General features: G+C 41.3%; 1 pseudogene; it reads left to right on the top strand.

Annotated features, from left to right (window-relative positions):
* Positions 1-40,370: 40,370 nt before the first annotated feature.
* On the top strand, positions 40,371-67,124 carry LOC119515325 (annotated as a pseudogene).
* Positions 67,125-67,634: the final 510 nt, after the last annotated feature.

Genomic DNA, 67,634 nt, shown 5'->3' with positions numbered 1-67,634 from the left:
GACTCGGGCTCTCCCAAAATTTAGCCTGACGGCCATTGACATCCCTGTACCCCATGCTGAAAAAAATCTCTTGGAAATCCATAGAACCAGTATGGGTTGATCAATGGCCCCTAACTCAGGAAAAAACCTTAGCGGCTATAGAGTTAATACAGGAACAACTTAATGCCGGACATATTGAACCTACTCAGTCCCCTTGGAACACTCCTATTTTTGTTATAAAAAAGAAATCAGGCAAATGGAGACTTTTGCAAGATTTACGAGCTGTAAACAAAGCAATGTTGCCCATGGGAGCACTGCAACCTGGCCTCCCTTCACCAGTTGCTATCCCTATTAATTTTCATAAAATAGTCATAGATTTAAAAGATTGTTTTTTCTCCATACCTCTTCACCCGGAAGACAGGCAACATTTTGCCTTTAGTGTTCCTCAAATCAATTTTCAAGGCCCTATGCCCCGATTTCAATGGAAAGTCTTGCCACAGGGCATGGCCAATAGTCCGACTTTATGCCAAAAATTTGTTGCTGACACCGCCGGTAACCCTGTCAGACAACTATGGCCACAGATCTACATTCTCCATTACATGGATGATATCCTGTTAGCGAGTCAGGATATGTCCAACCTACATTCTTGTTTTCAAGACCTTCTTAAAAATTTAACAGCAAAAGGTCTTCAAATAGCCCCTAACAAAGTACAAACTTCAGACCCCTTTTCCTATCTAGGGTTCGAGCTTTGGCACCAGCAAGTTTTAACACCCCGCATTCAACTGCGAACCTCCCATCTACTAACGTTAAATGACTTCCAAAAACTTTTAGGGGACATTCAATGGCTTCACCCCTACCTAAAGCTACCCACTGAAGCTCTTCTGCCACTCAATAATATCTTAAAAGGAGACGCAAACCCCTCCTCTCCCCGAAGCGTAACTCCAGAGGCAATGCAGGCACTTACCATCGTAAACCAAGCTATCCAAAATCAAACTTGCTATCAAATAAATTACCACCAACCCTTAATTTTTATAATTCTTGCTACAACCCACACACCTACAGGTGTATTCTGGCAATCCAATTTAAAACAACCAAATGGGCAAGGCCACCCACTACTCTAGGTTCACCTTCCAGCTACTCCAACAAAGGTGCTCTCACCGTATATTTCTCTTATAGCTGCCCTCATAACTAAAGGCCGACAAACTAGTCGCCAATTGTTTGGAAAAGACCCTGATTCCCTTATCGTCCTGTACACCCAAGGTCAAATCCATTGGCTTTTTCAAACCGACGACGAATGGGCTATCGCGTGCTCTTCATTTCTAGGCAATATTGATAATCATTACCCAAGCGATCCATTAATTCAGTTCGCCAAAATCCATCAATTCACCTTCCCAAAAATCACTAAAGCAAAACCCATAGACTCTGCTACCTTAGTCTTTACTGATGGTTCAGCAAATGGGACCGCAGCATACATCATCCAGGGTCAAGCATTTTCCGTGAACTCTCCCTATACTTCAGCTCAACTTGTCGAGCTCTATGCAGTCTTACAGGTTTTTTTCCCACCTTCAAAACCAACCTTTTAATTTATACACGGATAGTGCATATATAGCTCAGTCCATACCGCTATTAGAAACAACTCCATTTATCAAACCGTCCACCAATGCAGTCCCCTTATTCTCAAGGCTACAAAAATTAATTCTCAAACGACAGCTCCCTTTCTTCATAGGACACCTCCGTGCCCACCAAAATCTACCAGGCCCTCTAGCGGAAGGCAGTGCGCTAGCAGATGCTGCCACCCAATTAATATGTCCCAATCTTTCTAATTCTCTAACCTTAGCTTCCCAAGCCCATGCCCAACACCACCTAAATGCAAACACCCTCCGCCTAAAATTCAATATTACAAGGGAACAAGCAAGGGAAATTGTTAAAGCCTGCAAAAACTGTGTAACCCAACTGCCAGTCCCTCATTTGGGAGTTAACCCAAAAGGGCTTATCCCAAATGAAATCTGGCAAATGGATGTCACCCACTTTGCCAGCTTTGGGCAACTCAAATATATTCATGTTTGCGTTGACACATATAGTGGATTTATTCAAGCTAGTTTGCAAACAGGAGAAGCTTCAAAACATGTTATTTCTCACTCGCTGCATTGTTTCACCATTTTAGGCCAGCCTAAACTCATTAAAACAGACAATGGGCCTGGATATACTGGAAAAAATTTTCAAACCTTTTGTCAGCAATTACAAATTAAGCATATTACGGGAATACCATATAACCCCCAGGGCCAGGGAATAGTAGAACGAACACATCGCACCCTAAAAAATGCTTTGTGTCGCCTAGCCGAAAGCACTCTCAACCTCACAAAACAACGTCCCCGAGACCTTTTACATCATGCTCTTTTTGTTCTTAACTTCCTAACTCTGGATGATAAAGGGCAATCTGCAGCTGACAGACATTGGCATCCCAAAACACAGATGCAATAAGCCACTGTTATGTGGCGTGACCCCTTAACGTCAGAATGGAATGGGCCTGACCCCGTGATTATTTGGGGACGAGGCTCTGCTTGCATATACGACCAAAAGAGGGAAGGTCCTCGCTGGCTTCCAGAAAGGCTAATAAAACATATTAATTCCTCATTGCCAAAACAAACCCCTGAGACACTTCCCTCCCCTCCTCTTAATGATAACCTTTCCAGGGTAGAAGCCTCTCCCTGAGAAAAATATCTTTCTTCTCTCTTCCAGTGCATCAATAACTCCTGCTATAACCCATCCGGAGACGACCAGCCCACACACAACCAGAAGTGGAAAGAAGTCCTGCTTACAGGTTTATTCCATCACTAATCACATGAATTACCACTTGAATTACTATTGGCTTTTACTAATTGGTTTTTTGGCCTTGCTGTTTGCAGCCAGATTAGCAACCGTTGCTCCAAAAGATTGGAACCCGTTAGAAAAAATCCTGCTTGCTATAACATATTTGTGCGTCGTAGGGTGTATCACTCTGCTAGCTTGCTTCCCTTAATAGAGAGAACCAATAGCCTCTATTAGTATGGCTTTGTTAAGCCTACTGCCATTTAAAGTTGCCACCTTATATTTTCTCCTGCAAAGTGTGCGTGCCACCTTCGGCAATTCCAACCCCCATCAGCCCTGGAAATGGACTCTAGCATGGTGGGAAGATTCCACAATTATATGAACCAATATCACTATACAAGCCTCCTTTTCCATTAACGCCTCCCGCTATGCCAACAAAACTCATTTAACTACTTCTTCTACTCCCATTTCAACATTACCACCTTCAAATTCTCCCGTAGCATTCGAACTGGCCAATAACCCACTCTGGCCAGTGCTCCAAGCTACTTTTCTTTCTCTAAACTCCTCCCAGCCTAACCTTACTCGCAGTTGCTGGCTATGTTTCTCTGTTAATCCCCCTTTTTATGATGCTGTAGCCCTTAATACCTCATTTAATATTTCTGACGAAGACAATCCTCCACAATGTCCTTGGAATGCAAACAGAAAAATCGGCCTTACTATGCAATCCGTTCTTCACTCTGGGCATTGTATTGGTAACATTTCCTCCTCCTTAAAAAAGGTCTGTGCACAGTCGTCCTTTCCAGAAGGTAAATTCTATATTCCCCCAATAGGGGCAAAATGGCTGTGCTCTTCCATGGGGCTTACTCCTTGCGTATCAGCAAAAGCCCTCACTGAAACTAAGGAAATGTGCCTCTTAGTGGCTGTGCTACCCCATGTCCTCTTCCATGCAGAGGAAGACCTTTATCACCACTTAACCACGCAACCTCCAACCGTGCTAAGAAACAAAAGAGAAATTATCACGGCTGTCACTATTGCATCTCTTTTAGGTATTGCTGGCCTAGGCACCGGAACCGCCTCTATTATCCTCCACAACCAAGGCTTTTCCAGCCTGAGAGCTGCAATAGATGAAGACTTAGCCCGTATTGAAACCTCTATCACCCATCTTGAAAAATCCCTTACATCTCTATCAGAAGTTGTTCTCCAAAACAGGAGAGGCTTAGATCTACTTTTCCTTAAGCAAGGAGGGCTTTGTGCTGCGCTAGGTGAGGAATATTGCTTTTACGCTGACCATTCTGGCGTAGTTAGAGATTCCATCACCAAACTTAGAGAAGGAATTGCAAACCGCAAGCATGAGCGGGAAGCCCAAGGAGGCCCCTCCTGGGGACTTAATGGAATCCTCCCTTACCTCCTCCCTATATTAGGCCCCTTGATAACCATACTCCTTATAATATCTTTTGCACCTTGGGCCATAAAAAGAATAATACAGCTAGTTAAGGACCAAGTTGATTCTGCCCTAGGCAAGCCTATTCAAGTGCATTATCACCGGCTTCACCTCGCTGACCAAGGTGTGGATCCAGAAAATCTGCCTGCTACCCACCCTGACGGGTAAGAAAGCCCCCTCCTACGGGAGCAGCATGTAACTCGAAAGTATGCTTCTAGCTTATGCTATGATTGGTACCGCTGGGTGCAAGGCAAAGCACTGCAAAGGAGGGTCAAAACAATTAAAGGCCATTTTCGAGCTCCTTGAGAAGTATGCCTCATTTGCATAGGGGTTCGCTCTGCACAAATTCCCCTCCCCAGAAAAACAGAGCCACAAACAACTTGGGGAATGAGGCCTCTACTTCCCCCAGCAGGTTAATGCCAAAAGAATGCTCGATCAGCATTCTTCCCCCATCCTTTTGAAAAACAAAGGGAGGAGATGTAGAGGGCGATTAAGGTAGCATGCATGAAGTCCACCTTCAGCTATGCCGGAGATGTGCAACATGGCCGCCAGGGCTGATACAACAATAGCTTAAGTTACCCTCAGCCTTCTTTACGGAAGTAGTTCGCGCCAAAAGTGCTAGTTCGTGCCAAAAATGCTAACCCTACATCTGCCATCCGCCCTAGCAACAGCAGCCACCAATCCTAGACCGCCACGAGCCCTTGCTAGCCACTTCCCCTTCTCCTAGAGTATATATGCTCTGCCTCCTCAATAAAGATTTGCAGCTTGATCAGGATATTTGTCTTGCTGTCGTTCTTCGTGTCTCTTGTCCCATACCATTCCTCCCTCACAGGATTTGGAGCCTCCGTTGATCGTCCCGCGGGCCGGGACATTATTGAAATTAAGTTAGTATTATTCGGAAGTAGATTGTGCAAAATTAAGATGCACATTCTAATCCCTAGCACAATCACTGAAAATAGTAATAAATAAGTAAAGAAGTAAATAAATAAAGGTGGTTCACAAAAAAATATTTAACACAAAAGAAGGCAATAAAAAAGAACAAAAGAGCCTTGAGGCCAATAGAAAGCAAATAGCAAAATGTTGGGCATCCATAAAAAGAAACGAAGTTCTGATGCATGCTGCTATGTGGATGAATCTTGAGGACATCATGTTGAGTGAAATAAATCAGACACAAAAGGACACATATTGTATGATCTCACTGATCTAAATGATTACAATATGCAAATTCACAAGTCGGAGATTAGAATAGAGGGTCCAGGTGGGATGGGGAATGGGATGTTAATGTTTCCTTGGTATACAGAGCTTTGGTTTGGAGTGATGGAAAACCCCATGGATGGTGGTAATGGTGACACAACACTGTAAATGTGATAAACACTGCTGAATTATATGGTTGAAAGTGGAGAAGATGGGAAATTTTAGGTTGTATATATGTTTCCAGAATAAAAACAAAACAAAACACAGTGAATCTTATGGTGGACAATGTCCATGATTAACTGTACATATATAAAAAAGTTCCTACATGAACTAGAACAAATGAGGAACACTATTATAAGGAGTTAATAATAGGGGGTGTGCCGGTTTGGATGTATTATGTCCCCCAAAATGCCATGCTCTTTGATGCAATCTTGTGGGGGCAGACGTATTAGTGTTGATTAGGTTGGAACCTCTTGAATAAGTGTTTCCATGGCGAAGTGACTCAATCAACTGTGGGCAAGACCTTTGATTGGGTAATTTCCATGCAGGTACTACCCCACCCATACTGGAGCCATATAAAAGAGCTGACAAACAGAAGGAACAGAGAGCAGCTGTGAGTGACATTTTGGAGATGGCCATTGAAAGGAGACTTACGCTAGCCCAGAGTTTGCTCCAGAGACGCTAAGAGAGGACAAAACACCCCAATGTTTTGAAGAAGGCACAGGAGCTGAGAGAGGAGCTGGAAACAGCCCAGGATCAGCAAATGCCAGCCACATGCCTTCGCAGCTAACAGAGGTTTTCCAGACACCATTGGCCTTCCTTCAGTGAAGGTATACTTGTGTTGATACCTTAATTTGGACATTTTCATGGCCTTCAGACTGTAGCTTTAGAACCAAATAAACCCCCTTTATAAAAGCCAATCCGTTTCTGGTATTTTGCATAACAGCAGCATTAGCAAACTGGAACAGAGGGGTAAATGGGGAAAAAATGTACCTATTGCAAACTATAGACTATAGTTAACAGTAATATTAACAGTAACAAATGTTCCACACCAGCACTAAGGGTCAGTAATATAGGGGGATAAGGGGTATGGGAGGATTGGGGTTTTCTTTATTATTTTTATTTATTTTCTGGAGTAATGAAAATGTTCTAAATTTGCTCATGGGGCTGTATGCACAAACATGTGATGATACTGTGAACCAGTGGTTGTATACTTTGGATAGTTTCGATGCAGTGTGAATATATCTCAACAAAAATTGCATTAAAAAGCAAAAATGCCAGGCATAAATTGAACCATATCCTAAATTCCATTAAATGTAACTAGACTACTTCAAAAGGCAGAGATTGTCAGACTGGATGAAAAAGGAAGACCCAGCTATATGCTGTCTACTACAGAAACACCTTTGATTCAAAGACACAAATAGGTTGAAAATAAAAGGGTGGGAGAAAGATAAAAACAGTAACTCAAGAGCACTGGAGTTTTTATATCATTATCAGACAAAACAGAGTTTAAAGACAAATCATAATGACAAATGGATCAATACATCACGTAGATATAATATTTATAAATGTTTATGCACCTATTGGCAAAGCCCCAAAACACATGAAGCAAAAACTTACCAAATTGAAAGGAAAAATAGATAAATCAACAAGAATAGTTGGGGATTTCAATACCCTGCTCTTAATAATTGCTAACTGTGCCAGTTTGTATATATTGTGTTCCCCAAATGCCATTATCTTTGATGTAATCTTGTGTGGGCAGATGTTATCAGGGTTGATTAGATTGTAATTCTTTGAGTGTTTCCATGGAGATGCATCCCACCCAACTGTGGGTGATGATTCTGGATAATTTCCATGGAGTTATTGACCCACCCTTTGGGTGGGTCTGAGTTAAATTACTGGAGCAGTATATAAGATCAGACAGAAGGAGCAAGCTGCTACAGCCAAGAGGGACACTTTGAAGAAAGCACAGGAGCTGCAGATGGGAGACAGTTTGAAGACGGCCATTGAAAGCAGACTCTTGCTCCGGAGAAGCTGAGAGAGGACAAATATCCCAAGTGCAACTAAGAGTGACGTTTTTGAGGAACTGCAGCCTAGAGAGGAACGTCCTGGGGGAAAGCCATTTTGAAAGCAGAACTTGGGAGCAGATACCAGCCACATGCCTTCCCACCTAGCAGAGGTTTTCTGGACACCATTGGCCATCCTCCAGTGAAGGTACCCAATTGCTGATGTGTTATCCTGGACACTTCATGGCCTTAAGACTGTAACTGTGTAACCAAATAAACCCCCTTTTATAAAAGCCAATCTCATTTCTGGTGTTTGCATTCCGGCAGCATTAGCAAACTAGAACACTAATCAACTAGACAAAAAAAATCAGCAGGGATATAGAAGACTTGAAAAATACTATTATCCTAACTGACATTAATAGAAAACTCGACCTGAAGACTGCAGAATACACATTCTTTTTAAGAGTACATGAAATATTCTCCAAGGCAGACAATAAGCTGGACCACAAAGCAAAACTCAGTAGATATTTTAATTCATTATTTATTGTGAAATTTAACATATGTACATAAGAGTGATAACTTTCAAAGTACAATTTAACAAGTAGTTGGAGAGCAAATTTCAAAGAATGTTATGGGTTAGAGTTCCACAATTTCAGTTATTTCCTTATTTTGAAATATAACATGTATACAGAGAGGTGATAACTTTCAAAGTACAATTTAACAAGTGGTTATACAGGAATTTAAGTTTAAGTTATTTCCTTGTTGTGAAATATAACATATACACAGAAAGGTGATAATTTTCAAAGTACAATTTAATGAGTAGCTGCAGAATAAATTGCAAAAAATGTTATGGGTTACAGTTCTACCATTTCAGTTATTTCCTTCTAGCTATTCTAATACCCTAGCATCTGAAAAAATATTGATATAAAGATTCAGTATTCATAATCCTTTGCTAAATCCTATCTTGTTTGTTGCTACCCCGTCCTCTAATTTAATCACTTTTTTAATTGTCAGGGGTGTCTAGACAGTGAGCACCCTAATTTGTTCATACTGAAAGGGGGTGTTGACAGTATGGGGAAGGGGGCTGCACCTGGTTGATGTTCTTAAAGAGGCTGTTGCCTCTAGGTTTTAGGACTTGTCTGGCATAGGAGCACTCTGGTGGATTTAACTTTCTGAGAGATAAACTTAGTAAAACTTTTATAGAATCTCAAATGGGTACCTAGGTATTTGGGACTACTATTGGTTAGGACTTGGCATACTGTGGCCATTTGGGAAGTCTAGCTGGAGCTTGTATAAGAGAAACCTCCAGGATAGCCTCTCAACTCAGTTTGAAATCTCTTAGCTACTGTAACCTTATTCAGTTACTGTTCTTTTCCCCCTTTTGGTCAAGAAAGCATTTTCAATCCCTTGATGCCAGGGCCAGGCTCATTCCTGGGAGTCATGTCCCGTGTTGCTAGTGAAAGTCACTCCTGTGGGAGTCATGTCACACATGAGGGGAGGTTAATGGATTTATTTGCTGAGTTGGGCTTAGACAGAGAAAGGCCACATCTGAGCAACAAAAGAGATTCTCTGGAGGTGCCGTTTAGGTATAATTATAGGAAAACTTAGCCTCCCATTTATAGCCCTAAGTTTCACAAGAGCAAGCCTCAAGATCCAGAACGTGACTTATTAAGTAAGGGGTTCCTAATTTCACATAGCATATATCCTATCCAAGATAAACAATCAGTGTCTCACATCATCTTCACTTAGTTGTACAGTCAGAATTCTAAATTTTAAACAATTATCATAACACAAAACATCCCAGAGCTCTTATCAACCACTAATTATTTATCCCTAGTATTAGGTAGTGCTGGTAAGGTAGTCATATTAAATAGAGTCTAATATATGTAATGGGTAGTTTTTCCATATACCATTCTGTTGTTAACTCTTTGTACCAGCGTCATACCTTAGAAGTATATCATGCAAACCCTTATTAATATCTGTAGTGCTACTCTGTGGGTTATGTGCCTTTAAACAAGCACTGTCAATCAAGTTCACCTTCAATGCAGCACTAATAACTTATAATCCCATTAATGAACCATAATCACCCCTGTCCATTCCCATGCCTTTAAATTCACCCTCATTATTTCTGTAAATATTAGATTATCATTCCCTCTTCACTAGCTTCTACTATGTCTAGGTCCCCTATGTTCTACTTTATAAGATGACACTGATTTTTACATTATTCAGGGAGATCATATTAGTGGTAACATACAGTATCTCTCCTTTTGTGTCTGGCTTATTTCACTCACCATTATGTCTTCAAGGTTATCCATGTTGTCATATGTTTGAGGACCTCGTTCCTTTTCACTGCTGCATAGTATTCCACCATATGTATATACCACATTTTGTTTATCCACTCGTCTGTTGAGGAACACTTGGATTGTTTCCATCTCTTGGCAATTGTGGACAATGCTACTATGAACATCGGTGTGCAAACGTCTGCTCATGTCACTGCTTTTAGATCTTCTGGGTATATACGGAGAAGTGAAATTGCTGGATCATAGGGTAACTCGATATCTAGTTTTCTGAGGAACTGCCAAACTATCTTCCACAGCAGCTGTATCATTATACATTCCCACCAGCAATGAATAAGAGTTCCAATTTCTCCACATCCTCTCCAGCATTTGTCGTTTCCTGTTTGCTTAATGGCAGCCATTCTTATTGGTGTGAGATGATATCTCATTGTGATTTTGATTTGCATTTTCCTAATAGCTAGTCAATATGAACATTTTTTCATGTGCTTTTTAACCATTTGTATTTCCTCTTTGGAAAGATGTCTTTCCATATCTTTTGCCTATTTTGTAATTGGGCTGTTTGTACTATTCTCATTGAGTTGTAGGATTTCTTTCTATATGCAGGATATCAGTCTCTTACTAGATATATGATTTCCAAATATTTTCTCTGATTGCATTGGCTGCCTCTTCACTTTTTTGACAAATTCCTTTAAGGTGCAGAAGTTTTTTATTTTGAGGAGTTCACATTTATCTATTTTTTTCTTTCATTGGGTGTAAGGTCTAAGAAGCTACCTCCTAATCCTAGGTCTTGAAGACATTTCCCTACATTATCTTCTAAGAGTTTTATAGTACTACCTCTTATATTGAGGTCTTTGATCCATTTTGAGTTAATTTTTGTATAGGGTGTATATTAGTTAGGGTTCTCTAGGGAAACAGAATCAATGAGAGATATCTATAAATGTAAGATTTATGAAAGTGTCTCACAAAACTGTGGGTATGCACAAGTCCAAATTCTGTAGGGCAGGCAGCAGACTGGCAACTCCAATGAAGATGTTCAATGAACTCCTCAGGAAATGAAGTGGCAACTTCAACAAACTCCTCAGGAAACACTTCGCTGCTCAGCCAAAGAAGAAGTGAAGGTCCTCTGTCTCTTTTAAAAGTCTTCAACTGATTGTAGTAAATCCTGCTGACTGCATTCTCTCTTTGTGGAAGACACACCTTTCATTGGCTTCATTAGTCACAGCTGTAGCCAACTGACTGATGATTTAATAAACCAGCCTGTTGGTTTATTAACCAGCCACAAATGTCCTCACAGCAACGGTTAGGCCAGTGCTTGCTTGACTAGACAGCTGCGAACCATCATCTGGCCAAATTGGCACTTGAACCTAACCATCACAGGGTATGAGATAGGGATCCTCTTTCATTCTTTTGGATATGGATATCCAGTTCCCCCAACCCCATTTGATGAAAAGACTGTTCTGTTCCAGTTCAGTGGATTTGGGGGCCTTATCAAAAATCAGTTGACCATAGATCTGGGGGTCTATTTCTGAATTCTCAATTTGATTCCATTGATCAATATGTCTATCTTTGTGACAATACCATGCTGTTTTGACTACTGTGGATTTATAGTAGGCTTTAAAGTCAGAAAGTGGAAGCCTCCCACTTCATTTTCTTAAAAAATATTTTTATCAATTCGAGACCCCTTTTCCTTCCAAATAAATTTGATAATTAACTTTTCCAAGTCTGCGATGTATGTTGCTGGAAATTTGATAGGAATTGCATTGAATGTATAGTTCAGTTTGGGTAGAATTGCCATCTTAATGACGTTTAGCCTTCCTATCCATGAACACGGAATATTTTTCCACCTCTTTAGATCCCCTTTGATTTCTTTTAGTAAAGTTATGTAATTTTCTGTGTAGAGGTCTTTTATGTCCTTGAATAAGTTTATTCCTAAGTACTTGATTATTTAGTTGCTATTGTGAATGGAATCTTTTTCTTGAGTGTCTCTTCAGTTAGGTCCTTTCTAGTGTATAGGAACATTACTGACTTTTGTGCATTAATCTTGTATCGCACCACCATGCTGAATTTGTTTAATAGCTCAAGAATTTGTGTCATCGATTTATCAGGATTTTCTAAATATATGATCATATCATCTGCAAATAATGACAGTTTTACTTCTTCCTCCCAATTTGGATACCTTTTATTTCTTTGTCTTGCCAGATTGCTCTGGCTAGAACTTCTAACACAATGTTGATTAATAGTGGTGACAGTGGGCATCCTTAGCTCATTCCCAATCTTAGGGGGAGGGCTTTGACTCTCTCACCATTGAGTACTATGCTGGATGTGGGTTTCTTATATATGCCCTTCATCATATTGAGGAAGTTTCCTTCAATTCCTACCTTTTGAAGTGAATTTATCAAAAAAGGATGCTGAATTTTGTTGAATGCTTTTTCTGCATCTATTGAGATGATCATTTGATTTTTTCCCTTTTGATTTGTTAATGAGTTGCATTACATTGATTGATTTTCTTGTGTTGAACCACTCTTGCATGTCTGGAATGAATCACATTTGGTCGTGATGTAGGAGTCATTTAATATGTCTTTGGATTCAATCTGAAAGTATTTTCTTGAGAATTTTTGCATCTATATTCATTAGGGAAATTGGTCTGTATTTTTCTTTCTTACAGCATCTTTATCTGGTTTTGGTATTAGAGTAATGTTAGCTCCATAAAATGACTTAGGTAGTGTTCCTTTCTCTTCAGTTTTTTGAAAGAATTTGAGCAGGAATAGTGTCAGTTCTTTTTGGAAAGTTTGATAAAACTCCCCTTTGCAGCCATCTGGCCCTGGACTTTTAGTTGTAGGAAGGTTTTTGATCTCTTGGATCTCTTTACTTGTGATTGGTTTGTTGAGGCTTTCTATTTCTTTTCAGGTCAGTCTAGGCTGTTCATGCGTTTCCAGGAAGTTATTAATTTCCTCTAAATTGTCTAGTTTGTTGTTGTACAGTTGTTCATAATCTTATGATTTTTAAAAAATCTTATGATTTTAAAAAAAATTTCTTTGCTATCCACAGTAATGGCCCCCCTCTCATTTATGATTTTATTTGGGTCTTGTATTTTTTGACTTTGTCAGTCTACCTAAGGGTTTGTCAGTCTTGTTGATCTTCTCAAAGAACCAACTTTTGGTTTTATTTATTCTCCCTATTGTTTTTTTTTTTGTTCTCTGTACCATTTATTTCTGCTTTAATTCTTTTTATTTCTTTTATTCTACTTGCTTTGGGGTTAGTTTGCTGATCATTCTCTAGCTTCCTCGGTTGTTCTGTTTGTTCTTTGATTCTAACTCTTTCTTCCTTTTTTTTAAAATTTTATTTTGAAATAAATTCAAACATACAGGAACAGTGGCAAAAACAATACAAACCCAATACACAGAACTCCAGCACACCCGTCCCTCCTCCCCCAATACCCTGATCCACCAACTTTAACATCCGGTCACATCACCATTTCTTTCTTTCCCTCCCTCCCTCCCTCCTTATCTATCATCCACCATCTATTACTCTGTCTTCTGAACACATGAGAGCAAGCTGCACACATCCTTGAACAAACAGTATAATTCACATATACATTTCCCATGAACAAGAACATTCTTTTATGCAATCCCATTAAGCGCAGCTAAGAAGTTCAAGAAATTCAACATTGATACAAAGCTTGCATTCTATATTTCCCTTTTTTTTTTTTTCTTATGTCCCATCTGTGTCCCTTTGAGCCTCCTCTCCTCCTTCCTCAGATCCCATCCAGGATCATCCTTGGCATTTAATTGTCATCTATTTAGACTGTCTTTTTTTTTTTCAATTGTGGAAACATAGATACAGCCTAAATCTTCCCATTCCACACCCTCCCTAGCATTCCATTAGTGGGATTAATTACAGTTAGAATGTTGCAATGCTATCACCTTTCCACCATCCATTACTAGAAATTTCCTTTCACCCCAAAGAGAAACCCTACACTCATTTCTTAACTCCCCATTGCCCCTTCCCCCACTTCTCGTAACCCATACTCTACTTTTCATCTCTATGGTCGTATTCTCTGATACTTTCTTGGTGTTTACTGTGGGGCTTAAATTTAACCTCTTAAATCTATAAAATCTTGTTTTTCTTTGATAACATCTTAACTTCAATAGGGCACATAAACTATGTTCCTATATTCCTCCATTCCCCCACTTTTATGTAGTCCTTGTCAAAAATTACATATTTTACATTGAGTCCAAAACCACTGATTAATCATTACAGTTTATGTATTTTAGATCCTGTAGGAAGTAAATAGTGGAGTCACAAATCAAAAATACAGTAGTATTGGTATTTATATTTACCATGTGATCTTTACTAGAAATCTTTATTTCTTCATGTAGTTTCAGTCAACTGTTTAGTGCCCCTTCCTTTCAGCCTGCTCAACTCCCTTTAGCATTTCTTATAGGACTGATCTACTGGTGATGAAGTCCCTCAGCTTTTGATTATCCACGAATGTTTTCATCTCCCCCTCATTTTTACTCTCCAGGTGTTTGTGAATTCTCCAAGTCTCTGATGGTTATTGACTTCTATTTGTATTCCATTGTGGTCAGAAAATGTGCTTTGAACAAATTCAATATTTTTTTCAATTTATTGAGGCTTGTTTTATGTCCCAGCATATGGTCCATTCTGGAGAAAGATCCATGATCACTAGAGGAGAATGTGTGTCCCAGTGACCTGGGGTGTAATGTTCTATATATGTCTGTTAAATTTCTCTATCTGTCTCTCTCCTTTCTTTGTCTCTCTGTTGGTAGGGCTCCCTTTAGTATCTGAAGTAGGGCAGGTCTTTTATTAGCAAAATCTCTCAGCATTTGTTTGTCTGTGAAAAATTTAAGCTCTCTCTCAAATTTGAAGGAGAGTTTTGCTGGATAAAATATTCTTGATTGGAAATTTTTCTCTCTCAGAATTTTAAATATGTCATGCCACTGCTTTCTTGCCTCCATGAGTAGTGACTACTCCACTGAGTAGTCACTATTTAGTCTTATGTTGTTTCCTTTGTACGTGGTGAATTGCTTTTCTCTTGCTACTTTCACAACTTGCTCCTTCTCTTCAGTATTTGACAGTCTGATCAGAATATGTCTTGGAGTGGGTTTATTTGGGTTTATTCTATTTGGAGTTCACTGGGCATTTATGCTTTGTGTATTTATATTGTGTAGAAGGCTTGGGAAGTTTTTGCCAACAATTTCTTTGAATACTCTTTCTAGACGTTTACCTTTCTCTTCCCCTTCTGGGACACCAGTGAATCTTACATTTGGACATTTTATTTTATCTATCATATCCCTGAGATCCATTTTGATTTTTTTGATGTTTTTCCCCATTCTTTCTTTTGTTCTTTTATTCTCTGTTCTGTGGTCCTCGAGGATGCTGAGTCATTGTTCAGTTTCCTCTAATCTTGTATTATGAGTATCCAGAGTCTTTTTAATTTGGCCAACAGTTTCTTTTATTTCCATAAGATCTTCTATTTTTTTATTTACTCTTGCAATTTCTTCTTTATGTTCTTCTAGGTTCTTCTTTATGTCCTTTATATCCTGTGCCATGCTCTCATTGTTTGTCTTTAGTTCTTTGATTAATTGCGCCAAGTATTGTGTCTCTTCTGATCTTTTGATTTGGGTGTTTGGGTTTGAGTTCTACATATCGTCTGGTTTTATCATATGCTTTAAGATTTTCTGTTGTTTTGGCCTCTTGGCATTTGCTTTACTTGATAGGGTTCTTTCAGGTTATAATAAATACCAATCTCTAATTTGTCAGATCTACAGCTTGGTGGCGTACACTTTCTCTAACTAACCAGCAGATGGCATGTGTGAGTCACCTATTCCTCTCAAGTCAGTTGTCCCCAACTTTGTCTTTGTGGTGTGTGGGGATCTGATTTTTGTGGGGTTCAATTGGTGCATTAAGTTTGGGTGTGTTGTTGGTGCTGTCCGCTCTGAATGTGGGGCGTGTGTCTGGGCAGTTAGGGAGGCAGGGCAGTTTTAATAATCAAACCTCCCAGGTATTCCCAGAGATTTAAGGCTGTTGCAAAAGTCTAATCCTTCTTTTCAGTCTTGCCACAGATTGTCTCTGCTGCTGACCCACAGTCCTTGGTATTGGCATATGGTCCCTGGGATTTCCAAGCGGGTCCCCCTTCTCAGCCATGCTCTTCCAGGACCTCTGCTGAGAGAAGGTTGTGCCACATCACAAGTGCATGTCGGCCCTCCAGGGAAGCCCTGGGCTGCCGGGCCATGCAGGGGCATTCCCATCCTGATGTAAAGATGGTTGAATGAGGCATGTTAACTTCCCCTTTTTCACACACCTCTGCCTTCCCAGCTCCGGAACAATTAGCTGTGGGTGCACTAAAGGCCACTGTCCACAGCTGATATTGTGGTGTGTATGTGGTGCTGTGGGAGACACTCCCCATCACACTGGGTTTCTTGGTGCAGCTCTGGGCTGTGGGTCCAGCCCCAGGCGGGACCGTCCCCAGCCCACCGGAGAGATGGCTGCAAGGGGCGCAGTTTCTTTCTCCTTTGGCTCCCCTCTGCTCCCCTGGCCCTGAGACAATTGGCAATGGGTGTGGGAAGAGCTATTCTCCACGCCAGACACTGAGGCATTTGTACAGCCCTCTCCTGCCGTGCTTCACTATGCGGTTCTCCCCGTCATATCCACAGCCACTCCTGGGTTGTTTTTTTTTAAAAAAGAACTAGTCCATCTCCAAATGCCAACCCACAGTTTCCCCACACTGCAGTGCAGCTGCTAGACTTTCAGCCAGCTCACCCACTCATTTCAGAATGTAGACTCCCGGTTTCACCAAATGCATGGTCCCTGTGGATTTAGCAGACCTTGTCCAGCTGGCGCATCGCTGGAACTGGTGTTCTGGGTCACTTTCTGGTTTTTATCTAGTATTTTTCACAGAAGTATTTTTTTTGCCCTGTCTCACCTAGCCGCCATCTTAGGTTCCTCCTCTTCTTTTTTAAGGTATGAATTTAGAGCTATGAATTTTCTCCACAGCACTGACTTCACTGCATCCCATAGGTTTTGGTATGCTGTGTTCTCATTTTCATTCATCTCTAGATATTTAGCAATTTATCTTGCAACTTCTTCTTTGACCCACTGATTTTTTTAGTAGTTTGTTATTTAACCTCCACATATTTGTGAATGTTCTGGTTCTTTGATGGTTTTGACTTCCAGTTGCATTCCATTATGGTCATAGAATGTGCTTTGAATAATTTAAATCTTTTTAAATTAATTGAGGCTTGTTTTATGCCCCAGCATACGATCTATCTTGGAGAACATTCCATGAATGCTAGAGAAGAATGTATATCCTGGCAATTTAGGATGTAATACTCTATATACATCTATTAATTCTAATTCATTTATCACATTGTTTAGGTTCTCAATTTCCTTATTGATCCTCTGGTTGTTCTATCTATAAAAGAGAGTGGTGTATTGAAGTCTCCCACTATTATTTAGAAATGTCTATTGCTTCCTTCAGCTTTGCCAGTGTTTGTCTCATGTACTTTGGAACACCTTGATTGGGTGTATAAACATTTATGATTGTTATTTCTTCTTGGTGAATTGTCCCTTTTATTAATATATAGTGTCCTTCTTTACCTCTTATGACATGTTTGCATTTAAAGTCTATTTTGTCTGACGTTAACATTGCTACCCCTGCTTTCTTTTGGCTGTAGCTTGCCTAGAATATTTTTTTACATCCTTTCACTTTCAATCTCTTTGTGTCGCTGGGTCTAAGATGAGTCTCTTGTAAACAGCATATTGATAGTTTGTACTTTTTAATCCATTCTGCCAATCTACACTTTTTAATTGGGGAGTTTAATGCATTCACATTTACTGTTATTACTGTGAAGTCAGTTCTTGAATCAACCATCTTATCCTTTGGTTTATTATTTGTCAGACCTGTTTTTTCCCTCTCTCTTTTTTCCCCCTTTAAGTTTCCCTTGCTAGTACTCTCCAGTTCTGTGCCCTTCTCCAAACCTCTCTCTCCTTTCTTTTTTTCACAGCCATGAGGACTCCCTTTAATATTTCTTGTAAGACAGGTCTCTTGTTAACAAATTCTCTCAGCACTTGTTTGCCTGTGAATATTTTAAACTTTTTTTAAGGAAAGCTTTGCTTGGATAAAGAATTCTTGGCTGGTAATTTTTCTCATTCAGAATCCTAAATGTGTCATACCACTGCCTTCTTGCCTCCATGGTGCCCCCTGAGGAGTCAATACTTAGTCTTATGTGGTTTCCCTTTTATGTGGTAAATTGCTTTTGTCTTGCCACCTTAAGGAGTTTCTCCTTCTCTTCAGCATTTGACAATATGAGTAGTATATGTCTCATAGTGGATTTATTTGGATTTATTCTATTTGGAGTTTGTTGGGGATCTTTGATTTGCATATTTATGTCATTTAGAATGACTGGAAAATTTTCCCCACTATGTCTTCAAATACTCTTCCTAGCCCTTTACTATTCTCTTCACCTTCTGGGACACCAATGATTCTTATATTTGTGTGCTTCGTGTTGTCCATCATTTCCTTGAGATCCATTTCAATTAAAAATTTTTTTCACCATTTGTTCTTTTGTGTGTTCACATTCAATTGCTTTATCCTCTAGTTCACTTATTATTCTTCTGCCTCTTCAAATCTGCTGTTATGTCTTTAGTATATTTTTAATTTGATCAACAGTATCTTTTATTTCCATAAGATCTTCTGTTTTTTATTTACTCTAACAAATTCTTCTTTATGCTCCTCCGAATTCTTCTTGAAAGTATCATCTTGTTGACCCCTTAGTTTGGACACTTTTATGGCCTCAAAGCTGTAAATTTGTAACTTAATAAATCCCCTTTGTAAAAGCCAAAAAAAAAAAAAAAAAAGTCTTCTTGATGTCCTTTGTGTCCTTAGCCAACTCCCTGAAGTTGTTTTGGTGACTTATGTGTCATTCTTTTATTAACTGCTCCATGTTCCGTGTCTCCTCTGGCTCTTTAATTTGGTTTTTTTTGGGTTGTCCATATTCTCTTGTTTCCTCACGTGCCTTATGATTTTCTGTTGTTGGCCTCAGGGCATTTGCTTATCTTGATAAGTTCATTTTGATACATGCAGTATTACTTAAGCATTTAGCTATAATTTGGCCAAGGTACAGCTTGGTGGAGTGCACTTTCCCTGTCCTACAAGCAGGTGGTGCTCTTGAGCCACCTCTTACTCTCAGGCCAGCTCTCCCCCAACTTCACCTGTGCACTAGGCAGGGCCCAACTTGGATGGAAATCCAATCAGTGTACCAGTTCTCTGTGTGCACTTGGGAATGCCAGCCCAGTGGGTGGGCTCAGGCCCTGTGCAGTTTGTCAGGGAGTCCACTCCAGGACACAGTGGTCCCAGCAGTTCCTGGGGCTGTGAGTGGACCACTCTGAGGCTGTGGAGCTGCGCTGTTGCCCTCCAGCTCAAACGCACTGCAGTCCTTGTCTACCATGTGCCCATGAGTCCCTGGGGTTAGCAAGGGGCTCCTGGCACTTCTGTGCAGTGCTCTTGCTTCTTGGCTGTGCTCACCATATGCTTCCATGGAGGAAGAGTGAATGTGGTCACCACAAGTCTACCAAATCCCAAGTTCCTTCATGTGAGCTCTCAGCCATGGAGCTGTGAAGGGTTATCTCCCCAGCCAACTCTTGAGATGGATGCCTGAGGCTTGGAAAGCTGCTCCCTCCCATAATCAGCAGTCAGCTCCAGCCACCAGTCCCCAGCACGGGAGCTCTTGGCCACAGGGCTTGAAGAAATATCTCCCCAGCCAACTGCTGAGAAGGGTGCCAGGGGCATGGAAAGCAGCTCCCTCCCACGCTCATCAGCCAGCTCCAGCCACCTGTCCCCCATGGTGGGACACACCCCATCTTTCAAATGCAATCTCTCTGCCTCCCCAGCTAAGTCTCCACTCCGTGGTGTAGAAGTTCCTGACCAGAAGGTGGCACCCTGGAACTGCTGTTCTGGGGGCTTTCTGCCCTTTATCTAGTCTTTTTTATGGGAGAGAATTTTATTCTGCCTCTCCTAATCCACCATCTTCCAGGAAGTCCTCAGTAGAATTTTAAAAAATTGAAACCATATAAAGTATGTTCTCTGGGCACAAAAGAATTAGATTAGCAATCCACAACCAAAAGAAAGCTGGGACATCACAAAATATTTCAAAATTAAGCAACTCACTTCTAAATAACTTATGAGCCAAAGAAGAAATCATAAATACATTTTGAGCAGAATGAAAGCAAAAACACATGACAAAATGTATGAGATATAGCTAAAACAGGGTTAAAGGGAAATTTATGCCATAGATGCCTATATCAGAAAAGGAGAAAGGCCTTGAACTGACGCTTGAAGCTCCCACTTCAAGAAATAGGAAAAAGAACAAACTAAACCAAATCCAGCCACAAATAAAGGGGATTATAAACCAGGACCAAGTGGCATTTAGTACAGGCATGCAAGGTTGGTTTAACATCCAAAAATGAATTAAAGTAATATAATACATTAATGAAATAGAGGACAAAAACCAAATGAACATCTGAATAGATGCCTAAAAAGCATTTGACAAAATCCAACATCTATTCCTGGGTGTTCCAGTTTGGATGTATTGTGTCCTCCAAAACGCCATGTTTTTTAATGAAATCTTGTGGGGGGTGACATATTAGTGTTTATTAGGTTGGAATCTTTGGATTAGGCTGTGTCTGTGGAGATGTGACCCACCAAATTGTGGGTAATACCTTTGATTAGATTATTTCCATTCAGCATTAGTCTTGATTAGTTTACTGGAGCCCTATAAAAGCTCACAAACAAAAGGACCAAAGAGCAGCTGCAGCTTAGAGAGACATTTTGAAGATGGCTGTTGAAAGCTGACACTGAAATTTTGGATAACACCATTTTGAAATGCAACCTTGGAGCAAGCACATGCCAGCCGTGTGCTTTCCCAGCTAATAGAGGTTTTCCAGATGCCAATGGCCTTTCTTCAGTGAAGGTACCTATATCAGTTAGGGTTCTCTAAGGAAACAGAATCAACAAGAGATATCTATAAATATAAGATTTTATAAAAGCATTTCAAGTAATGGTGGGCATGCACAAGTCCAAATCCCGTAGGGGAGGCAACAAACTGGCAACTCCAATGAAGATGTTCAAGGAACTCCTCCAGAAATGAACTGGCAACTTCAATGAACTCCTCTGGAAATGCTTCACTGGTTAGCTGAAGAAGAAGTGAAGGTCCTCTATCTGTCTTGCTTAAAAGTCTCCAACTGATTGGATTAAATCCAACAGGTTGCATTTTCTCATTGTGAAAGATATGCCCTTCATTGATGTAATCAGTCACAGCTGCAGTCAATTGACTGATGGTTTAATAAACCAGCCTTCTGGTTTATTAACCAGCCACAATGTCCTTGCAGTAACAGTTAGTTCAGTGCTTGCTTGACCAGACACCTGGATACTATCACCTGGCTAAGCTGATACATGAATCTAACCATCGCAGTACTCTATTGTTGATTCCTTACCTTGGACACTTTAAGGCCTTAAGACTGTAACTCCATAACCAAATAAACCCCCTTTATAAAAGCCAACCCATTCCTGGTATTTTGCATTCCAGCAGCATTAGCAAACTGGAACACTGGGTTCCATCAGTCCTATCACAATCTGCACCACTGAAGGCCACCAACCTGACAGAGTGTTAGAACAGCCTGCTCAAGGCATGGCCAAAAAGCCAAGCCAAAGCTAACGCTTTATGAGGATGCAGTGCCAACTTTCAGAGTGCACTATACACCGTGAATCAAAAGTCTTTATAGGACTCCCAGTAGGAAGAAAGCATGGTTCTAGAAATGAAGAAGTAGATGCAGGAGTGATTCCCAATGACCCACCTCAGGGGATATGTGCTTTCCATTTCCACAGCCATGGGCTCTGCAGTATTAGAGGACTTGATTCCCTTTTTGCCAGGACACAGCAAGAACTCCATAGAACTATAAATTATGGCTGCCATCATGGAGCAATGTAGCACCTGTCTCAGCAGCCAGTAATTCCCTTGAGTGTTTCTCATCACTTTCCTGCCCAACAGTGTCAGTAGATGAGCAAATACAGCAACCCTAACCTGAAGAAAGTATGGTGACCAGGAGCTCTGAGATTCAGTTCAGAGTCACACCACTGAGATGAGCAGAGGTGCTAGTTGAGCATGAGGGGAAATAAGAATGGGTAGTGGAGAAGGGAGACGGTAAGTATCTGTTGTAGTTCTGAGACCAGTTGCAGCAGTGAGAACTGTTGACCACCCTGCTAATATTCCTCTTCTAGGTTCCTCCAGGAAGAGGGATCTATAAGAATTCTGTCCCTTGAACATATATGAAGAAGTGGAGTTTAATGACACAGGGGTGGACTGTGGTGGACTCAGAAATGAACTTCCCTGATCCGTCTTTAAGTACATGTTATTCAGCTGCTGGGTGTGCTATCGTTGGACGGCCTCCAGCTGTCCCTCCTTCAGGGTCTGCCCAGCTGCAAGAGCACAGTCTTCCCAGGGAAGAGTCAGTGACTAATCACAATGATGGTATAAAAGCCCAGCCACTATGACCCTCCGTGGGATAACCCTGATGAGCCATACATTCCGCAGATCTCTGGAGGGTTGATGTCCTAGTTCGCTAATGCTGCAGAATGCAAAGCACCAGAGATGGACAGGCTTTTATAAAACGGGGGTTTATTTCGCTACACAGTTACAGTTTTAAGGCCACAAAGCATCCAAGGTAACACCTCAGCAGTCGGGTACCTTCACCGGAGGATGGCCAATAGCATCCGGAAAACCTCTGCTAGCTGGGAAGGCAGCTGGTGTCTGCTCCAAAGCTCCGGCCTCAAAATGGCTTTCTCCCAGGACGTTCCTCTCTAGCAAGCTTGCTCCTCTTCAAAACATCACTCCCAGCTGCACTCCGTTTTCTCTCTTTGAGTCAGCTCATTTACATAGCGCCACTGATCAAGGCCCACCCTGAATGGGCGGGGCCACACCTCCATGGGAACATCTCATCAGAGTCATCTCCCACAGCTGGGTGGGGCACATTCCAAGCAAATCTAACCATCACCAAAACATCTGCCCCACAAGACTACAAAGACAATGGCATTTGGGGGACACAATACATTCAAACCGGCACAGTTGACTTGTAGGGGAATGTCTCTGCCACCATGTCCCGGTGGCCTTGTGTGTCTCCAAATGGGCAAAATTTGACCGCAGTCTGACCTGAGCTCTGGGGGAACACCTCTTACAGCAGGGTAGATAAGCTTTGTCAGTAGCAGCTGGGAGGAAGTTTCTAGTCCCCATCTTGTGGGCAACTGCCTCAAGGCCGTTTCTTGTCCATCTCCTGAGTTCCAGTTAAATGAAGGACACATTAGGACGCAGCTGCAGGCTTCTTGGTAAGGCTATGAAATGCTTGGCAGTAGTTTAAACACAACTCCTCGGGGCAGCACAACCCAACATTTGTGTCATCTGTTCTCTGACCTCTGTGGACGTGGGGCCATGGGGCGCTGACCCCAGGTTGTCTTGCTTTTGCTATTGGTATACATTACAAATGGATACTGCCTTGTCTCCTTAGTGGCCAAATCTGTGGACATGTGGTGAGCCAGCCTAACACAAGTCCTGCCATTTGTGTCCCCTCTACCCACTGCACTGCTGCTTCGGGAATGCTTGACAGTCTAAGGCTGTTGCAGGGCATTTTGTCTTCTCTCTGTGCTCAATCCTACTTCCTTCTCCTCCCATCCACAGGTGTTGATCCCAAGGACACTCCTTAAAAACATCCACCTCAGAGTCTGCTTCCTGAAGGCCTGAACCTCTTGCTACCTGTCTATCTATCCACTTCTCCTGAGAGCGTTAATAATGCCTTCCACTGTCGAGTCCCATTCTCATGGATGTGTCTCGGAGTAGAGGGTAGATGAATGCTGGATCCCAGCTTCTGGTCCCCACCTATTGATCACCTTGCCCTGATGTGGGGGCCCAGGAGGGAAGCAGTAAAATTGAGGGCAAGGACTTTGAGACAGAAATGGCAATGACGTGGGATCCAAGGTAGCAGCTGGCCTGTTTAAATCTTCTAGAAAATCTATCCAAGATCCAGACTTGTATCAGAAGGACTCGGGAGGCAACCTACAGGACCTCCTATAGCCAAAGACAGCTCAATCCGAGCATCAAGTAAGAATATCTTCCATGGATTAAAGTGCATCAAATATAGTAAAATCCATAAGTTCATAATGATACTAAAAATAATTGGTCGCTGTCTTACCTCGGTTTCCACACCCAGGCTCCAACATGAAAGATTAAGAAAAAAAAATGCAGAGACTGATTCAACTTTTTTATGCACATGTATAAACATTAAACATTTTTAATGCAAAATTTATTTATTTAAACATGTTAGTCTTATACCCAGAGTAAATTCACCCATTGAAATACAGAAATATTGAGTTCCAAGTGTCTCCAATTTTGAGACTTCTCAGGTAAAGCTCTAAATGTAGTTCACTTTATGGGTGCTTGTTAAATCAAACAAACCAAATATTAGCCTTATCCTAGCTAAAAACTGAATTAAAGGAGACAATTTGCTCATGAAATTTACTATTACCTAAATTACATTTATAAAACACTGTCCTAAGAACTATAATTCTATTGAGCTTTCATTTGAGCAGTTGTATCATCACTTAAACACAGCACTGAAATGAAATGAGAGACAATTCAAACTTACCACAGAAGAGAGACAAAATATACGCTGTGTTTTGGATCAATAGAAGAGATTTGTTAAGTAACAACAACAAATATACACTATCTAGAGATTGAATAAGATGAATACAATTTACTAGTAAGATTCAAATTTACATAATGTCCATTTATAAAACACTACTCTAAGAATTATAATCCTTTCAGACTTCCATTTGATCTGTTTTATAATCACTTAAAAATGCAATAAATCCAAAAGAGAGAAAAAAATCAAAATGATTGAAGACGAGAAAAAAAAAAGAAAACAAAAATGTTCTTGTGCTGGTTCTGGATTATTTTAGCAGATTTGGCAACAATAACAAAAATACCCTACCTACAAATAGAATAAAATGGAGCAATTAACTTATAAGATTCACATTTAATTCATCTACAGCTATAAAACATTATCCCAGCAACTACAATCCTATCAAACTTCCACTGAGCCCTTGCATGACAATGGAGATAAAAGAGCAAAAACTCAACATGTCTTTAGTAGAAAGAGCAAAGGTGATTTGCTATGGTTGTGTTTCTGAAGTAGACCCATTGGAAGGTGGAATTGACGCAAAAGTTGTGCAGACCCAGATGGAATCCAGCGCGTGATGTAGAGACAGTTCTGGAGGCCAGCGGAGAATATACTGGACCAGGAAAGTTCACTGTGGGAGGGCAGCGGGGACTGGGTTCCTAGGGGGAGTCATCCTTGCTTTCCAAAACAGGGGGAAGGACAGGGTGTCCCCTGCTCTGGAGCTCCCCTGGAGCCCCTCCAGAACATCCCAACACTATTGGGGGGATGAGATGGAGAAGCCGAGCCTGGGCCACGGGTTCCCCATTCAGGTGAAAGGGCTGAACCAAAAGAAAGTCACAAACCTGAGAAGCCCCAGGATCCTCTTTCTCTTGCCCTTGTGGAGACATTGTTGCATCACAACAATGGCTTGATGGACACTTCCTTCTCCTGTGATCCTGACCTGATAGGTTGACCCCATCGGGGTCAGGTGCCATCATAGCCTAATGCTCCTCCTTCCTCAGGGAGGGATCTGGTCACCCAGAGGATTCCCTGGTGTTCCTCCCGGGCCTCTGCCAAATACCCAGTTTTTGAAACATTTACATTCTTCCTCAATAATTTTTTTTTCATCTCACGTATGCATTTCCTTTTCTTAAGTTATCGAGCATCTTTCAGCCAGCCCAGCTCCCAACCCGTTATCATGAGAGCCTCTCTCATGGACGTCAGCTGGCTTCAAATATAGCCATGATTCTCATTTTTCTGGAAGAATTTTGGCTTATATTTATCGGTGTCCAGCTCTTCACATACGTGGCTTATCTTGTCATTCGCTAACAACAACAACAACAACAAAAGTCTCCACTATCTTTACAGGGTAAATTCGCTCTAAATTAGATATTTGGTTAAAATTCACTTCATTTTCCTGAGACAGTTCAGAAGGACTTCAAGTTGCCTCTGGAGCTCTTGCCTCTTCCTTTTGAACTGTGTTTTATCTGACTGTAGTGCCGGTTCCTCAATTTAGAGACTTTTAATATGTCCTTTTAATGGATAAATTCTTGTATCTTCTATAGTTAATTTAGTGTACATTTTGGTTTCTTTCTACTTGGAGAGTTTAAAAATAAATATTTAACTTAGGCACTTCGACCAGCTTTTTCAAAATTCCTTATGATTCATCTTCTAGGAGGCCTCCATGTTCTGAACACTTCAATATATCCGACTCCAAGTCCCTACCATCTATGTTGTCTTCTCCAAGAAAGCAAGCAGCTCAATCTCTCATCTTTAGCAAGTGTCAACCATGTGATTCTCTTTAGAGTTTCCCAACTTTTTTTTCTATGTAATAAGTTCATTCACTTTTCTTTTGCATTCTTCGGCTTCTTGTGAGAGCAGCTTTATGCTTCCAAAACATCTTTTAGTCCCTTCTGAAGTTGTTGCTCTTTTCTTCTGATGGATATTGAAGGCTTTGGTTGCAGCTATTTGACATTGGATGTCTAAAGACTGGATCTTTCTTGGACATCAGCCATCGGCTCAACTTCTAAACATTGGGATTTCTCTTTCAGTCCCTTTTTAAAAGCATCTATTCCCCACCCCCACCCCAGTTTAATTTTTTATTTTGAAATTATTTCAAACTTATAGGACACTTGCAAAAACAATACAAAACTAACAGAGAATTCCAACATACTCTCCACTCAGATACCCAGGTCTGCCAACTTTTAACATTTTGCCACATTTTGCTGTATTATTCTCTTTCTGTCCATCCCTCCAGCCATCATCCATCCATCTATCTATCTCTCTACCTATTTTGTAAACATTTGTGAATAGGTTTTATAATCCTATTCCTTAAACACCTAATACTTCTATGTACAGTTCCTTAGAACAAAGATATTCACTTATCTAACCACCTTAAGTACATGTTCTAGTTTGCTAATGCTGCTGGAATGCAAAACACCAGAAATGGACTGGCTTTTATAAAAGGGGGTTTATTTGGTTACACAGCTACAGTCTTAAGGCCATAAAGCATCCAAGGTAATGCATCAACAATTGGGTTTCTTCACTGAAGGGTGGCCAGTGGTGTCCAGAAAACCTCTGTTAGCTGGAAAGGCACGTGGCCAGTGTCTGCTCCAGAGTTCTGCTTTCAAAATGGCTTTCTCCCAGGATGTTCCTCTCTAGGCTTCAGCTCCTCAAAAATGTCACTCTTAGTTGCTCTTGGGGCATTTGTCCTCTCAGCTTCTCTGGAGCAAAAGTTTGCTTTCAAAGTCCATCTCCAAAATGTCTCTGTAAGCTGAAGCTCCTCTCTCAGTTCCAGTGCATTCTTCAAAGCGTCCCTCTTGGCTGTAGCAAGCTTGCTCCTTCTGTCTGAGCTTATATAGTGCTCCAGTAACTTAATTCAGACCCACCAAGAATGGGTGGGGCAACATCTCTATGGAAATTATCCAACCAAAGGTCTTGTCCACAGTTGATTGAATCACATCTCCATGGAAACACCCAAAGGATTCCAAAATCTACTCAACCCTAGTATGTCTGCCCACACAAGATTGCATCAAAGATAATGGCATTTTGGGGGAACATAATACATAGGAATGGCACAGTACAGTTATCATGTTTGAGCAATTTCACCCTGATATAGGGCTTACAGCCTTTTGTCCTTATAATGTCCTTTGAGGCCTTTTTTCCTCCATTGTTAGTTCCAGTCTAGTATCACGTATTGCATTTAATTGTTATTGTCTTTTACTTTTTTAAGAATTTTCATTTTAGTAGCACATACATATACAACCTAAGCTATCCCCTTTTTGCCTCATTCAGTTATATAATTCAGTGGTATTAATTACATTCACAACGTTGTGCTACTATCACCATCATCTGTTACCAAAACTTTTCCCTTACCCCAAACAGGAATTCTCTACCAATTGAGCATCCACTCCCCATTCCCAAGGAGAAAGCTAGGAGTAGGGGGCTTTCCATGAGCTTTGTGGTTGAAAATGAAGCTACCAGGTCCACGGATGAGAAGGAGCCTGGGCCAGGGTTGGGGATGCCGGGCCACCACCGCAGAGCTTCCCAATTGGTGACCCCTGAGTGGGTCACAGGTCATGTGTTATCATCATCGTGGAGGTGTGTCACTACGAGGAAAGGTTTGGGTTTCTCTTCCAGCACCCTTGTGTCTCCTGCCCCGCCTCCCTGCACCTGCCCTGGCTGCCAGGCACTGGTCTGGTTCTGGGTGGAGGCTCTCGGTGCTCTCCGAATGCCCTGCGAGCGAGGACTCAGCTGTGGCCCGTGGGGCTTGGAGGATCTGCTGGTGCCGTGGGGCTCTGTCTCGTGCTGGGCCTGGAGACGCGGCGCCCCACGGACTGCTGTGGGAGGTGGCGGCGTTGAAGGGCATAGTCATGTTTTTAATCATTACAAAGCTACTTTATTAAAGAAGAGACAAACTGACCCCTGGGCTCTCTGCCTCTCTGGAGGAAAGGCATCGCATATTTGAGGAGCTTAGCCTATTCGAAGGTCAATTTGCTGCCCAGCTCGGCGAGCACTGGCAGGAAGCCGTTCCTGACCGGGAACTTCCTACCGGTGTGGCACGCAAAGCGAACACCGGGCCGCTGGCGGGGGCACCATGGCTGGGCAGAACTGCAGGTGGTTTCATTCTGCACTGGTCTCCGGGAGCAGGGGGAGAGGAGAGGGGTGGAATACGAAGGACAGAAGCCACCCAAGGGTCCAGTGCTGAGTTGGTCACAGCACCATCTAGAACGTGCCTCCCCACTGCTCACTGAAGGAAGAGGGGACGCTTTCCTCTAGCCCCTGCTTTCATGCCCTGCTGGCAGGGTCGCCCGTGGGGCATTAGCTTCCTTGCACTCTCAGGTTGCCCAGGTATGTCTCGCAGGTTTTGGCAATTCCCCCAGGCCACAGTGTCACAGGAGCCCTGGATGGGACGTGGGAAGGGAGGAAAGCCAGGTGGGAGCAGCCCCATGTCCCAGGGCAGAGCTGGTTGCTGCAGAAGTGGCAGGAGTAGAAGGTGGGCTGCAGGAGGGAGACAGGGTTCCCCGTGGTGCCCAGTTCCTCCCTGGCAGAGGGTACTATGTCTCCAACCCATTATCTGAAACTGAGAAATAAAAGGAAAGAATGCTGCCTCTCCGGCCCCAGTGACAACCAAACAGTGGGAGCGGGAAAGTTCTTTTTTTTAAAACGGGTTGGTAAACTATGATCCACGGACCAAATGTGGCTTGCTTTCCTACTGCCCACTCTATAAGAATGTTTTTACATTGTTAAAGACCTGTAAAGAATAAACAAAGAAAAATATTCACAGACTGAATGTGGCCCATCAAGCCTAAAATACCAACCACAGAAATAGTACTTTACAGGAAACGTTGGCCAGCCCCTATTTTAGAAAGAATCCTGGATAATGAGTGAAGGACTGATAGATGGATATCACTCCTTTGCAATGCCTAAAGAATTGATGCATCTCAGCAATGATCATCAAGAGCTGCTAAAGCCATTAAGCACAAACCTGATGGGGAAACCGTGTAACCATGGGCCAGGTGATGACACCTGTCCCCACTTACCACTTGTGACATCACAAAAGAGGGATGACCAAACTTTATGTGTCTCCCGGTTTGATGCTGTAGGAAGCACACACACTGTCCAACCCAAATCTGATTAAGGCTCTGGCTCTACTAGTTTACAAGGACAGACAGAAGAACATGTTGCAAGACACTGCAGAAACACAACAGCGAAATCTAGAATGTGGGAAACTCTGGAGGAGAGATGGCCCAGGTTCTTTAACAAATCAACTACAAGGGGAGAAGAGAAGTGAAGGAGCATTTATGGGTTAAAAGAACTTTTAGAGACACGTCAACCAAATGCAACGAGGGAACCTTGTGTGGGTCTTGATTTGAACCCAATTTTTTTAAATTTTGAGACAACTGGAGAAATGTGAACACTGATGGAAGATTTGATGGTTAATGGCTGCTTATTTTTAGCATGACAATGGTATTGTGATTATGTTTTTAAAAATCCTTATGATGCAACCAGAAGTATTTTAGATAAAGTGATGTGATATCTAGGATTTACTTTAAAACAATCCAGTGGAGGGAAGGGGTACAGATGAAACAAGACTGACCATGTGCTCATGGTTGTTGAAGATGGGGGATGGAGACACGGATTAAAAAATAAATACCACTTTCTCTCTCTACTTTTGTTTATGTTTCAAATTTTTATTATATAAAAAAGGATTCATGGAAGATTTTTCAAACTCAAATTGGAGAAAGGATGCCTTCTTGTTGGGCAGGTAAGATATAAACCTGGAGAACTCTGCTGCCGTGCTCCCCGACACAACCACAGAGGATGTCTACAGTAGGAGAGAAGGAGACCAGCCCCTGAGAGAAGCAAAGGTGAGGGATGGAGAGACAGAGGGCCACACAGTGTCCTGACAGTGGCATTCACGGCCCTGGGTCCTGTCATCCCCGACGCCACCATGATCCTGATTGGGTGAGCCAGCTAATTTCCTCCCATCCCACGTTTTTTGTTTCAGGTCAAGCTGGATTTCCGTGAATAACTACTGAAAAAGCCCTTCAGGGGCCACCTTTGCTACAGTCGGGTGTGGCTGGGGAGTCAGGAGCACACAACAGAAGATAAGGCAGCTGCTCCAGGCAAAAGTCGACAAAGTAGGCTCCTAGAATTCTGCTTTGGGGACTTAGCAGAGAGGGACCTTCTCGGGGGGCCTGCCAGCTCTCACCCTCACTGAGAACTTCCTGTGTCCCCAGTCGCCCTGGAGGGATGGCACTAGCTCCAGTGTTAACATTCCAACTCTCACCTGGCCTTGGCAGAATGGACTGGGGTTGGCACCTGTCCCAAGCCAGGGTGATTAATTTTTCTTTCCTGGGTTTTGGAATTGGCACCAGAAACTCTAGTTCAAAGGTGTTGGGTGCTGCAGCCGAAAGGCAGTGTGGGGCTGGCAGGGACATCAGCCGAGCTGCTGGGGACAGGGATCACATGGCTCCCACAGGCCAGCAAGCGCCATCCCTGACTTCCAGGTGCCTGATTCTTCAGGAAGACTGGCTTACTTTTGACCGTTGGTGCCATGAGGTGCTCCCCTGGTGTCCTAAATAATCCTACCCCACCCCCCTTTTTTTTGCTATGCAGACTTGAATGAGTGTCTCCTTCTTGCTATCAAATGTGTCCTAGGATTCTAAGAAACTTCTATACATACAGGTTAACTTATGCCATTTTCACAGTAATTTCCCTCTTTGTACTATTATCAGTTCAATGTAGATTACCTTTACATTCAGGTTTATTGATGGGAATTAATAATTCCGCACTATTTTTTATTTACCTCATCCTACTGATAAATATTACTAAGTGGCTTGAGGACTCCTTTAGATGAAATTTTCAGCTTGTCACTTCCCTACTGAATTGGTAAGGGCACTTGGTGCAAGGACTAGCAGGTAGCTTAAGAAGAAAACCAGAATTTATCATAAAGCTATGAGACAGCTCCAGGAAGCAAGCACTGGAAGGCGGGAAGCAGGAGCCAGACAGGACTCGCTCTCTGCACCTGCTGTGATCCCCCGATCTCAACAGATTAACTTGCGATGAATTTCTAGTCTGCACAGTGGAAAGCATGGCCATCAGCAGCTCCTAAATGTATATTCCCACCCTTCAAACAATCGTCAGGGTAAAATTGCAATATCCTAGTTTCAAGTCCAATTTTGTGTGTTGGGGTCTCTGATGCAAGCTCTTTATCAGGTCTGCATTTTGAATATACATGCTCCAAGATTACAGTTTCTCTTTTCATTGTCTTGATATCTTTCAAATGGCAGCAATTTTAAATTTTGATGGAGTCCAAGTTATCAACTTTTTCTTCTATGGTTTTTGTTTTTGGTGTTGTATCTATCTAAGAAATCTCTGCCTAACTCAAGGTCACAAAGATTTTCTTGTATGTTTTTTTCAAGGTGTTTTATAGTTTGGGGTTTTACAATTTAGGTCTAGATCCATTCTGAGTTAATTTTTGAACATGGTATAAGGTATATGTTTCTTGATGTAGATGCCCAATTGTTCCAGCAAGTTCCATATTTCTTCACATGGATGCCCAATTGTTCCAGCAGGTTCTATATTTCTTTTTTTTTTAATCTTCATTTTATTGAGATATATTCACATACCACGCAGTCATACAAAACAAATCATACTTTCGATTGTTTACAGTACCATTACATAGTTGTACATTCATCACCTAAATCAATCCCTGACACCTTCATTAGCACACACACAAAAATAACAAGAATAATAATTAAAGTGAAAAAGAACAATTGAAGTAAAAAAGAACACTGGGTACCTTTGCCTGTTTCTTTCCCCTATTTTTCTACTCTTCCTTCCATAAACTAGACAAAGTGGAGTGTGGTCCTTATGGCTTTCCCAATCCCATTGTCACCCTTCATAAGCTACATTTTTATACAACTGCCTTCGAGATTCATGGGTTCTGGGTTGTAGTTTGATAGTTTCAGGTATCCACCACCAGCTACCCCAATTCTTTGGAACTTAAAAAGTGTTGTCTAAAGTGTGCGTAAGAGTGCCCACCAGAGTGACCTCTCGGCTCCTTTTGGAATCTCTCTGCCACTGAAGCTTATTTCATTTCCTTTCACATCCCCCTTTTGGTCAAGAAGATGTTCTCCATCCCACGATGCTGGGTCTACATTCCTCCCCGGGAGTCATATTCCACGTTGCCAGGGAGATTCACTTCCCTGGGTGTCTGATCCCACGTAGGGGGGAGGGCAGTGATTTCACCTTTCAAGTTGGCTTAGCCAGAGAGAGAGGGCCACATCTGAGCAACAAAGAGGCATTCGGGAGGAGGCTCTTAGGCACAACCATAGGGAGGCCTAGCCTCTCCTTTGCAGCAACTGTCTTCCCAAGGGTAAAACTTATGGTAGAGAGCTCAACCCATCAAACCACCAGTCCCCTATGTCTGTGGTCATGTTAGCAACCATCGAGGTGGGGTAGGCGAATACCCCTGCATTCTCCACAGGCTCCTCAAGGGGGCACTACATCTTTTTTTTTTCCCTTATTTTTCTTTTTTTTTTTTTAACTTTCCCTTCTTTTTTAAATCAACTGTATGAAAAAAAAAGTTAAAAAGAAAACAAACATACAATAAAAGAACATTTCAAAGAGACCATAACAAGGGAGTAAGAAAAAGACAACTAACCTAAGATAACTGCTTAACTTCCAACATGTTCCTACTTTACCCCAAGAAAGTTACATAATATAGCAACATTTTTGTGAACTTGTTCCTACTATATCCATCAGAAATTAACAGACCATAGTCATTCCTGGGCATCCCCAGAACGTTAAATAGCTTATCTCTTCTTCTTGGATTATTGTTCCCCCTTCCTTAATTGCTCTCTATTGCTAGTTCCCCTACATTCTACATTATAAACCATTTGTTTTACATTTTTCAAAGTTCACATTAGTGGTAGCATATAATATTTCTCTTTTTGTGCCTGGCTTATTTCGCTCAGCATTATGTCTTCAAGGTTCATCCATGGTGTCATATGTTTCACGAGATCGTTCCTTCTTACTGCCGCGTAGTATTCCATCGTGTGTATATACCACATTTTATTTATCCACTAATCTGTTGAAGGACATTTGGGTTGTTTCCATCTCTTGGCAATTGTGAATAATGCTGCTATGAACATTGGCATGCAGATATCTGTTCGTGTCACTGCTTTGCGTCCTTCCGGGTATATACCGAGAAGTGCAATCGCTGGATCGAATGGTAACTCTTCATCTAGTTTTCTAAGGAACTGCCAGACTGAATTCCAGAGTGGCTGAACCATTATACAGTCCCACCAACAATGAATAAGAGTTCCAATTTCTCCACATCCCCTCCAGCATTTGTAGTTTCCTGTTTGTTTAATGGCAGCCATTCTAACCAGTGTTAGATGGTATCTCATTGTGGTCTTAATTTGCATCTCTCTAATAGCTAGTGAAGCTGAACATTTTTTCATGTGTTTCTTGGCCATTTGTATTTCCTCTTCAGAGAACTGTCTTTTCTTATCTTTTGCCCATTTTATAATTGGGCTGTCTGTACTATTGTCATTGAGTTGTAGGATTTCTTTATATATGCAAGATATCAGTCTTTTGTCAGATACATGGTTTCCAAAAATTTTTTCCCATTGAGTTGGCTGCCTCTTTACCTTTTTGAGAAATTCCTTTGAGGTGCAGAAACTTCTAAGCTTGAGGAGTTCCCATTTATCTATTTTCTCTTTTGTTGCTTGTGCTTTGGGTGTAAAGTCTAGGAAGTGGCCGCCTAATACAAGGTCTTGAAGATGTTTTCCTACATTATCTTCTAGGAGTTTTATGGTACTTTCTTTTATATTGAGATCTTTGGTCCATTTTGAGTTAATTTTTGTGTAGGGGGTGAGGTAGGGGTCCTCTTTCATTCTTTTGGATATGGATATCCAACTCTCCCAGCCCCATTTGTTGAAAAGACTATTATGACTCAGTTCAGTGACTTTGGGGGCCTTATCAAAGATCAGTCGGCCATAGATCTGAGGGTCTATCTCTGAATTCTCAATTCGATTCCATTGATCTATATGTCTATCTTTGTGCCAGTACCATGCTGTTTTGGCAACTGTGGCTTTATAATAAGCTTCAAAGTCAGGGAGTGTAAGTCCTCCTACTTCGTTTTTCTTTTTTAGAGTGTCTTTAGCAATTCGAGGCATCTTCCCTTTGCAAATAAATTTGATAACTAGCTTTTCCAAGTCTGCAAAGTAGGTTGTTGGAATTTTGATTGGGATTGCATTGAATCTGTAGATGAGTTTGGGTAGAATTGACATCTTAATGACATTTAGCCTTCCTATCCATGAACATGGAATATTTTTCCATCTTTTAAGGTCCCCTTCTATTTCTTTTAGTAGAGTTATGTAGTTTTCTTTGTATAGGTCTTTTACATCTTTGGTTAAGTTTATTCCTAGGTACTTGATTTTTTTAGTTGCTATTGAAAATGGTATCTTTTTCTTGAGTGTCTCTTCAGTTTGTTCATTTCTAGCATATAGAAACATTACTGACTTATGCGCATTAATCTTGTATCCCGCTACTTTGCTAAATTTGTTTATTAGCTCTAGTAGCTGTAGCGTCGATTTCTCAGGGTTTTCTAGATATAAGATCATATCATCTGCAAACAATGACAGTTTTACTTCTTCTTTTCCAATTTGGATGCCTTTTATTTCTTTGTCTTGCCGGATTGCCCTGGCTAGCACTTCCAGCACAATGTTGAATAACAGTGGTGACAGTGGGCATCCTTGTCTTGTTCCTGATCTTAGAGGGAAGGCTTTCAGTCTCTCACCATTGAGTACTATGCTGGCTGTGGGTTTTTCTTATATGCTCTTTATCATATTGAGGAAGTTTCCTTCAATTCCTACCTTTTGAAGTGTTTTTATCAAAAAGGGATGTTGGATTTTGTCAAATGCTTTTTCAGCATCTATTGAGATGATGATTTGATTTTTCCCTTTTGAATTTTTAATGTGTTGTAATACATTGATTTTCTTACGTTGAACCATCCTTGCATGCCTGGAATGAACCCCACTTGATCATGGTGTATGATTTTTTTAATGTGTCTTTGGATTCGATTTGCAAGTATTTTGTTGAGGATTTTTGCATCTATATTCATTAGGGAGATTGGCCGGTAATTTTCCTTTTTTGTAGCATCTTTGCCTGGTTTTGGTATTAGATTGATGTTAGCTTCATAGAATGAGTTAGGTAGTGTTCCATTTTCTTCAATGTTTTGAAAGAATTTGAGTAAGATTGGTGTCAGTTCTTTCTGGAAAGTTTGGTAGAATTCCCCTGTGAAGCCATTGGGCCCTGGGCATTTATTTGTGGGAAGATTTTTGATGACTGATTGGATCTCTTTGCTTGTGATGGGTTGGTTGAGGTCTTCTGTTTCTTCTCTGGTCAGTCTAGGTTGTTCATATGTTTCCAGGAAATTTTCCATTTCTTCTACATTATCCAGTTTGTTGCCATACAGTTGTTCATAATATCCTCTTATAATTTTTTTAATTTCTTCAGGATCTGCAGTTATGTCACCTTTTTCATTCATTATTTTGTTTATATGGGTCTTCTCTCTTTTTGATTTTGTCAGTCTAGCTAGGGGCTTGTCAGTCTTGTTGATCTTCTCAAAGAACCAACTTTTGGTGATACTTATCCTCTCTATTGTTTTTTTGTTCTCTATGTCATTTATTTCTGCTTTAATCCTTGTTATTTCTTTTCTTCTACTTGGTTTAGGATTGGTTTGCTGTTCATTTTCTAGCTTCTTCAGTTGATCCATTAGTTCTTTGATTTTGGCTCTTTCTTCCTTTTTAATATATGCGTTTAGTGCTATAGATTTCCCCCTTAGCACTGCTTTTGCTGCATCCCATAGGTTTTGGTATGTTGTGTTCTCATTTTCATTCGTCTCTATATATTTAGCAATTTCTCTTGCTATTTCTTCTTTAACCCACTGATTGTTTAGGAGTGTGTTGTTTAACCTCCAGGTATTTGTGAATTTTCTAAGTCTCTGATGGTTATTGACTTCTAATTGTATTCCATTGTGGTCAGAGAATGTGCTTTGAATAATTTCAATCTTTTTAAATTTATTGAGGCTTGTTTTATGTCCCAGCATATGATCTATTCTGGAGAAAGTTCCGTGAGCACTAGAAAAGTATGTGTATCCTGGTGATTTGGGATGTAATGTCCTGTATATGTCTGTTAAATCTAATTCATTTATCAGATTGTTTAGGTTTTCAATTTCCTTATTGGTCTTCTGTCTGGTTGATCTATCTATAGGAGAGAGTGATGTGTTGAAGTCTCCCACAATTATTGTGGAAACATCAATTGCTTCCTTTAGATTTGCCAGTGTTTCTCTCATGTATTTTGTGGCACCTTGATTGGGTGCATAGACATTTACGATTGTTATTTCTTCTTGTTGAATTGCCCCTTTTATTGGCCTTCTTTGTCTCTCAAAACATTCCTGCATTTGAAGTCTATTTTATCTGAGATTAATATTGCTACATCTGCTTTCTTTTGGCTGTAGCTTGCATGAAATATTTTTTTCCATCCTTTCACTTTCAGTTTCTTTGTGTCCCTGTGTCTAAGATGAGTCTCTTGTATGCAACATATTGATGGTTCATTTTTTTTTATCCATTCTGCGAATCTATATCTTTTAGTTGGGGAGTTTAATCCATTTACATTCAACGGTATAACCGTGAAGGCATTTCTTGAATCAGCCATCTTATCCTTTGGTTTATGTTTGTCATATTTTTCCCCTCTCTCTATTAATATCCTTTATTGTACCCATACCGAATCTCTTTAGTACTGAACCTTTCTCCAATTCTCTGTCCTTTCTCTGTTTCTCTGCCTGTAGGGCTCCCTTTAGTATCTCCAGTAGGGCAGGTCTCTTGTTAGCAGATTCTCTCAGCATTTGTTTGTCTGTGAAAAATTTAAGCTCTCCCTCAAATTTGAAGGAGAGCTTTGCTGGATAAAGTATTCTTGGATTGAAATTTTCCTCACTCAGAATTTTAAATATATCGTGCTACTGCCTTCTCGCCTCCATGGTGGCTGCTGAGTAGTCACTACTTAGTCTTATGCTGTTTCCTTTGTATGTGGTGAATTGCTTTTCTCTTGCTGCTTTCAGAACTTGCTCCTTCTCTTCTGTGTTTGACAGTGTGATCAGTATATGTCTCGGAGTGGGTTTATTTGGATTTATTCTATTTGGAGTTCGCTGAGCATTTATGATTTGTGTATTTATGTTGTTTAGAAGATTTGGGAAGTTTTCCCCAACAATTTCTTTGAATATTCTTCCTAGACCTTTACCCTTTTCTTCCCCTTCTGGGACACCAATGAGTCTTATATTCGGACGTTTCATATTATCTATCATATCCCTGAGGTCCATTTCGATTTTTTCAATTTTTTTCCCCATTCTTTCTTTTATGGTTTCATTTTCCCTTCTGTCATCTTCCAGGTCACTGATTCGTTGTTCAGCTTCCTCTAGTCTTGTACTATGAGTGTCCAGAATCTTTTTAATTTGGTCAACAGTTTCTTTAATTTCCATAAGATCATCCATTTTTTTATTTAGTCTTGGAATGTCTTCTTTATGCTCTTCTAGGGTCTTCTTGATTTCCTTTGTCTCCCGTACTATGGTCTCATTGTTCATCTTTAGTTCTTTGAGTAGCTGCTCTAGGTGCTGTGTCTCTTCTGGTCTTTTGATTTGGGTGCTTGGGCTTGGGTTATCCATATCGTCTGGTTTTTTCATATGCTTTATAATTTTCTGTTGTTTTTGGCCTCTTGGTATTTGCTGAACTTGATAGGGTTCTTTTAGGATTTGTAGACCAATTGAAGTCCTTATCTCTAATTTATCAGATCTACAGCTTCGTGGAGTACACTTTCTCTAACTAACCAGCAGGTGGCGTCCACGAGCCACCTGTTCTCCACAAGCCAGTTCTCCCCTGCTTAGCCTTTTTGGTGAGTGAGGGAGTGAGTCTTGTGGGGTCCAATTGGTGTACCACGCTTGCGTGTGTAGTTGGTGTTGCCTGCCCTGTATATGGGGCGTGTTTCTGGGCAGTCAGGGAGGGGGGGTGGCCCTAACAATCAAATCTCCCTGGTGATCCTAGAGTTTTAAAGCTGCTGCAATAGTCTAATCCTTCAGTTCAGTCCTGCCACAGTTTGTCTCTGCCACTGACCCACAAGTCCTTGGTATTGGCATATGGCTCCTGAGACTTGCAAGTGGGCCCCTCTTCCAGGCTGTGCACCCCTGGTCCTCTGTTGAGGGATGACTGTGCTATGTCACAGGTGAGTGCCGTCCCCCCAGGGCAGTTCTGGGCTGCTGGGCTGTGTAGGGAGGCTCCCAGTCTGCTGAAATGATGGCTGAATGGGGCTTTGTTAATTCACACTGCTCCACCTTCCCAACTCTGGGACAATCAGCTGAGGTTGCAGGGAAGGCTAATGTCCACGCCCAGTTTTGTGGTGTGTGCCTGTTATTTGAAGCACTTCGGTCACACTGGGTTGTCTGGGGCAGCTCTGGGCTATGGGGCTGGTGATGGGCAGGAGTGTTTCCTGTCCACCAGGATGATGGCTGTGAGCGGACACCCCCCTTTTCTTGGGAAGTTGTGGTGTTTAGTGAATTTTATCAGCCACTGGATTATTGCCTTTTGTCTCAGAGCTCTCTTAGTTCTGCTCTTGACTTGACCTGCCCAAATTGCAAGTCTTTGAAGCTTTCTGTATTGGGCTTCTTAGAATACTTGTTTTAGAAAAAGAAAAAAGGATTAAAAAAAAAAAAAAAAAAAAAAAGGCCCCTTCTCAGTGATCTAATGGGTTATTGAAATGCTAAGAGATAAAGCAACCAGGGCCATTAAGGAAAGGTCCACAGGGCAGACAGATCAGCTTTTCTTCAGGATTTGCATATGCGCCTCAGGGCCTGAGCTCTGCCCTTCCCCTTTCTATGTTCACCAGAACTCCAAAAATCCTCCGCTTTTATTTTGGAGTTTTTCGTGTTGTTTTTTTTCTCTATGCCTGTCTCCTCTCTGCTGGGCTGGCTGCTCTCAGATTCTCTGGTGTCTGGTCTCAGTCTATCTATGGTTGGAGTATGGATCAGTAGAATGAGTTTCCCATAAGGGCTGCCACTGCAGTTCTCCCTTCTCCTTCCCGGAGCTGACAGCCCCTCCTCCCACGGGACTGAGCCTGGCAGGGCGGGGCGCGGGTCCCCTGGCTGCAAAAACTTACAGATTTCGCTGATCTCAGCACTTCCACGTTTTCATGAGTGTTGTATGAAGTATGCCCAAAGTCAGATTGCTCTGTGGTGTCCAGTCCACGCAGTTCCTGGCTTTCTGCCTACTTTCCTGGAGGAGTAACTAAAACATACAGCTCACCAGTCCGTCATCTTGCCCCGCCTCCTCTATATTTCTTGATATGGATGCCCAGTTGTTCCAGCAAGTTCCATGTTTCTTCACATGGATGCCCAATTGTTCCAGCAAGTTCTATATTTCTTGATATGGATGCCCAGTTGTTCCAGCAAGTTCCATGTTTCTTCAGGTGGATGTCCAATTGCTCCAGCACTGTTTGTTGGAAGGGCTGTCATTTCTCCCTTGAATTGCTTTGTTTCTTGGTTGGAAATCGGCTGGGAGAAGCAGCAGCTGCAAAGCCGAGCGGGGGCGGCAGGACCCCACGGCTGCATCGGCGCCGTCGAGGCGGGCAGCGCCGGGTCCGGGTTCGGCGGCAGCAGGCCGAGGCCGGGAGGAGAGCCCGGGCCCCCAGCGGGAAGCGCCGGGAGAACCGCGGCCCAGGACGGGCTGAGGCGGCGGCGGCCTTGGAGCGTGGAGCGCAGCCGGCTGGAGCGGAGCTGGACCGCGCCCGGCCGCCGCCCCGCAAGCGCGGGAGGACGCAGAGCCGCCGCCGGGGGCGAGAGCGGTGCTGAGGTTATGCAAGATGAAGACAAGATGCAAGTGCAGGACACGCGACTCAGAGCAGCGCCGCACGCTGCAGCCTTGGAAGCTGGTGATGATGCACGGGGACTGGGACACTGAGGAACCAGCTGATGGCCGAGTCCCCTGGCTGGGAGATGTCAGACAGATGGCCCAGAACCTGAAGTGTGAGTGCTGCTGACGAAGACAAGGGTGAGGAGGAGAGAGAGAATCTTCCTGATCAAGGAGGCAGGGGCCTGTGCTGAGCTTGCTGAGAGATCAGTGGCCCAGCTGGGAAAGACACTTGAGGATTTGGAAGCTAAACTGAAACGCACCAAAGAGAAGCATCTTCCACCCAGAGGAGGTGAGACCTGACTCTGCTTGACCTGAAGGAGAGGGGAGCACCCCAGGCGCGCCCTGGCCCTGCTCCTGCCCTTGCCCCCCACCCCGCCTGAGGCCAGCCTGCCGCAAGCTGGCCTTTCAACTGCAGGCAGATCTTCAGCTGGAAGCTGCTGTCTCCGCCCGAGAACACCCGGCCCCAGCCCGCGTCTTTTTCATCATCCCTTCTCTGCCCCTCCCAGGGACTGCAGCTGGGTTAGGGGCTGAGCCCCTTTGGGAAGGGCATTTACAGGAATGCGAGCACAATGCACCTGTCTTTAAAAGCATGTGGTGATGCATGCATTCTGGCATTACCCGCCCCCCCCCCTTTGTTGTTGTTGGGGCAACCATTTGTAAAACATTCCATACAATTCGGCAGCTCCGAAGCAGCAAGCTAATCCCTTTCTCACTTTTGGAAGGTAACTTTTCAGCTGGATGCATATTGTCCTCTCCATAGAGGAGGGAGAGCGGCAGAGAAGTAGGGGCTGCCTGGCTGAGAGCGAACAGAACCCAGGAAAATCGCCACTGGGGGACAGAAAGCTCCTTGCTCTATGCAAAGCACCAGCCAACCAGAAAGGTGATGCCAGGAGTTAGGAAAAAAAAATGGGGGCTGTTAAGGTTTTCAGCTTTAAGGTATCTCAGGGAAAGTTTATTATTATGTTTATTATTTGTTTCTCATCGGAAGTGACCAAATTAATATGGTGAGGCCTCTGTCTGAGACCAAATCTTTGTCCCTTCCCAACAGCTCACAGGGTGGATCGTGTGCCCACTGGTTTACTCTCCTGCCTCCTTAAAGAGAGGAAAGTAAAGAAAACTACATTTTTGCCCCTGGTTTAGCCACATGAAACAACGCATCACCCGTTTCCGAGTCTGAAGCTGCTGTCTCTAAAAGTGCCATCCCATGCGTCGTATCAGCCAGTGCTGGGGAAAACTTGAACAGCTTCTGCACAAAACTTTTTTTAATTTTATTTCATTCTGAAACTTGGCTTCTTTGGGGTTGGGGAGCACCGGTCACCCCATCTGGCTGTGAGTGCTGATCTTTTACAATTCCTCTCCCCACCCAGTTCCCCCTGCAGGGACCTGGCAGTTCTGTTAGAGGTGCACCCTGCAGCTTCTTGGCTTAAATTGTGTACCCTCCTCGGGTGTGGTCTCTTTTGGGGGCCAATTGGCAGAAAGAGAAACCAATAATGCAGTTGTTTTGATACTGAAAATTGACAAGTTTCTTTTTGAAATGAAGAACCAGTCCCTCCAACCGTTAGGAAAAAAGAAATAATTGGTATTGGGGAGTTACTGCTTCATTGGTACAGAGTTGCTGTTGGGGTTGATGGAAAGTTTTGGTAATGGGTGGTGGTGATGGTAGCGCAACATTATGAATATAATTAACACCACTGAATTGTATATTTGAATGAGGTTAAAAGGGGAAATGATAGATTGTATATATGTTACTAGAATAAAAATTTTAAAAGGCCCTTACAACAGAAACAGTACACTGTAATGTAAACTATAAACTATAGTAAATAGTCTAATTATAGTAATATTGTCTAATCAGTTGTAACAAAGATACCACACTAATGCAAAGTGTTAATGACAGGTAAAACCTTGAGAGGGTCGAGTATGTGGGAACTCTGTAATTTCTGCATGATTTTTCCCTAATTAAAAAAAAAAAATTTGGCCGTATATATGTGGGGTTTTTTCTGGACTCTATTCTATTCCATTGATGTGTGGACCCATTTTTGAACTGATAGCACCCAGTACTGTTATTGCAGCTCTATAGTAAATCCTGAATCAGGTAGTTTGACACCTCCAACTTTGCTCTTTCTCAAAATTATTTTGACACTTCTACTTCCCTTGCCTTTTTATATAAATTTTAGAATTAGCTTGTCTATTTCTACAAAACTCTGTCTAGAATTTTGATTTTGATTTCATTGAATTTATAGGTCAATTTTTGTAGAATTTACTTCTTAACAATATTGAGTCTTCCAATTAATGAATACAGATTCTCTGTCCATGAATTTAGGTCTTATTAGATTTCTTTCATCAGTTTTCAACATGCAGATCTTGCACACAGTTAGATTTTTACTCATGTATTTCACAATTTTTTGGTGCTTTTTAAAATGGTACCTTAAAAATGTTCATTTTCTAATTGTTCACTGCTAGTATATAGAAATTCAATTGATTGAATTGACTTTGTATCCTATGACCTTGCTAAATGCATTTATTCATTCCAGAAGCTTTTTTGTAGAATCATTTGTATTTTCTCTATAGACAATCGTGTCATCTGTGAATAAAGACAATTTTATTTCTTTCTCTTCAATCTATATTTTATTTCTTATTCTTATCTTGTTCAGCAGCTGGGTCCTCTAGGATAACAATGAATCAACGTGGTGAGAGAAGACACCCTTGCATTGTTCCTAATTATAGGGGAAAGTTTTCAGTCTTTCACCATTCAGTATGATATTAGCTGTAGGTTTTTTGCAGCTGCCCTTTATCAGATTGAGGAAGTTCCCTTCTATTCCTCATTTACGGAGAGTTTTTATATATATATGTATATAGTCATGAATTGATGATTATTCATATCGATGTTGAATTTTATCTAATTTTTTTTTTCTCCGTCTATTGAAATGACCATGGATTTTCTTCTCTGGTGTGTTGAACCATATTAACTGATTCTTGAATGTTGAATCAACTTTGCATTTTCCTTTATCAACTACCCTCCCTCTGTCATGATGTTTAAGATATATGTCTGGAGTCAGTTTGAGAACATTTTGTTGAGTATTTGTGTATCTACGTTCATGAGGGATAGTAATCTGAAAGAGTTTTTTTCTTGTAAAGTTCATTTCTGGTTTTGGTAACAGGGTAATGGCTTCATAGAAAGAGCTGGCAAGTGTTCGTCTCTTCCACTTTCTGAAAGAATTTGTGAGAATTTGTTTTATTTCTTCCTTAATGTTTGCTGGAATTCATCAGTGAAGCCATGTAGGCCTGGAATTTTTAAATATAGGAATATTTGATTATCTCTTTCCTCCTTAGAGAGCTTAGGAATTTTGTATCTTTCAAGGAGTTTATTCATCTGTGGTGGTTTGTATTTATTATGTCCCCCCAGAAAAAGCCATATTGCTTAAAGCAATCTTGTGAGGGCAGACATATTAGTGTTGATTAGGTTGGAACCTATTGATAGAGCGTTTCCATGGAGATGTGACTCAATCAACTGTGGGCAAGACCTTTGATTGGATAATTTCCATGGAGGTGTTACCCGACTGATTCAGGGTGGGCCTGAATTAAATCACTGGGGCCATATAAAGGGTTCACAGACAGAAGGAGCAGAGAGCAACTAAGAGTGACATTTTGGAAGAGCTGCAGCTTACAGAGACATTTTGAAGATGGCTGTTGAAAGCTGACACTTTGGAGAAGACCATTTTGAAACGCAGCCTGGAAGCAAGCAGATGCCAGCCACATGCCTTCCCCACTAACAGGTTTTCCAGATGCCAGTGGCCTTTGTCTTGAAGATACCTGTTGTTGATGCCTTACCTTGGACATTTATGGCCTTAAGACTGTAACTTTGTTACCAGATAAACCCCCTTTATAAAAGCCAATCCATTTCTGGTATTTTGCATGATGGTAGCATTAGCAAACTGGAACACCATTCCATCTAATTTGTCAAATTTGTGGAAATAATGCTGCTTAACATATTTCCTTATTATCCTTTTTCTGTCTAAGATATGCATTATAAGATATTTCATTCCTGATATAATCTTTGTCTTCTCTCTTTTTATTCTCAATCAGTCAGTCCAGGGGTTTATAAATTTTATTGATCTTTCCAAAGAATCAGTTTTTGGTTTGATTGATTTTCTCTCTTATTTTTCTGTTTTCAATTTCACTGATTTCTACTCTTATCTTTATTATTTCCTTCCTTCTGTTTACTTTGAGTTTAATTTACTCTTCTTTTTCTAGTTTCTTAAGGCAGTAGCTTAGGTCATTTATTTGATAACTTTCTTCTTTTCTAATATAAGTATTTATCTGCTATTAATGTTTCTCTAAGTTCTTCATCCTACAACTTTCAATAAGTTGTGTTTTCATTTTCATTTCATTTAAAATATTTTCTAATTGCCCTTGTAACATTCTCTTTGACCCACAGGTTAGACAGAAGTGTGTTGTTTAATTTCCAAATATATGAAGATATTCCTCATACTTTTTTTGTTACAGGTTTCTAGTTTAATTCCTTTCTCATCACAGAATATACTATGTATGGTTTCAGTTCTTTAAATTTTGTTGAGGTTTATTTTGTTTCCAGAATATGCTATCTAAACTTGGAGAATGGTCCAGGTGTACTTGAAAATAAATGTGTAATCTGCTCTTGTGGTATGTAGTATTCTATCAATACCAGTTAGGTTCCTTCACCTAAAAGTCATTTTCGTTGGATTTTCTATGTCTTGTCACTTAGAGCGGCAACTATTATTAGCCCATTTGGGGTCATTTGCCCATGTGTGTGGTCATGGGTGCAGGACACTCTAGTGTCCAGTTCAACATCATCTGACTGGAGTTGGGGGTAGCTGTTCCCCAAAAGCATTGCGGATACTGGACGGGCAAAGCCCATAAATGTTCACTGCAGTTTACCCACTGGCTTTCGCGGTGCATGCACACACACACACTCATAATCCCAATATGTCCAAACTCAATCATCCCCCCCATAAGCATCTCCTGAATAACTAAAAAAATCTCATTCTTCCAAAGGAAGACAATGCAAAGCCACATACAATCAACACACACCTCAAAGCGCAGCTTCTCTGGGTGTGATGTTTCTTTCAATCATGTCTGAATGTTACTATTCCTGCTTCAGAAACCCATGTGCTAGATGACAGATGAACCCACCCCTACCCCTCCACCCCTGCAGGGCACGCTGTTACAGAAAAGCCATTTAAAATAATAATAATGATAACAATAAAAAGCCCTTGGGCTGTGGTTACTTGCTGTCTTCCTGGCTGTCAGCATGATGCTTTCAGTGCAGTTGACCTGTGACCTGTTTGGGAGGTGTCTGGACCAATTCACGTCCCAGGTTGAGAGTGGACTTTGAAGCAGGACTGTAAAGGGGTGAAAGAAAACAGCCTCTGGTATTTTCTTTTTATTGGTAGAGAAACAAGCATTTGCTAAGTCACTAAGTGCACACCAGCCCCCCAGCTCTATAGAATGTTCTCCAGGCAGGAGAACGCTGTCGGAATGGGCACCACAACTAGAGAAAGTGCCCGGCCAAACTGCTGCTAGTTCATGGGCAACCTGTGTGGTGACCAAACTATGTGTTCAGCGGAGGCGGCAGGAATCGCCAAAACTCCCTTCCGTGTGTTTGATGGTGGTGACCGTCTGTATTTTTCTCAGAGACTCCATATTGCTTTTGAGGGCTATTTCCGAGGGCAGGGAACGCTCCAGTCTCTGCCTCTTGGCTCCCTGACTGCAACAGCACTTGCTCATGCCTTAGCAAGCCCGTGAGGGGCTCGGCCTGACCTGGAGACCCACCCCAGCCTTTTTCACCTTAACAGGCCAGGCTTGCCAAAGTCGGCTTGACCAGAGCTCCATCCCCCCTGGGGCCACAGAGCCCTCACTCAGGATGGCAGACCAGGTGACAGTCAGTGTCCCCATAGCTAGCGTGACCCTGGGCCAGCATCCAGCAGACCAAAGGTCTGGGTACGTGCTTTCTCCCAGGGGACGTTTATCAGAAAGACTTGCAGCTTAACTTGTGCCTACCCAAGTCTCAGAGCTCCCTGACATCTACTTAGTTCTAGACCGGAGCATCTGGATCAGCAAAGGGATCCAGCTCTGGCAATTAGATCAAAGCCCTTGACGTTCCTGTATCTTGATTTTTCTCAAACCTGATCTATTTTCATTAGACCTGGATTTTATTTTATTTTATTTTGTTATACTTATTTTATTTTATGGTCACCTACAAAAACATGGATTACCTGTCACTTTAATTCTTTGGAACCCTGCAATTAATTAACCACAACTAAAGATCCCTGGGCATCACCCCATTTTGTGGACTCTAGAAACCATGCCTGCTCTATTATCTATTTTGAAAACCAGGACGGCTCTGTGTTTGGCAGGTAAATGTGACCACCTGGGCTGAGCCACCCTGGCTCCTCCCAACCCCACTGAGACCGGAGAGGCCTTTTTAGTTGCACGCCCACCCCCACCAGCCTGGGAGAAGAGCCAGTAAAAGCCCATTTAAAACACTGACATTTTTCTCACCAACCTACTTCTCAAGGCAAAGGGCAATGAAGAGTCTTCCAGGGTCCAATGGGACCCACGGCAAGGCGGGCTTGGATGAGTGGGCCTAGGACAGTTGCAGTGCGGCATTCCTTCCTCCTGAAGTCTTTGAATTCTTTCCTCTCTCTTACGCCAAAGTGTTTTCTAGCCTTTCCACGCCATTTTGCACACAGCAGAATTCAGAACATTAGCCAATCCAGCCAACTGCCAAGCAGCTGCTTGCACCTCTGAAAGGAGGTCCCCATCTCAGAGCTTTGTCCCAAGCGAGACGTGAAGTCCTCCTTCCATGCCTGAGTGCCTGTAAGTCCCTTCTCACAAACATACCCAAGATACGCAGCCACACAGGCTCCTGCTCTTCCTTCAAAGAGTAACTCTTCTTTATCCTGCCCTGCTTCTTCAAGTCACTCCTACGCCACATTGCATTTGGATACTGGGTTACCAGCTAAGCCAGAATTTGGAGTCGGAAGGCACCAGAGAAATGGTTATTTTTCCTTGTGAGGAAGGGAGGAGAGGCACAGGAAGGAGCATTCCAGAGTGGAGGGGGCTGGGGGTTTCTCAGACTGTTTTTGGATATTGCCAATCCAGTTTCAATTTGTCAGGCTTTCTCTCTTTCTCAACCATTGCCCTAATTTTCAGTTAAAAGTACTGCAGACAGTGTATTGCACTGTGTTAATTCAGCAGTTGTAGGAACAGTTTCAGATAGGTTTGTTTTCAGGGGTCTTAAGCTCCTTGTAACAGAGACTTTCAACACAGATGCAGAAAGGCTTTGGGATTTTACTCCCTTCCCCGAGATATTTTGCGATAGATCTGGGCTATTGGGACTTTAGTTCCAAGTTAGTTGATGCTGACAGAAGCAGCCACTCGATTTGCTTGTTTCTGCATTTCTCATCCCCTTTCAGTTGGCCTCTGAATACGGTTAAGGAAAAAAGGCAAGGGACCTGGGTGGTACGATACCACTTCTTTTATGAGACATAATTCACAACTATACAATTTTCCCCTTTAAAGTGTACAAATCAATGGTTTCCAGTATAGTCACAACAGTGAACAGTCACTATCACCATTTGGTTCCAGAACATTTTCATCAACTCTGAAAGAAACCCTGTTTCATTAACAGGCCCTCCCCACTCCCCTCATATCCCCAGCCCTAGGCAATCACTATTTTCTGTCTCCATGGATTTGCCAACTCTGGGCAATTCATATAAGTGGACTCATACATTATGTGGTCTTTTGTGATGGCTTCTTTCATTTAGCACAATATTTTCAGGGTTCATCCATGTTGTAACATGTGTCAGTACTTCATTCCTTTCTGCGGCTGAATAATATTCCATTGCATGGATGTATCTCATTTGGTTTACCCATTCATCAGTCAATAGGCATTTGGGTTGTTTGCACTCTTTAGCTGTTATGAATACTACTATGAACATTTGTATATAAGTTTTTGTGTGAACATATGCTTTCAATTCTCTTGGGTATATAGCTAAGTACAGAATTACTGAGCCATTTGTTAACTTTGTGTTTAACTTTTTGAGGAACTGTCAAACTGTTTTCCAAAGTTTCCATTCCCAGCAGCAATACATGAGGGTTCCAATTTCTCTACATCCTTGCCAACTCTTGTTGATGTCCATCTCTTTGATTATACTGGTCTTAGAGGATGTGAGGCAGAGTTGTCAAGGGCTTAGCTGAACTGAGAGAGAAGCATCTAAAGTAGCTGATTAAGACAATCAAGTCAAAATTGAAATAACAGTTAAGTCGTTAATCACTTTCTCTGATGATATAAGCAAGAGGCTAACCCAGAGAGAAAGCTCCAGCCTCCCTTTTCCATTTTCCCCCCATGGAACAGCACCACTGCGCAAGAATCAGATGGATCACTGTGGACATGGGGCTGTCTCACTGCCAAGAGAACCCCAAACAAAAATCTCCCGTAGTTCAGTGGACCCAGGCCGGGGGAGGAGGAGGAAAGTACTGAAATCCGAGTCAGGGTAGAGAAACATGTGGTCAAGCTCTCTCCCTCCTGTCCCCGGTGAGGAGGTCTCGGCAGAGTTCTCTGAGGAAGGCCTTGGTTTGAGCCCCCTCCCCACACCCCATAAAAGGAGGCACGAGGGCTAGGAGTGCAGCTGTGCATAAGAGCATAGCCAGCCAGGGGCCACATCCTTGTCTGCAGCTCCTGCACGGGCCGTGCACCGAGCCTGACGTGGGGAGGCAGCTCTCCCCATGGGGCTGATGGGTTAAGCCTTCGTAATTGCCCACGATTGGGCCCGGAAAATCACACTAGTTTTTTTGCCAGAAGCCAGACTCATCAGGAGTATGTTACATCTTACGTAAACATGAAGAGGAAAGAAGAAAAGATCTGTATGTGGTTGCTTACATGTATACAGACTAGCTCTGGAAGATTAGATGAGAAGCTGGCAACTGGATTCTCTGCCTCTAGGGAGGGGAACTGGATAGCTGGTGGCTGGGGTGGGAGAGAGGTTTTACAGCATCTATCCTTCGCTAATGTATTACACTTTAGACCATGGCCAAGTATTATCTATACAAATAGTTAAATTAATTTGAATTTAAAATGAAAATTACATTTACTGATTTATAGCTGGAGTGGGCATACTACAGCCCGTGAACCAAATCTGGCTGTCACCTGATTTTCTACGGCCCATGAGCCAAGAGTAGTTTTTACATTTGTAAATGATTGAAAAAAATGAAAAGAATACTTCCTGACACACAGAAATTATGTGAAATTCTTCAATGTCCATAACTAATGTTTTACGAGAACACAGCCATGCTCTTTGCTGACCTATCGTCTATGGGTCTTGCAGGCTGAGGTTGTACAGGTGAGTACCTGTGGCAGAGGCAGTATGTGGGGCTCTCGTTGCTGTACACTGCTGCTTGGACACCACAAATTGCAGCGACAGTTACAATTCGACAGCATTCTGAGTGCCACACGTCACTATACTGTGGCTTTTGCTTTATTACCTTATGACTAAACAAGAAAAGAAAAGTGGACTTCGAATATCATTCTTGTAAGACACAATGGAGTGTGGATTACTTTGTTATCAAATTACATGGTAAAGCATTGTGCTTGTTGTACAATGACACCAGAGCTGCACTAAAAGAATATGACCATAATCAACATTACAGGAATAAGCACTCATCACAATATTCCCACTCACAGGAAAGAAACAGTCAGAGAAATTAGGAAATTCTAAACAGGCTATCTCATCAGGAGGGAATGTTTTTACAAAATCAAAATTTAAAAATGGAAAAAAAAAAACAAACCCTGCAACTAAAGTAAGTTTTCAAGTGGCTCATTTGTTAGCCAAGCGAGAAAGCTGTTTACAAATGGTAAGTTAATTAAATCATGTTTGATTGCAACAGCTGAAGAACTGTGTCCAGGAAAAATAAACTTGTTTGAGAATATTAGGCCTGCACTGAGGATACTTGCCTGAAGAGTTTAGGACATTGGGAGCAACTTCAATAGTCAATTAAAAACAAGGCAGATGTTACTGCTCAGTTGTTTTTTATTGGAAGAGTGAGTACAAGTTTGAAGTGACCGAAGAATGAGCTTCTGTGAAAAGTCTGCATGGAACAACTATAGGTGAGAATATATTCAAAGAATTTGAGAAAAATCAACACAACCTGAAGCGGAATCTACTAAAATATATTGAGAGGCAGGGCAAGATGGTGGACTGGTGAACTGTATGTTTTAGTTACTCCTCCAGGAAAGTAGGTAGAAAGCCAGGAACTGCGTGGACTGGACATCACAGAGCACTCTGACTTTGGGCATACTTCATACAACACTCATGAAAACGTGGAACTGCTGAGATCAGCGAAATCTGTAAGTTTTTGCGGCCAGGGGACCCGCACCCCTCCCTGTCAGACTCAGTCCCATGGGAAGAGGGGCTGTCAGCTCCGGGAAGGAGAAGGGAGAACTGCAGTGGCAGCCCTTATCAGAAACTCATTCTACTGATCCAAACTCCAACCATAGATAGACTGAGACCAGACACCAGAGAATCTGAGAGCAGCCAGCCCAGCAGAGAGGAGACAGGCATAGAAAAAAGCAGCACGAAAAACTCCAAAATAAAAGTGGAGGATTTTTGGAGTTCTGGTGAACATAGAAAGGGGAAGGGAAGAGCTCAGGCCCTGAGGCTTATATGCAAATACCGAAGAAAAGCTGATCTCTCTGCCCTGTGGACCTTTCCTTAATGGCCATAATTGCTTTGTCTCTTAGCATTTCAATAACCCATTAGATCTCTGAGGAGGGCCCTTTTTTTTTTTTATCCTTTTTTCTTTTTCTAAATCAATTACTCTAAGAAGCCCAATACAGAAAGCTTCAAAGACTTGCAATTTGGGCAGGTCAAGACAAGAGCAGAACTAAGAGAGCTCTGAGACAAAAGGCAATAATCCAGTGGCTGAGAAAATTCACTAAACACGACAACTTCCCAAGAAAAGGGGGGGTGTCCGCTCACAGCCATCATCCTGGTGGACAGGAAACACTCCTGCCCATCGCCAGCCCCATAGCCCAGAGCTGCCCCAGACAACCCAGTGTGATGGAAGTGCTTCAAATAACAGGCACACACCACAAAACTGGGAGTGGACATTAGCCTTCCCTGCAACCTCAGCTGATTGTCCCAGAGTTGGGAAGGTGGAGCAGTGTGAATTAACAAAGCCCCATTCAGCCATCATTTCAGCAGACTGGGAGCCTCCCTACACAGCCCAGCAGCCCAGAACCGCCCTGGGTAGATGGCACTCACCTGTGACATAGCACAGTCATCCCTCAACAGAGGACCAGGGGGTGCACAGCCTGGAAGAAGGACCCACTTGCAAGTCTCAGGAGCCATATGCCAATACCAAGGACTTGTGGGTCAGTGGCAGAGACAAACTGTGGCAGGACTGAACTGAAGGATTAGACTATTGCAGCAGCTTTAAAACTCCAGGATCACCAGGGAGATTTGATTGTTAGAGCCACCCCTCCCCCTCCCTGACTGCCCAAAAACACACCCCATACACAGGGCGGGCAACACCAATTACACACGCAAGCTTGGTACACCAATTGGACCCCACAAGACTCACTCCCCCACTCACCACAAAGGCTAAGCAGGGGAGAACAGGCTTGCGGAGAACAGGTGGCTTGTGGACGCCGCCTGCTGGTTAGTTAGAGAAAGTGTACTCCACGAAGCTGTAGATCTGATAAATTAGAGATAAGGACATCAATTGGTCTACAAATCCTAAAAGAACCCTATCAAGTTCAGCAAATGCCAAGAGGCCAAAAACAACAGAAAATTATAAAGCATATGAAAAACCAGACGATATGGATAATCCAAGCCCAAGCACCCAAATCAAAAGATCAGAAGAGACACAGCACCTAGAACAGCTACTCAAAGAACTAAAGATGAACAATCAGACCATAGTACGGGATACAAAGGATATCAAGAAGACCCTAGAAGAGCATAAAGAAGACATTGCAAGACTAAATAAAAAAATAGACGATCTTATGGAAATTAAAGAAACTGTTGACCAAATTAAAAAGATTCTGGACACTCATAGTACAAGACTAGAGGAAGTTGAACAATGAATCAGTGACCTGGAAGATGACAGAATGGAAAATGAAAGCATAAAAGAAAGAATGGGGAAAAAAATTGAAAAAATCGAAACGGACCTCAGGGATATGATAGATAATATGAAACGTCCAAATATAAGACTCATTGGTGTTCCAGAAGGGGAAGAAAAGGGTAAAGCTCTAGGAAGAATATTCAAAGAAATTGTTGGGGAAAACTTCCCAAATCTTCTAAACAACATAAATACACAAATCATAAATGCTCAGCGAACTCCACATAGAATAAATCCAAATAAACCCACTCCGAGACATATTCTGATCACACTGTCAAACACGGAAGAGAAGGAGCAAGTTCTGAAAGCAGCAAGAGAAAAGCAATCCACCACATACAAAGGAAACAGCATAAGACTAAGTAGTGACTACTCAGCAGCCACCATGGAGGCGAGAAGGCAGTGGCACAATATATTTAAAATTCTGAGTGAGAAAAATTTCCAAACAAGAATACTTTATCCAGAAAAGCTCTCCTTCAAATTTGAGGGAGTGCGTAAATTTTTCACAGACAAACAAATGCTGAGAGAATTTGCTAACAAGAGACCTGCCCTACTGGAGATACTAAAGGGAGCCCTACAGACAGAGAAACAGAGAAAGGACAGAGAGAATTGGAGAAAGCTTCAGTACTAAGGAGATTCAGTATGGGTACAATAAAGGATATTAATAGAGAGAGGGGAAAAATATATATGACAAACATAAACCAAAGGATAAGATGGCTGATTCAAGAAATGCCTTCACGGTTATAATGTTGAATGTAAATGGATTAAACTCCCCAATTAAAAGATATAGATTCGCCGAATGGATAAAAAAAAATGAACCTTCAATATGTTGCATACAAGAGACTCGTCTTAGACACAGGGACACAAAGAAACTGAAAGTGAAAGATGGAAAAAAATATTTCATGCAAGCTACAGCCAAAAGAAAGCAGGTGTAGCAATATTAATCTCAGATAAAATAGACTTCAAATGCAGGGATGTTTTGAGAGACAAAGAAGGCCACTACATACTAATAAAAGGGGCAATTCAACAAGAAGAAATAACAATCATAAATGTCTATGCACCCAATCAAGGTGCCACAAAATACATGAGAGAAACACTGGCAAAACTAAAGGAAGCAATGGATGTTTCCACAATAATTGTGGGAGACTTCAACACATCACTCTCTCCTATAGATAGATCAACCAGACAGAAGACCAATAAGGAAATTGAAAACCTAAACAATCTGATAAATGAATTAGATTTAACAGACATCTACAGGACATTACATCCCAAATCACCAGGATACATACACTTTTCAAGTGCTCACGGAACTTTCTCCAGAATAGATCATATGCTGGGACATAATACAAGCCTCAATAAATTTAAAAAGATTGAAATTATTCAAAGCACATTCTCTGACCACAATGGAATACAATTAGAAGTCAATAAACATCAGAGACTTAGAAAATTCACAAATACCTGGAGGTTAAACAACACACTCCTAAACAATCAGTGGGTTAAAGAAGAAATAGCAAGAGAAATTGCTAAATATATAGAGACGAATGAAAATGAGAACACAACATACCAAAACCTATGGCATGCAGCAAAAGCAGTGCTGAGGGGAAAATTTACAGCACTAAATGCATATATTAAAAAGGAAGAAAGAGCCAAAATCAAAGAACTAATGGATCAACTGAAGAAGCTAGAAAATGAACAGCAAACCAATCCTAAACCAAGTAGAAGAAAAGAAATAACAAGGATTAAAGCAGAAATAAATGACATAGAGAACAAAAAAAAAAAATAGAGAGGATAAATATCACCAAAAGTTGGTTCTTTGTGAAGATCAGCAAGATTGACAAGCCCCTAGCTAGACTGACAAAATCAAAAAGAGAGAAGACCCATATAAACAAAATAATGAATGAAAAAGGTGACATTACTGCAGACCCTGAAGAAATTAAAAAAATTATAAGAGGATACTATGAACAACTGTATGGCAACAAACTGGATAATGTAGAGGAAATGGACAATCTCCTGGAAACATATGAACAACCTAGACTGACCAGAGAAGAAATAGAAGACCTCAATCAACCCATCACAAGCAAAGAGATCCAATCAGTCATCAAAAATCTTCCCACAAATAAATGCCCAGGGCCCGATGGCTTCACAGGGGAATTCTACCAAACTTTCCAGAAAGAACTGACACCAATCTTACTCAAACCCTTTCAAAACATTGAAGAAAATGAAACACTACCTAACTCATTTTATGAAGCTAACATCAATCTAATACCAAAACCAGGCAAAGATGCTACAAAAAAGGAAAACTACCAGCCAATCTCCCTAATGAATATAGATGCAAAAATCCTCAACAAAATACTTGCAAATCGAATCCAAAGACACATTAAAAAAAATCATACACCATGACCAAGTGGGGTTCATTCCAGGCATGCAAGGATGGTTCAACATAAGAAAATCAATCAATGTATTACAACACATTAAAAATTCAAAAGGGAAAAATCAAATCATCATCTCAATAGATGCTGAAAAAGCATTTGAAAAAATCCAACATCCCTTTTTTTTTTCTTTTTTTTTTCTCTTTTTTACAGTTTATTGAAAAGCATTTAATGAATGAGGAATAAAAATTGAGATTGCGTGATAGATCCAGGACACCAAAATATTTTGCTTTGATTTAGTTGAGAATGATCAATGCAAACCTATGAGGATCCAGAGCAAAATACTGTCTTCTATTCTGAGCTTCTTTTGCATTTCTTTTTTTTTTTTTCTTTTTTTTTCTTTTTTTTATCTTCATTTTATTGAGATATATTCACATACCACGCAGTCATACAAAACAAATCGTACTTTCGATTGTTTACAGTACCATTACATAGTTGTACATTCATCACCTAAATCAATCCTTGACACCTTCATTAGCACACACACAAAAATAGCAGAATAATAATTAGAGTGAAAAAGAACAATTGAAGTAAAAAAGAACACTGGGTACCTTTGTCTGTTTGTTTCCTTCCCCTATTTTTCTACTCATACATCCATAAACTAGACAAAGTGGAGTGTGGTCCTTATGGCTTTCCCAATCCCATTGTCACCCCTCATAAGCTACATTTTTATACAACTGTCTTCGAGATTCATGGGTTCTGGGTTGTAGTTTGATAGTTTCAGGTATCCACCACCAGCTACCCCAATTCTTTAGAACCTAAAAAGGGTTGTCTAAAGTGTGCGTAAGAGTGCCCACCAGAGTGACCTCTTGGCTCCTTTTGGAATCTCTCTGCCACTGAAGCTTATTTCATTTCCTTTCACATCCCCCTTTTGGTCAAGAAGATGTTCTCCGTCCCACGATGCCAGGTCTACATTCCTCCCCGGGAGTCATATTCCACGTTGCCAGGGAGATTCACTCCCCTGGGTGTCTGATTCCACGTAGGGGGGAGGGCAGTGATTTCACCTTTCAAGTTGGCTTAGCCAGAGAGAGAGGGCCACATCTGAGCAACAAAGAGGCATTCGGGAGGAGGCTCTTAGGCACAACCATAGGGAGGCCTAGCCTCTCCTTTGCAGCAACCGTCTTCCCAAGGGTAAAACTTATGGTAGAGGGCTCAACCCATCAAACCACCAGTCCCCTATGTCTGTGGTCATGTCCAACATCCCTTTTTGATAAAAACACTTCAAAAGGTAGGAATTGAAGGAAACTTCCTCAATATGATAAAGAGCATATATGAAAAACCCACAGCCAGCATAGTACTCAATGGTGAGAGACTGAAAGCCTTCCCTCTAAGATCAGAAACAAGACAAGGATGCCCGCTGTCACTACTGTTATTCAATATTGTGCTGGAAGTGCTAGCCAGGGCAATCCGGCAAGACAAAGAAATAAAAGGCATCCAAATTGGAAAAGAAGAAGTAAAACTGTCATTGTTTGCAGATGATATGATCTTATATCTAGAAAACCCTGAGAAATCGACGATACAGCTACTAGAGCTAAAAAACAAACTTAGAAAAGTAGCGGGATACAAGATTAATGCACATAAGTCAGTAATGTTTCTACATGCTAGAAATGAACAAACTGAAGAGATACTCAAGAAAAAGGTACCGTTTTCAATAGCAACTAAAAAAATCAAGTACCTAGGAATAAACTTAACCAAGGATGTAAAAGACCTATACAAAGAAAACTGCATAACTCTACTAAAAGAAATAGAAGGGGACCTTAAAAGATGGAAGAATATTCCATGTTCATGGATAGGAAGGCTAAATGTCATTAAGATGTCAATTCCATCCAAACTCATCTACAGATTCAATGCAATCCCAGTCAAAATTCCAACAACCTACTTTGCAGACTTGGAAAAGCTAGTTATCAAATTTATTTGGAAAGGGAAGACGCCTCGAATTGCTAAAGACACTCTAAAAAAGAAAAACGAAGTAGGAGGACTTACACTCCCTGACTTTGAAGCTTATTATAAAGCCACAGTTGTCAAAACAGCATGGTACTGGCAAAAAGATAGACATATAGATCAATGGAATCGAATTGAGAATTCGGAGATAGACCCCCAGATCTATGGCCGACTGATCTTTGATAAGGCCCCCAAAGTCACTGAACTGAGTCATAATGGTCTTTTCAACAAATGGGGCTGGGAGAGTTGGATATCCATATCCAAAAGAATGAAAGAGGACCCCTACCTCACACCCTATACAAAAATTAACTCAAAATGGATGAAAGATCTCAATATAAAAGAAAGTACCACAAAACTCCTAGAAGATAATGTAGGAAAACATCTTCAAAACCTTGTATTAGGTGGCCACTTCCTAGACTTCACACCCAAAACAGAAGCAACAAAAGAAAAAATAGATAAATGGGAACTCCTCAAGCTTAGAAGTTTCTGCACCTCAAAGGAATTTGTCAAAAAGGTAAAGAGGCAGCCAACTCAATGGTAAAAAATTTTTGGAAACCATGTATCTGACAAAAGACTGGTATCTTGCATATATAAAGAAATCCTACAACTCAATGACAGTAGTACAGACAGCCCAATTATAAAATGGGCAAAAGATATGAAAAGACAGTTCTCTGAAGAGGAAATACAAATGGCCAAGAAACACATGAAAAAACGTTCAGCTTCACTAGCTATTAGAGAGATGCAAATTAAGACCACAATGTGATACCATCTAACACTGATTAGAGTGGCTGCCATTAAACAAACAGGAAACTACAAATGCTGGAGAGGATGTGGAGAAATTGGAACTCTTATTCATTGTTGGTGGGACTGTGTAATGGTTCAGCCACTCTGGAAGTCAGTCTGGCAGTTCCTTAGAAAACTAGATATAGAGTTACCATTTGATCCAGCGATTGCACTTCTCGGTATATACCCAGAAGATCGGAAAGCAGTGACACGAACAGATATCTGCACACCAATGTTCATAGCAGCATTATTCACAATTGCCAAGAGATGGAAACAACCCAAATGTCCTTCAACAGATGAGTGGATAAATAAAATGTGGTATATACATACGATGGAATACTACACGGCAGTAAGAAGGAACGATCTCGTGAAACATATGACAACATGGATGAACCTTGAAGACATAATGCTGAGCGAAATAAGCCAGGCACAAAAAGAGAAATATTATATGCTACCACTAATGTGAGCTTTGAAAAATGTAAAACAAATGGTTTATAATGTAGAATGTAGGGGAACTAGCAATAGAGAACAATTAAGGAAGGGGGAACAATAATCCGAGAAGAACAGATAAGCTATTTAACGTTCTGGGGATGCCCAGGAATGACTATGGTCTGTTAATTTCTGATGGATATAGTAGGAACAAGTTCACAGAAATGTTGCTATATTAGGTAACTTTCTTGGGGTAAAGTAGGGACAGGTTGGAAGTAAAGCAGTTATCTTAGGTTAGTTGTCTTTTTCTTACTCCCTTGTTATGGTCTCTTTGAAATATTCTTTTATTGTGTGTGTGTGTGTGTGTGTGTGTGTGTGTGTGTGTGTGTTTGTTTTCATACAGTTGATTTAAAAAAGAAAAAAGTTAAAAAAAAAAAAAAAACCAAGGAAAAAAATATGTACTGCCTCCTCAGGAGCCTGTGGAGAATGCAGGTGTATTGGCCTACCCCACCTCGAAGGTTGCTAACATGATCACAGACATAGGGGACTGGTGGTTTGATGGGTTGAGCCCTCTACCATAGGTTTTACCCTTGGGAAGACGGTTGCTGTAAAGGAGAGGCTAGGCCTCCCTATAATTGTGCCTAAGAGCCTCCTCCCGAATGCCTCTTTTGTTGCTCAGATGTGGCCCTCTCTCTCTAGCTAAGCCAACTTGAAAGGTGAAATCACTGCCCTCCCCCCTACATGGGATCAGACACCCAGGGGAGTGAATCTCCCTGGCAACGTGGAATATGACTCCCGGGGAGAAATGTAGACCTGGCATCGTGGGACGGAGAACATCTTCTTGACCAAAAGGGGGATGTGAAAGGAAATGAAATAAGCTTCAGTGGCAGAGAGATTCCAAAAGGAGCCGAGAGGTCACTCTGGTGGGCACTCTTACGCACAATTTAGACAACCCTTTTTAGGTTCTAAAGAATTGGGGTAGCTGGTGGTGGATACCTGAAACTATCAAACTACAACCCAGAACCCATGAATCTCGAAGACAATTGTATAAAAATGTAGCTTATGAGGGGTGACGACGGGATTGGGAAAGCCATAAGGACCACACTCCCCTTTGTCTAGTTTATGGATGTATGAGTAGAAAAATAGGGGAAGGAAACAAACAAACAAACAGACAAAGGTACCCAGTGTTCTTTTTTACTTCAATTGCTCTTTTTCACTTTAATTATTATTCTTGTTATTTTTGTGTGTGTGCTAATGAAGGTGTCAGGGATTGATTTAGGTGATGAATGTACAACTATGTAATGGTACTATGAACAATCGAACGTACGATTTGTTTTGTATGACTGTGTGGTATGTGAATATACCTCAATAAAATGAAGATTAAAAAAATAATAATAATAAAATAAAATAAAATATATTATAACTCATGGCTCTCTTTGTAGAGTAGCAAAAGGCTTGGTTCGACAAATTTACAAAGTTTATGAAAATGTAGGATGTTTAAAGCCTTCATTAATTCATTGTCTTGTTCATCAGTGGTTACCTTGAATTAACATCAATCCTTCTCAAACTCTTCTAAAAGCAGAAAAGGAGGGAACATTTTCCACTTGTTCTATGAGGCCTGCATTACCTTGATACCAAACCACACAAAGACATCACACCATTATGTAGTGGCATTTATCCCAAGAATACAAGGATTGTTCAACATGCAAAAGTCAATCAATGTAATATACCACATTAATAGAAAAAAGGAGTAAAGAACACATGATGATCTCAACAGATGAAGAAAAAGCATTTGGAAAAATCCGCCACCCTCAGATGACAAAAACACTCAAAAACTAGGATTAGAAGGGAACTTCCTCATCTTGAAAAAGAGCATCTATGGAAAACCTGCAGGTAACATCATACTTAAGGGCAAAAGACTGAAAACCTCCCCCTGATGTCTAGGAATGCTATAAGGATGCTTGTTCTAGCCACTTCTGTTCAACATTGAAGTGGAAGTTCCACCCAGGGCAATTAGACCAGGGGAAAAAAAAAAAAACAAACAGTAAAAAGTATCCAGATTGAAAAGGAAGAGGTAAAACTATCACTGTTTGTGGGTAACATAATTTTGCACATAGAAAATCCTAAGAAATCCATGCATAAAAAAACCTTTTAGAGCTACAAAAAAGTTCAGCAGTTTCGCAGGATACAAGATCAAGATACCAAATCAAATGTGTTTCTATCCATTAGCAATGAAGAGACTAAAAATGAAATTAAGAAAACAATTCCATTTATAATAGCATCAAAAAGAATGAAATACTTAGCAATAAATTTAACCAAATAAGTGAAAGACCTGCACACTGAAAGCTAAAATCTATCACTAAAAGAAATTAAAGATGATCTAAATAAATGGATATACTATATACATGGGTTGATAAGATGGCAATACTACCTAAATTGACATACAGATTCAATGCAATCCCTATCAAAATTCTAACTACCTTTTTTTTTTTTTACAAAAATTGACAAGGTGATTGTAAAATTCATATGGAAATGCAAGGGGACCCTGAATAGCCAAAACAATCTTGAAAAAGAAAAACAAATTTAAGGACTCACACTTCCCAATTTCAAAATTTTACTACAAAATTTAGAGTAGAAAACTACACTAATCAATACTGTGTTGTACTGGCATAGTGATAGACATATAGATCAATGGACTGGAATTAGGAATCCAGAAGCAAACCCATACATCTATGGTCAATTGATTCTCGACAAGGGTATCAAGATAATTCAAAGGGGAAAAGAAGAGCATCTTCAACAAATCATGCTAGGACAACTGGATATACACATGCAAAAGGATGAAGTCAGACCCCTACCTCACACCATATACAAATATTGACTAAAAATGTATTAAAGGCCTAAATGAAAGAGCTAAAACATTAAATTAATGATTAAATCTTCACAACCTTGGATTAGGCAATGGTTTCTTAGGAATGACACTTAAAGCACAAGCAACCAAAGGGGAAATAATAGATAAATTGTAAAACTAAAAACATCTGTGCTTCAAATGATATTATCAATCAACAACAACAAGAACAACAAAAAAGACAAACACAGAATGGGACAAAATATTTACAAATGCTATATCTGATAAGTGTCTAGTATCCAGAATACCTAAAGAACTCTTGCAACTCAACAACAAAAAAAGACAAATAATTCACTTTAAAGATGGTCAAAGGATTTTAATAGACATTTCTCCAAAGAAGATATACAGATGGCGAACAAGTACATGAATAGATGCTCAGCATCATCAGTCATTAGGGAAATGCAAATCATAACCACAATGAATTACTAATTCACACTCCCTAAAATGGGAATAATCAAGAAGATGGACAATAGCAAGTGTTGGCAAGGATGGAAAGGAATTGGAGCCCTCACATATTGCTGATGGGAATGTAAAATGGTGCAGCCACTGTGGAAAGTTTGGCAGTTCCTCAAAAAGCTTCACCCACAGTTGCCATATGACCCAGCAATTCTACTCCTAAGAATATACCCAAGAGAATTGAAGAGCTCTGTTCACACAGAATCTTGTACACAAATGTTAATGGCAGAATTCATCCTGATAGCCAACATGAACAATTCAAATGCCCATCAACTGATGAGCAGGTAAACAAAATGGGGTATATTCTTCTAATGGAATATTATTCAGCCAGAGAAAGGAATGAAGTACTGATGCATGGTACAACATGGATGGACCCTAAAAAATTTAGGCTGAAAATGAAAGCAGCTGGTCACAGAAGACCACATAATATATGATTCCACTTATATGCATTGCCCAGAATAGGCCAACCCATACCCTAGAGACAGAAAGTAGATTAACGGTTGCCGAGGTTGGTTGGGGGGTAGTGAGGGAAATAAGACATTGCTATTTGGGAACAGGGTTTCTTTTGGGGGTGATGAAAATGTTCTGGAGCTAGACAGTGGTCATGGTTGCACATCTTTGTGAATATATGAAAAATCACTGAATTGTACACTTTAAAAGAGTGCATTGTATGGTATGTGAATTGTATCTCAGAAGGATGTTTACAATCCCTGGTAAATTGGAGCAGTGCTCTGGTCAGTCAGAGCGTCTCTCTAGTTGGTCCCAGGTGACCCCAGATGATGAAACTTAGTTTTAACCACTGCATGCTATGTTCTGGTTTCCCAATCCCAAGTATGACTGGGCATCCACTCTCTTTTCCCCTATTCTTTCTTGACTGCCATTTTCAAATATTCCACATTTCCCTGGGTGAATTTTATTCTCTAATGTTAATGTCTATCAATTATTAGTCTGACTATTAGCAACAGAAACTAAATCTAGTCACCTTCAACAGAAAACCAAAGATGAGGAAGAATTCTTGGGAAGATAGAAGGATACTGGGTAGGATTCCACTCAAAAGGAAGAGTTGGGTAGCGAGGCCATCGAGAGAACAGAGGCTGGGGAGTTCTGGTGGTCTCAGGAGCAGGGACCACTGAGATGTCTCAAGTTCAACTGTTCTTGCCCTGTATGACCTCATTTCATGCTCAAATACCCAGGAAAGAAATGACCCAAGATTAGACTCTTTAAATATTAATATTAATAAAACTGCAATGGATTGAAGCGAATCAAATAGGTTAATATGATACTAAGTAGATTGGAATTAATAATGGTAATAATGATACTAACAAACCAATTTGTCACAGTTGAAGGGTGCTAAGGGATCGACATATTTTGAAAACTTGTAAATAAAGAGGGAGAAGCAAGCATTTATCTGCTTTTCCTTTGCCACCTGTACTAACAGGTAACTAAATGGTAGATGAGAGGAAGTTTCGTTTTAAAAAGTATTCCAAATAATAAATGGAGAAGAAATATTAAAATTAGAAGCTGACCATTTTTGAATTAATGGATATAGACACTGAGCATCAGTAACCGCTGACCACAAAAAGAAAGCAAGATATCATGTTCCTCCTGATGAAATTTCACAGCATCGCTATGAAGTAGTCGTGCCAAGGAAATCAAACCTGAATCTTATCAACCCTCTATGTCCAATTACCAATTTACAAGAAATGCAAGGGACAGAGGAACATGTTAAACTCCATCTCAGGAATTCAATCAGCAAAATACAGACTGTCAGAAATAAACTGGTACAAGGGAGGAAAAAAAGAGAGCTTGAAGGGAGAGCTACAACATCAAAAAGGCTTGAAAGTCATGTCAAGGAATCTTATTTGGATCATTTTTTTTATGATAAAAAAATTATGAGGTGATTCAAAATTGAAAAATTTTGACCAGCTATTTGATGATATTAAGGAAGTGTTATTAATATTTTTAGGTGTGGTGATGGTATGGTGATTTTTTTAGAGTCCTTGTCTTCTTGAGATAAAGAAAAATTCCCAGGAGAAGTAGTCTAATAAGCCCACCTCTTTATGGCCTTAAGACATGGTGGTTGACAGGGTCATTAAACCCGCCATAAATGGAGGAAGAGGATTCCCTCAATGAAAAGGTGGGAAAGAAACTACACGAAGCAGCCAGCCCTCCAATATTCTGACATTTCCTACCAATTTTCTTAAAGATCCTGCTTCAGGAGTCAAATGTTATTCTCTCCATGCAACTGGCCACCTTTTATTTAAGAAGCAGCTATTTACCTGCAGCATAACAAAATTGCCATCTACTTTATCTCACTTCAGTCGTTCCACACTTTAAGATTCTGCTACTTTCAACACCCCTCTCCTGATACCAACTGCTATTTCAGGCGGGATTCTTTGAATTGCAATCTTTAGAAAACTAATTCAAACTAGATTAGTGAAAAGAGAGGGTTAATTGTCACACTAACTAGAAACCCAGGAGCTCGATTTCACACATAACTTGACCCAGGGATCAAAGGTCATTGGGAGTCTACCGACATCTTCTGTCTCTTATCTTTCTCTGTCTTGGCCTCGTGCTCTCCCTTTGCTGACAGACTTTCCCCCTGTGTCAGAGAAGAGGGCTGCCCAGCCCCACAATCCCCATCATTCTGGCATGTCGACATCCCCCCAAATCAGTCAGAAGGCTGCGTGGTATTCTGTTGCATGGAATTACCATCCTTTTTTTTTTTTAAACTGATACTCTATTAATGGATTATTCCTTTGCTTCTAGTCTTTCAATATTCTATATGATTCTGTGATGAAAATTCTTGCAAATATGGCCCTGTGCAGTAGCATAATGCCCCTTTTTTGGACAAATCCTTAGAAGTAGAAAAGCTGAGTGAAACAATATACATCAGTCCCCCCAAAGTTTCCCTTCTTCTCCAGCTTAACTTTCATGGTCCCTCATGTCGATCACTCTCTTATGAATGCCACTTTATCCTTTTGTCATGTGTTTGCAGAATCTAACTACACATCGTGCCAACCCCTGGGCAGCTGAGGCCTGTGGAGAAAGGCCCACGCAAAGTAACCTGACTTCTAACAAATCCCTGGCCACGTGCACCAACCACACCATCCACCATCAAATCCTGCTTCTTTCCTCAGGTCCACTCATTCTCCCACTCTCTGCAAAGATGTTTCATCCCTTCTATTCCTTCCTCAATCCTCTCCACCACTTCCCACCTTACCTCCTCCTGCGGAGAGAAAACAGGATCTCCAAGGACCCCGTCAGTTTACCACCACTAAACATCTGGCCGCCTTCCCACAGCCTCGTCTTCCTGCCTGTTATGACAGAAGGGACCCCTCCTTACGTCTGGGCTGACCCTGTGAGGACCCTCTCCACACTCTCTCCTGTACATTCAACCCCTTCCCCTCAGATGGCTCCCCCCTCCACATATAAATATACTCAAAGTGCTTCCATCTCAAGAAGCAAAACAAAACAAAACAAAACAAAACAAAAAAATCAACTTTGCTTGACCTCACATCCTCTGGCCAGCAGCCCTTTTTTCTTGTCTCCTTCACAAATAGACTCCTTGAGAGTCCTCGACTGTTCCCGTTACTACAGCTGCATCCCCGATTACCCCCACACATGATGACATTTGTTACGCTGTTGGTTTCCGTGGATGAGGAAGGCAGACGGGCGCGCTTGTCTCTGACCCACAATGTCTGGGGCTGGAGTCACCTGCAGGCTGCACACCTGGATGGACGGTGGCTGCCGAGGGTCATCAGCTGGGGCCTCAGTTCCCTCTGCCTGGGCCTCTCCAGGTGTTCTCTCCATGCTTTGGAGTTACCCACGGCACGGTAGGTGGAGTCCAAGGATGAGCCTCCCGAGAGAGAGCACCAGGGAAGCCGTCTCCTTGTTATCTTTTTTGACCCAGCTTCAGAAGTCAGGCAGCATCTCTTCGACCGTGTTCTGTAGGTATGAGTGACCCACGGTGGCCTTGATTCCTGGGTATGGGAATTGACCCTTGATGGAGAGAGGCCAGGGTAGGGAGGAGAGAAATCCTGTTGCGGCCATTTGTGAATGCACCCATCCAACCTGCCTGCACGAGCTCCATTTCCTTGACTCCCACAAGTTTCCTATTCCTCTCCAAGCTGGCTTTTGATTTTAAACTGCTCTTGTTAAAGTCACAAATGATTTCCATGTGATACAGCAAATAGATTGTTTTGTTTTGATTTATGTTTTAATATGGAAATGTCCAAACAGATTCAAAAGTAGACACAATAATGTAATGAATCCCCATCATCCAGATTCAACAACTATCCAAATGTGCTAATCTTGTTTCCTTGATCCTCCGCCCACCTTGGATAATTTTGTAGACAATATCATCTCACTTCACGTAGGTGACACCGGACGTAAGTGACCTTCCTGCTGAAACACTGCGGCCCTTGGCTTTCAGGGCACAGATAGCTCATGGTTTTCCTTGTTCTTTTAGGCTTCTCTTTCTATTTATTATGCTCCTCTATGAAACCTCTAAATGTTAGAGGGCCTCAGCACTTGGCTTGGCCTTTCTTCCCAGTTGCCTGGCGTGACTCACGCCCTTCACGTCAGGTACCCTGCACACACAAGTGGCTCTGCTGGACGCTGCCCCTGTCTCCCCTCCTTTCTGCTATAGGAGTCTCACTGTTAGCAGGGCGTCAGGCTCCCAGATGAAGTCCACAATTCCTGGCCGCATCCACTCCGCCTCAGGAAGATCCGCTTCCCCGTGAGGGATGGATTAGAACTGGGATGGAAATATAAGGGAATTTCACGTTGCTTAACTACTATTTGGAAACTTGATGGACTTTGAGGACTTTACCAAGCAGTAACCCCAAATGTGTAGGGTGCAGGTTTATCCTGGGGACTTTACCTTCTCTGTTATAATGCCAGCAAATCACGTAAGACAGAAGAAGAGCTGGATGGTCAGAGGCAACGAGTACCTCATCTCAGCTGCTACATTACAAGCCGGTTATGGGTCACGAAAATTCACCTTACGTTACAACATGATGGAGATGTTAACTCTCTACAATGACAGGATAAAGGAAGGTTTGATAGACTTTTGAAAACATGTAAGTATGAAGGTGTGCATGGATTATGTAAGGGATTTGTTCCCGGGCTGTTTGGAACCTCACCTGGTGCCCTTCAGTTTATGGCATATGAATTACTGAAATTGAAGTACAGCCAGCCTACCAGTAGATTACCAGAAGCCCAGCTGAGCACAGTAGAATATATATCTATTGCAGCATTATGCAAAATATTAGCTGTAGCAGCAACATTCCCGTATCAAGTTGTGAGAGATCATCTTCAGGATCAACATATTTTTGACAAGGGTGTATTGGATGTAACCACAAAGACTTGGAGGAAAGAAGGCATCGGTGCATTTTACAAAGGAATTGCCCCCAATTTCATTAGAATGACTGCAGCCTGCTGTATTACTTTTGTGGTATATGAAAATGTCTCATATTTTTTTGTTTACCTTAGAAAGAAGATGAGAGAAAGAAAGCTAAAAGAAGATAATTCCGGAATATTTGCCCAAGACAACAGTATGTTCCTTTGTGTTTTAAATGGCAAGAATACACGGCTCGTAATTTAAGCTGATCTATAATCATTAAAAGAAGTCAAAGAACTGCTAAGTTTTTGCAATGTTTTTCTGCTTTTTGCTTTCCCATGTTTATGGGGCTTGGCTACCTCTGCCTAAAATGGCTGCCATCAGCACAAAGTTAAAACAGACATTAAGCATAGAGCTTCATAAATTTGTTCATTTCATTGTTCAGATTGAAACTGCTTTGCAACATTTGCTACTTGGATTTAGATGAATTGCTGCTTTTTCTAAATTCATTTACCTGGATTGGTTTTCAAATTGAGCACTGTGCAATAGTAAGAAGACGGCTTCTTATAAGAATGTCATTGTATGTTTCAAGGGTAAATTAAACTTTAATGAGTACTGAAAAAGGTGTTGCCCAAATCCAGACCATTTTAGATGGGGGTATTTTGGTAAGAAAGAATCCACGATAAATGTGCTTTACTTTTAATTCAATTTTAAGACATTTACTAGAGAAAATGAAGAAGTTTGAGAAATATCTGATATCTGTTGTTATTCCAT

Source organism: Choloepus didactylus, chromosome 19 (genome assembly GCF_015220235.1).
Source record: "Choloepus didactylus isolate mChoDid1 chromosome 19, mChoDid1.pri, whole genome shotgun sequence".
NCBI lineage: Eukaryota > Metazoa > Chordata > Mammalia > Pilosa > Megalonychidae > Choloepus > Choloepus didactylus.
Note: the sequence above shows the minus strand (reverse complement) of the source record. Positions and strands in the feature narration are given on the sequence as shown.